Source organism: Nuphar pumila, chromosome 11 (assembly GCF_984573655.1).
Source record: "Nuphar pumila chromosome 11, dmNupPumi1.hap1.1, whole genome shotgun sequence".
NCBI lineage: Eukaryota > Viridiplantae > Streptophyta > Magnoliopsida > Nymphaeales > Nymphaeaceae > Nuphar > Nuphar pumila.
Genome location: NC_143259.1, coordinates 947,148 through 1,019,236, shown reverse-complemented (window position 1 = coordinate 1,019,236; position 72,089 = coordinate 947,148). Strand labels below are relative to the sequence as shown.

Below are 72,089 nucleotides of genomic sequence, written 5' to 3'. Positions count from 1 at the left end.
TTCACTTCTTATTTTAGCACCTTCACTATTTTTTTATAATTTAAATAATGCATCTCTTATGTGTGGTGTTTGGTATTGTTGCTCTAACACTTTCAACCCAACTTTCCCAATGTGTTGTGGACAATGGTTTAAGACTTAGAAATGGAAGGGTTTCTTATATAATTTTCCATCGTTTTGTAGAAGAAGAAAATAAGCAAAAAATACATTGTATAATTTAAAAAATAGACATAGCTTTAGGACAAGAATTAGCCATATCACTAAGTATTAAGTTAAGATTGTGACAACCATAGGGTGTGTAAAATGCCCTAGGATTTAAATCTACTATTTTTTTTTTGCACACCTTGATGTTTTTCCTTCATATTAGATCTATTGTCATAACCTTGGCCTGTTACATTATTAATATCAAGTCCAAGACGGTTTATTGCATTTACTACTTGATTAAAAAGACCTTGTCCAGATGTGTTATCAACATCTAAAAAGTCGAAAAAAAATCTTCTATTTGTATTGGAATAGTGAAAACATCAACACATCTTAAAATAAGTGTCATTTGTTCTTGATGACTTGCATCGGGTATACAATCAAGTATTATTGAAACATATTTTGCTTTAATTTTTTTGAAATAATAGTATTTTTAACACTATTAGCTATCAATAATATCAATTCATTTTGTGTTTCATTATTTTTAATACGCCTCATATGTTCTTTCATTGTTGGATCAAATTCTGCTATCATTTCAATTAAATTTAAAAAAAATCATTGTTTTCTTGATATATCTTCTCATTACGTCCACGAAATACTAGGTTATTTGTTGCAAGTGTCTTAACAATGACAATAATCCTTACCAAAACTTTTTTTCAATGTTCTTTTTCTCTATTAATTTCTTTTTGAATACTTTTGTCAATTGTCTTTTTTTCTAATAATCTTTTATCTAACTCAACCCAAGCATTCATGTTAATAATATGTTCTCTTGATGTTTCATGACTTTTTAATATTTTACTAAGGTTCTTCCAATCTTTGCTTCCTTCATTAGCTCATTGAGTTTTATTAAGTTTCAATATGAATAACTCCCAACAAAAACAAAATACTTCATCAATATTTTTTGAATAAATTAACCATTTTCTATCATGTTTTTCTCTGTTTGGTAATTCTCGATAATAATAGAACATAGAAAACTGTCTAGAGTCTTTATCAAGAAGTTTTTTTTTTAATTTTCTCTAATTGGGCCTCTTTCAACTAATAAATCTCATAATTTTATATCTATTGTTGGCCAATGTTCTGAGTCATGAATATTGATAGAATCATTATTTGTGGTTCCACTTCTAAATGTTCTTGAAGTTCCTCATTTACTTTTCCATGTTCTTCCTCTATATTTTCATGAATTTCTTCAGGTATTATTCTTAATACTTCTAAATGATTTATAATTTTCTCACTTTCTTTCATTTCACCTTCTTCTAATTTTTTTTCATTGTGGGTAATAGTATCATCATTCAAGTAATTTATATTTTTCCTATTAATAACAAACTTATCATGAGCACCCTCTTGAGAAACAACTAAATTTTTTATTTTTATTTTTTTCACGTTTTTAATGTCCAAATTCAAATTTTCTAGAAGGCATAATAATTTTAACAAGATAGAAAATAAAAATGTAAATAAAAGAACAATGAAACTTAATAATTTCTTGAGAATGAATCCAACAGTTATCAAGCACACCACACACGTGAGAGACCTAGTAAACTTGGACATAGAGCACATAAGATTAAAAAATTTATTTTTAACATGATAGAGAGAGATTTATGCTAATTAATTAAACAAAATTTTTTTAATATTCTAACCAAAATCAAATATTCATTATTCATGAGTTCCTGCTTAATGCTAATTAAAAATAACACATAATAACTTTAAAACCATAACTAAACATTCTTGCCAATATAAAAAAACTAAATCAAAACCCTAATTCCTACAAACATCATAAATTATGCATTTATGCTAATTGATAATTGATGATGTTTCATGTATTTTATGTCTCATATGTGTTATATTGATTTTCTTTGTTGGTTCATATCGCCGACCCCAATTGTTTTGGGATGAAGGCGTAGTTGTTGTTGTTGTTGTTGTTGATGTGTTATACAGTAGGTTACAGAATAATGAAATAGTAGACGATTTGATGGTGGTAGTTATCACATAAATATGATGGGTTTCTCCTCATAGGCTCATAGTATTCAGAATATCACCACACTTTGTTATACACATACTGTGATAATCATTATTCAGTTACTATTCCAGAATAGACTAATCATTTGCAATCCGCAAAGGAATCCATTCTTAAATCCAAACCTTCTGTGTTATTTATCCGGCATGAGAGACTCGTGGATTAATTAAATCCATGCTTAAAAATTGGGAACCAGATGCCTAACATTACAAACAAGCACAAGTTAGCCTTCTCTGCATCCCTCCATTGGTCCCTCTTATAAGATGTAATAAAATCACAATTAACACAAGTCAGCAGGTATGGCACTGACTAGATTATAGCATTTATGTGCATGGGTTAGGAACTTTAGGTGCTTTACCAGCATCCTTGGTTGTGCATCCAAAGATGATCTCATATATTTATCATATTCGAGCAACATGAAAACTACATATAAAAGATCAAATAGAACAGAAAAAGAAAGGAAAGGATGAAAGAAAATCTCAATGATGGGTATAATAATTAAGAATGTAAACAGCATAAGTACTAAATGACCACTAAATCAGTTAAACCTATTTAAGATGGTTCTTGCCCTGTTATCATGACAATGCAGTTGGACTAACCAGAATCACCAACAAATAGGAATATCTGAAGATATACTAAAAGTTTCTAGTAGAGAAATTCATAACATCTATGACGCAAAACTGAGAAACAACAAGATCGTGAAAAACAAAGAAAGAGTGAGATATAGGAAGCAAAGCCCACCAGAAAATGTGATAGAAAAGGCAACAAAACCCAACCAAATTGGAATAAAATAATATACTTTTATGATGTGGTATGTGAATGTTTATGGTAGCCTTTCTTTCCAACAAAACTGCAGCTTCTAGATATTCAAGATTCTTCTTATCCCAAAACACCTCAAATTTAGGATGCTGGTTGCAATCCCTAACTTGAACCCTAAAGAACAAAAACAGAAGAGAGAGAGAGAGAGAGAGAGAGAGAGAGAGAGAGAGAGAGAGAGAGAGAGAGAGAGAGAGAGAGAGAGAGAGAGAGACCCTTAGGTGGGTTGTGTGGTTACAGAGGGATTTGGGTTTTGTCTCTTTTGTCTCCTGTTCGTTGCAAACACCTGAGATTGGAAATTCTTGGAGTGATGTGGACATTGTTGGGGAGAACATCGATCCTTTTTGTAAGCGTCTCCTTTCTTTTCTGCAATTGGTCATCAACTTTTTGATGTCCTTAATGCCTTTGATCAGAGGTTCAAGTTCTTGCCCGGGCACATTTGTTTTGCAATGGATGTCGATTGTTTCCTGCTGTATTGTATTTGACTAACTGTTGAGATAAAATGTAGTAGGCTTAATTCTTTGTTCTCTTTTGTGGGAACTGGGAAATCAGTAAAAAGAACCACTAACTTGGAAAGTGTTTCTGATTATAACTGTAAATCGTTATGATTCCATAAATAATTTATCTCATTCAATTTTGATTTTGGTGCATGAAAAATATCTGATATTATTGGTGTTGATATCTTGAATCTTTAATATTTCAGTTTTTTTGCAGAGTAATGGTCGTTGAGATGGCATTTTTATTATATTCTATAAACTAGTAAACCAACCCTGTCATACATTTCTTTCCTTAAGAAAGAGTGCTAAATATTCCATTGATTCCAGTCATGCATACAATTTCTGTTATTAGATTTTTGGTGTGTAACATGTAGGAATTCAATGTTTATTGATTATCTGTTGGTAAAGTTGTCCGAATCAGTTGCTTGCTGTAATGATAACAGAATGATATGTCCTCTTGTCTGTTGGCTCAAGTCAGAGATATCGAGTTCAAACTGGTTGTCTTGCATCAAACTTAATCTCCATCCGTTGAAACTGTGTGACTGTCCTCTTTGTTTCATCCATTTATGTTGAGATCAACAGTGAAACTTAAGTTGCCTATTTTTTGTTTTGGTTTTTAAGAAGTTCAGGTTCCAGCTTTCCAAGGATACTGAAAAGTTGTATTACTATTTCTCAGCACTTTAATGTGCAGTTTTTATTTTATCCAAAAATGCACCATAAAGAGCACAACTTGAATCAAATTGCTGAGGATATCCATTAACCCAAGCAGCTTGCGGCAACTTGCTGTCAGTCCAAGTAGAACATCACTTAGGATAATGAAACTAAGTATACCTATGTACATGATTGGTGTGGGTCAACTGCAGAAATTTAATACCATATCCTTAGGTTTGTGCAGATAGCTCAACAATCATGGTAGTTGCTAGAGGCTTCATACTGACTTTTCTTTGTCTTCTCTGTGTCTGGATGCTGTTTCATCATTTTAGTGTTTGCTCATGATGCATGCCTTTTCAAGTTGTTTGAGGTGTAATATTACATTAAACCTTGTAGATGGCCAATTTTAGGGTGATCAACTTGTGCCGTGCATGATCTTGATTACGAATTTTAGAGCATGCTTTTATGTTACTCTTTTGTATTCATATTTATGGCTTTTGTTACTTGTAGAGTTGTAGTTGTTAATATGTGATAAAGGTGCTCTTGTTATTATCTTCCCCATGGAGGAGGATATATTTAGATTTTTTTATGTGAGCCGGCTTGTGACTTGGCTCACTGGACTCAAGCTCTGCTCAGGATTGAGCTCAGCTCATCTACCTATGAACACGAGCCGAGCTCGAGCTGAGTTAAATGGTAAGCGAGCCGAGCTTGAACAAGTTGGGCTCGGCTCGTTTACCAGCCCTCACACATACAAGCACACATGGGGGGAGCATATCCAATGGTATTCTGGAAGTGTGATATGATTTCCTTGGTCCAACTTTCAAGGAACATCTCCATATAACCCTAAAATTCTCTAGAAGATGTGACTTTTCAATCCTAAGACTTTTCCATCTTGCCTTCATCTGAGCCGTGTACCAGACCTACCAATCATATCACCATAGTTTTTTCTTTTTTTTTTAATTTCACTCTCTTGTGGACAGTCAGACGTCATTTGTTGGAGGACCAAATTCTTTCTTGGGTTTGGGTTTTCTTGGCCAGTCTTTTTCCCGCTTTCTTTCCATGTAAAAGCTCCTAGTTGCTATCTTAGTTTTTTGCTTATTTGTGCCTAGGTTCTGACTTTATTAGTCATTTATTTGTTGTTGACAATTCAGAGGTTCTGTGCTATTTGCCTTGGCACTATTAAACCTGGCCATGGTCATGCCCTCTTCACTGCAGAATGTTCACATGTCTTCCATTTCCACTGCATTGCTTCAAATGTGAAACATGGAAATCAAGTATGCCCGATTTGCCGCTCAAAGTGGAAAGAGATCCCATTTCAGGGTCCTGCTGCAGATGTTGTTCATGGAAGATCGAGAATCAATCCTCTGGATTGGCCTCAGGAGGATGGCTTGGTGACCATTTTGCGCAGCATGCCACCTCCTCACCGGCCTTTAGATTCTGGGCGCCCCTATAATCCTGTGTTTCATACATCCGAGCCAAATGCATTCAACGATGATGAACCTTTAGATTCCTCACTCTCTGAATTGCTGGGAAGAGATCAATCAGAAATCTCAAAAGGCCTTACTAAAACAGTGGAAATGGAAACATACACAGAGTTGCCAGCTGTTTCAGCATCAGGTAGTTGTGACAGCTTCACTGTACTAATCCATCTGAAAGCACCTTCCACAAGCTCAAGACAAAGCCAAAGAAATCATCGGTCAGTCTTCCAATCTCGCCATGACCGAGCGCCTGTTGATCTTGTTACAGTGCTTGACGTGAGTGGCAGCATGGCTGGGACCAAGCTTGCCCTGCTCAAGCGTGCAATGGGTTTTGTCATTCAAAATCTTGGGCCATCTGATCGCCTTTCAGTTGTGGCTTTTTCCTCCACTGCTCGCCGGCTCTTTCACCTCCGTCGGATGACTGATTCTGGCCGCCAGCAAGCCTTGCAATCTGTAAATTCGCTGGTCTCCAGTGGGGGTACTAACATTGCTGAAGGGCTGAGTAAAGGTGCCAAGGTTTTAGAAGATCGGCGGGAGAAGAATCCAGTATGCAGCATTATTCTTTTATCTGATGGGCAGGACACTTACAATGTTGCTGCTGGAGGGAGCCAAAACCGTAAGGTGCAACCTCTTGACTATCAAACTTTGCTGCCATTCTCAGTTAGACGGAGTTCACAACAGGGGCAGGCTCAGATACCCGTCCACACATTTGGGTTTGGTGCAGACCATGATGCTGCCTCGATGCACTCAATATCCGAGACTTCTGGTGGCACATTCTCCTTCATTGAGGCTGAAAGCGTAATTCAAGACGCATTTGCACAATGCATAGGTGGTCTTCTCAGTGTGGTGGTTCAGGAGTTGCAGGTGCGGTTCAAGTGCATGAGCCCTGGTGTGAATATCAATTCAATTCATGCTGGTAGTTATGCCAGCAGTGTTTCAGATCATGGACAGAAAGGGCTTGTGGATGTAGGTGACTTGTATGCTGAAGAAGAAAGGGATTTTCTGGTTGATGTTCGGATTCCAGCATGCAGCATGGCAATCCCCATGTGCTGCGAGTTTGTGGTTCTCAAGGTTGGATGTGTTTATAAGGACCCTGTTCTGCAAGAACCTGTTAATGTGGATGTGAATGAGGTTGTAATTCAGCGTCTACAAACTGTAAGCCCCCAGCAGAGAATACTATGCATGGAGGTGGACAGGCAGAAGAACCGACTAAAGGCGGCCGAAGCAATGTCGGAGGCTCGGGCATTGGCAGAGCAGGGTGATCTTGCTGGTGCGGTGGATTTGCTTGGCAATCAACGAAAGGCATTGTCAGAGTCTGTGGCTGCTCGAGCTGGAGATCGGCTGTCTATGGCACTTGATGCGGAGCTTAAGGAGATGCAGGAGAGAATGGCGAGTCGGCAAGTGTACGAGGCATCTGGACGGGCGTATGTCCTCTCAGGTTTGAGCTCACATTCATGGCAGAGGGCAACAACACGCGGCGACTCGACCGACAGTACAAGCATCATTCATGCGTATCAGACTTCTTCAATGGTTGACATGCTAATGCATTCCCATACTGCATTCACTTCATGTGATGGACAGAACCGCCCAACCAGGCCACCAATAAAGCCATCCCGATCCTTCAATGGACCGCTGAAACCTCGGTAAATTTAAGTTTAATCCATGAAAATTAAGGAATTCCCAATTTAATTTTTTTGTCATTGCCGTGCATCATGCTCAAGTGTTTTCCATGCGTTTGTAAATGAATAAGAAGGGAAAGGTGAAAGCCTTTTGTACGAAGGCCTAATTTTGGGATGTACATACGAAGGAGAATTGTTATCTTTGGGGGGTGGAGAAAAAAAGAGGTTTGGGAAGGGGATCAGCTTGTAATTTTGTGGGATATAAGTATTGAGGTGGTGCATTCTTCTAATCACTATATAATACGATTTGCCCTTTGTTCTCTTCTTGATTTTGAAGGAAAAATGAGGTGTTTCCTTTGCCTCTGTCTGGGCTTTAAGGGGTTATTTTTTTTGCATGTGGATGTCAGTTTGTCTTCGTCCTTATTACATATATAGATAAAGTGTTCTTTCCTAGCCATTGGAGCTGGCTATTTTCAACTCCATTGTGGTAAAAACGGGAAATTCAGATCATGCATTATAAGTTAAAAAAAAGTAAACCTCCTACATGTAAGCTTCATACTTTTTTTATTTTTCCTCAAGGATTTAAAATCTTGTCACAGTATATTATGCTTCAAGATGCTACATTCGCCATCCAAATGTCTTAAACTTTTAAAACCTGGGTGTAAAGGGCCTGATGTTTCCTATGTTTAGGGACTAGGGAGCAACCTATCGTATCTGGTACAGCAACAGGCTTCCTTTATTAGTAAAGTATGATGAGCATTTTGGCTTGAATGCTTTTGAGAGCTATGCTGATTGCTAAAGGCCATTATCTCAATTAGAGTTTTTGATGGGATGCCAGTCACGTTTGGTGGAACTCTCATAGAAGGTTCAATCATTATAGCTCTTCTGTTACAGAGGGAGAACTGCCAACGGATCAGACTCAGTGGGTTTAGACTTGGATCCTACTTTGATTCACTGGTACTGAGTTTGAGTCAATGTCTGATTGGCCTGGATTTTTTATAGCAATATCCAGATTCAGCAAAATCTTTATTGTTTTTAGACTTTACATGTTGAAATTCTGGATCTAAATCCTATTTTTAGTAAGTCAGGGTGTGTTCTATAAACTTCCAAACCAGGTCTAGGTCCACCTACTACTATGATCTCCTGGTTCCAACCTGGTAAGCCCAAACCTGTTCACAGGCCTATATAGAGGTATAAGTTCTCACCAAGAGACCAGGCCTACCAATGGATTGTACCTTGACCCGACCTGATACTGACATCACAATATTAGGGTCTGGACCAGCCACATGAGATCTGAATAGTTTATGGACTTGTCGGTTTTAATTTGTAAGCCAGAGCTGACCCCAAGCTGAGGTTGATTAAGATCCAAATTTTTCACATGCAAAATATAGAAAGGATGAAGATTTTACTGGGTTTAGTCCTGCCACCATCACAGTAGTGCTTCAATTTTCTGTCGTTCTTGCCATTTTCCTTTTATTTTTTCTGGGTTATAAGACTGTTGACGACTCCTATCAATCATTTACTGCATCGGATATAGATGTGGGCTCATAATTCTGAATCCAAATCTTTGTTTGAATTGGATGACATTTTATGGATTTGCATCTAACTTGTATTCTAGGTCATGATCCAAATCGAAGTTCAGCAAGTTCAGCCACGAGTTGCTAACGATGGTTACGTAGGCCGACCATGAATAGTGAGTTCTCACCTCATCTCAACTTGTGTAGGCTTATTAAAAATAATATTAATGTTTTGGGTAATCTATATTACACATAATTGTATAAACAGTCGGTTAAGATGCATGACTGACTGGCAAATTGCTGGTTTAGCCCAGGTTTGGATGATGCAACGAAAAAACTGGTTTTGCATTATGGTATTGTGGAAGGAAGCTTGATAAACCTGGCTTTGCTGTTTGGATGAAAGTTTGAATTTTTAGTTTTTGAGAATTCAAATGCCCCCTTAGTGTTTGGTCGTTGCTATTATCAATATAAATGATAAAAACTGGAAAAAATTATTCTCTAAACCATATTTGCATTGGTATTCTATACACCCTCGAGGATCACGTATCAAGAGTAGCAGTGCCAGATACTGGTACGGAACTCTTATCTGAAACAATTGACAGAAGTATCAAATGTTTAAGAAACTTGCCTAGGGATGCAAACGGATCAGATTCGGATCAGCTAAATACATAGAAAAGTTGAATCTGAATCGGATTGGAACAGTCAATATTCATAAAATTTTTGTATTGGATCTGCCCCATTTGCATCCCTAAACTTGCCCCAAGTGAGAAACGCGTACCATCTTACATCTTACACAGAACATGTTTCTATTGCATCATAAATGAGTATCAAAACTGTTTCTATTAGCATTTCTGCAAACAAACACCGATTTCATTTTATAAATATACTAATTTTATTAAGATTTTTAATTATTATAAAAAAATTATTATAAATAATGATTGATTTACATGTTAGTTTATAATTTGTAGATTCTTTATAAAAATATATATTTCATATCAATTGTTTTACAACTCGTATTAATTCTTTTAAAACCATATCAATGTTTATTAGAAACTTATATTAATATTTTTTGAAATCGTATCAATATGTGTTTCAAATAAAAACTTACCCGAAACTTTCTAAGCCCTCACATACTCGTACCAGTAGTAGTACTCATACTCATTTCTAACTATGTTCTAAACAAGCTTAGGTTAAGCTCGAGCTATGAGTTCAGCACAAATGAGCTGAGCTCTGACACCATTACCATATTTGTGGTTCCGTGGTAGGAGATTGCAGAATGATGTAGAGAGAATAAAGTCCAGGTTGGGTATGTACCAATAGCCACATGCATTGTTTCAGAGCTGGAAGTAATAGAATTTCGACTCTAGACCTATTCAACCAAACTGAAGCTGACTTATTTGCAGAAAAAATACATTGCCTCAAAGCTGTAAGTAATAGGATTTGAATTCTAGTGTGTTTTTTTTTTTTGAAAGGCAAGCTGGGGTTAGGCAGACCCCCACCAGTTATTATTCAACGTACCACTGGGGTTTGAACCTGCAACATCCCACCACAAGGAGACGTGCACTGACAGCTCCTACCAACCATGCGAAGCGCCCCGTTGGTTGAATTCTAGTGTATTTGCTTGCAAGATAATCACATAGAACTGCACAACAAGCTGAGCTAGCTCAGGCATGGTTGAAACGCGTTTGAGCAAGTAAATGAAAACATGCTGAGCATGATCAGGTTATTAAGCTCAACTTGGCGCAATTAGCCCGATAAAGCTTGATATTTTGAAAACAGTACCAATATTGGTCAGCTAATGATCGGAATTGGTTTGGGCCTTTCACCAGAACTAAAGAGATCCAAATCCATTTACATGTAAAATCATGACCGATTGAGGTAAAACCATAATGTTCCAGATCTGGAAAGAGTCTTCCTGAGTCTGAATCTGATTGTTATCCAATTAGATTAGGAAATTTCCCATATCAAGAACAACTCCAGAGTGTTTGCAAGACCTGGAGAGGTCCGATCTTGTCCAGACCCAGAACCGGATGCATCCATGTATTCACTAACTTCGACCTCAATGAGGGAATAGATATAAGGTCATAGGGACGTACATGGGTCCGATTCAGTTCAGATGTAGGCATTACTGAATCCCATACAGTCATATCTGGCTTAATCAGATAAGGAGTCAGATTTGGAAGCCATTACCCAATCTAGATCTGATGAGCTATATAATCTAGGGCTGTCAATGCGGGTTAGGGTTGACCTGGACTCACTCATATAACTAATAACTGGATCTTCGGGTGCAAGTTTTGTCGGGTCACAAAAATAGAATCCTAAACCTGGACCCACATAGTTTTAAAATTTTACATTTATTAAAGATATATATAAAATATGTCGGTCGGGTCAGATGCATGGCAAAAATCATGACCCAAACCGGGGCCCCATATTGCTAGGGTCGACCTGAAAATTATTCGAGTGGGCACTTTCCATGCCCATACCTATCAATCCCGTTTCATATACCTTATATAGAAACGCAGATTCGGATCCGTCCATATATTCAGCGAAATCCGAACAGTTGACACGCTTGCATATGGACCCTTAAGCCCATATCCGAATTCTAAAGATTTAAATTGAGGGTTCACTTTATCTGCTCTCGTTTTCTTCGTCTTCGCCAGTGTTCCTCGTCATAAAAAAAAAAGAAAATACTTGACTCGAACCGGACCCGAGAAACGGCAAAGGAAAGAAGGCGACACGTGCCGCTATTCGGTGGCTCAGTGCCAGTGGAGAGACGGGGGGGGCGCGTTTCTGCGGTCCGCTTCCCTTCCTATTCAAACCTTGAAGGTAGCTCTCTCTCTCTCTCTCTCTCTCTCTCTCTCTCCTATTCGGTGGCTCTCGCCGGTGTGCTTTGGAAATGCCGCAGCAAACGGTTTCGCTTTTCCCCCTTTTCTCCTTTACTTTAATCCGTTAGGCTTCTGTAGAGGCGAAAAGCAAATCTAGGGTTCCTCTCCTCCTTCCAAGGGGGAAAAAATTTCCAAATGGCAAGATAAAGAATAGAGGAAAGTAACTCTTGCTGTCTTGCATCGCATCCTACTCATTTCGTCTGTCTTTTTCTTCGATCTCATCTTGCACCTTGCAGGAAGTAAGAAACAATCGGGTTCTCATACTTCGTTTCATTGAAATTCTTGCGCTCGAAACCGCACCTCTTCTTTCGTTCCAATCTGTTTCATGAGATCCGATTTCGTCTTCTTGAAGTGGTTCTGAGTTCTGACTCGATTTTGCTCGATCCTTCTGTTTCGTTTTCAGGGATTTTCCAGGTCGATGGATGAAGAGTCCTCGGAAAGAATCGCCTACCTTAAGAACAATCTGTGAGTGGCGAAAAGTAGTTGAATAATTTTTTTCGTTGTTTAAGGCGAGATCGATCGGATTCATCACTCTTTGCTTGAGTTCATTTCTTTAAAAGGTAAGAATTTGTGTCGCTCAGATTTTCCTGTTGAACCTTGTTGAGCGTTGATCTATTCTTTTTGAATTTCTGTTAAAAATTTGCAACGAGTTAGATCTTCTTCGACTTTTTCTAGCTTCTTAAAGTATAGATTACTCAATTTCCTATTCGTTCTTCTTTGGATCGATCTTTGAATTTTATAAAAAAAAAATCGATGACATCTTCGGGTGGACGAGACTGGAATTTTTTATTTTAAAAAATTAGAAAAACAAAAGTCGCGACGATGTCATCTTTCGATCCATATGTCCTTCGTGGAGAAATTCCTAGCCGACAGTGTTCTGATTCATTAATTATTTTATTTACTACTTGTTTTTGTGGAAGTTTTGGTCTTCAAGAAACTCTCCCTTCAGAGAGTTGGCGGGGCGGAAGTGAGGGAAGAGATTTTTCAAATCCAAAATATGACAAAAGTGACCCTGTTAAAATATGAAACGACTCTGGATTATGTGGAAAAACCGAGAGTTCTCGTTCTTTAGGCGGAACTTTTTGTCCAATTTTAAAGCGTTTCAGACATTTACATTATTTTCTATTAAAGTAGGGTTCGTTTACTAAGTTCCCTCTCCGTGATAACTAATTTTTAAGTGAGGCCAGGGCCCCATGGTTCCGCAATATGGCTTCCACGTTTCCGTTTCCCCGAAATGACTTTTATGCTTTTTATTTTTGCCACTGACACTTTTATATATATATATATATATATATATATATATATATATATATATATATATATATATATAATTTTTATAACCCCGACCCTTGCCGAGAATCGAGTCATTTAACAGGCCTGCTCCTGCAAGGTAAACTCCGAGTGGGATCACCAACACTTAAGCTCAGCTCACTAGTTAAAGGCACTCGTGTACCCAGTAGAAGTTGAACCTGAGACAAAGGGTATGGCAACTTCTCTGCATGCCGCTGCCACTCCACCACCGACACTTTTTGACACTCTTTGGCTCTTTGCTGTTAGGGAGGCCATAAAAGAGTCTGACCAACGTGTTAAGGATAAGTTGGTCTTTTTTCAATAAGTGAAAGAGAAGTTTTAAAAGTGAGGACTGTTCATGATTATGGACGCTCTTTGGCTCATTGCAGTTAGGGATGCAGGTTTGACCTAAATGCCCTTAGAATCTGTAAGAACTCTTAATTGTTCAATGGGCGATTTCCACCGTTTTAGGATGGGGAGGCTAATTCTGTCATTAGTGGGTCTTCTTTGATTCATGGTGATTCGGACTCTGTCCGGGCCGTCAAACACGAAGGGAGTCGGTTTCGGAAAAAAAAATGGGACGATTTGGCGGAGTCGTACGGTTCAGTTAAAGTTGGTGCTCGGTATCCGGGAAGTCGGGGAGAAGAATCAGGAGACTCAGACCCATCCTCTATCTGGATCACTCTTCTTTTTGTTGGGGAGTTTGGTGGCGATCACTTATTCTTGGGGAATTTGCTGGCGAACTTTTGTTAATTGACCATAAAAAAGAAGGGTAGTTTTGACACTGTCTATGAGTCGGGCTAGCGTCCAGACTCCGGGTAGAGCTTTTTTTTTGGACAGAGAAACCTGGGTTAGGCAGACCCCTACCAGCTCTACAACCATACCTTTGGGATTCTAACTTGCAACGTTCCAACATAAGGTGACGTACACTAACTGCTCCTGCCAGACAAGCGGAGCCCCCGTTGGTGACTCTAGGTAGAGCCTTCTTAATTAGCCAAATAATTCATTAGTAGTGTTAACCTAGAAAGCCATTCTCTCAAATAAATTTATAAATTCTGTAAAAAAAAACTACAGAAAACCGTTTAAATTTTATCCAAAACATGATTGCCAGGATAAATCGAGGGCGCACGTTAAACGATGGAATCTGTTGGTAGGCAATACAAAATGAAGGATATTATGAATGTAGCCGTTTCACCGCGTTCTCTTGTTTGGTCTTTTCTCCTGGGCGAAAAGAACGAGGGCATTCGGGTAACTTTATCCTTCTGAAAAATGGGGCATTCGGCCCGTCCGCTTCCGGTAGTAGAGCCGTTGCTTTCTGTCGGGCTGGAAATGTTAAGCCTTCCGTCGTCCTTTGTGTATTCAAAATCTGATTAGATCCTCCATAATGTATGTTTTCTTATTTTATTTCTTCCTTTCAATTGTTTCTTAACTACCTCTTTAACCTTGCCTTGTTAGCGTCATTATTTGAGTTGCATGGAGTGAAGATGTTCAGCTTTCTGCTCTTTCGAGATAGCCAAGAGTTGCAGGTATGTGATGTTGCCCTGTGGCTGTCGTCTTTGTGTGGTGATGTTTTCTGGTTCTATTATCAGTCCTTGCACTTTTGGGGCGACTAGTCCCGAAATGAGGCCCACTTGGCGTCTGTAGAGTTCTTTTAGTGGTGGGGCTCATGATATCGTTTCTGCTTCTCTTTGTTCCTTCTTGCATTTTTATCGTACTCGTGTCATGCATTGCTCCAATTCTGTAGCCCAAGTGTGGCTTGTTTCGTGAGTAGTGTTTCTTAAAGCGTTTGGGATTTGGAGTTCATGGACGAGCTAAAATTGCTTGATTTGTTTCGATTAGTTTGTATGATGTGTATATGGCGATCATCTTGCATTTCACCATGCTTACAGGAGGCAAGGCGCATTTTGTTATTCATTAATTTCTTTGACTTACTACTGGGCTGACATTAGCAGGAACTGTTTGCCATTGATTGTGCAGCGGTGTTAACATGATGTTTCCCTTGAAGCATGTCTTGGTTTGTACCATTCTTGGGCTCTGCTTTCAGATCATATTGGGTTCCACTGTCTCTTCCACAAGCACAACTGGTTGGTAACTTGGTACCATCAGTCTTTTTTTGTGTTCCTTGTAGTTTCGTTGCTTCTGGTCCACTAAAAGGACCCTGCTATCTCGAGCCTAGACACAAGAAGAGTGCTGTTCAATTTTGTGCAAATTTCATTCTTAGACAGTTTTTCAGTGCTGATTGTACATTTTTTTGCGAATAGCTAGGCAATCTGTATCAGGCCAACTTCCAGACGGCTCAAGAGTAGGTAGCTGGACATGCTCATGTGGATTGGGAGCTTCTGGCACAGAGAGTCATCCCCTTGGCGCTAATTGTTCTGCTTTCTGTGATTGCATACCAGGTAGCCATCTCCTTTTATTTCCGTATGCATTTCAGCTCGTTTTTAGATATCATATCTCTGTTTTGATTACCAGGGAATCAACATTTCATTAAAGCTGAGAGTTCCACGGACTTCAAATTAACTGATATTTGTTTCAATTGCAGTTATTCAACTGTTTATGAAAAATAAATTATGATTTTATCCTAAAAAATAATGCTTAAAATTTTCTCTTCAAGATAAATATTTACATTTTTGTCATGTATTTTGGTTGGGAACTTATTATGGGACTTTCTTGAAGACTTGAACACTAGATGTTCTAATTTCTAAAAGAACGCTGAATAAAAATACATGTAATTTTACATGATATATTGTCTTCTTTTTTCTTTTGATTGCTATGCTTTGGGAAAAACCTGTTTAACTGGCTTTGTGTGTGTGTGTGTGTGCACATGTTAACATTGTGTGTGCTATGCACGCATGAACATGATTGGTGTTAATTGTTGACATTAAGGTGCAAAGAAGTGAAAGGAGATGTTATAACTTTGTTTTTATTCCTTTAGAAAGCCCAATGAGCTGCCACACAACGCTCTTCCTATTATATAACTTTGAGGCCAAATGTTTGTGGGGCCATGCTTTTGTGTTTTAAGAATTTTGTGTGCAAATTAGACTTGTTATCTTTTTGTTTCTCTGCAATATTTTGTGCAAGTGATGCTACCATATCAATTACTATTGGTATTTTGTACAAGGGATGTTACCATATCACACACTATTTATTTCAATTTATGGTGTTATATTTTTGTTATTTTCGATCTTTAAAACATAAAGGATTTTACTTTGCCTCTTGCATGTATGCATGGTCTTATGACCTCCATTAATGTGGTCAGTGGGTCTAATGAGATTTCCTTCATTTGGTGTATTGAGTTGTTTCTTACTTTCACTAAGATGATCAAGAGTGACTCCCATAGTCTTTCTTGCAATAGGAGAAGTCACAAATGGGAATGGTGCAAAAGGATGGACATGTACTTGTGCTACAAGGAGTGCTCCAAAAGCATTATATATTAGCAATGTTGGTTGTTTTTCATCATGCAACTGTACATTCGGTAAGGTTTATTTTCTTTATGATCTGATTCTTTGTCTTGGATTAGAAATTTCAGACAGACATACATACAACATACACCAGGGTTACCAGAAGCTTTATAGATAGGTGCGAAGCGCACTTCCCAGAAACTCACTTCGGAAGCGTGAAACTCCTCGTTTCTGAAACTTGATGGGAATCTCGATCTTCCCACTCTTCTCTTATGCTTCCCACACATTTTTTTTTGCTTCCCTACATGCTTCTTGACGTTTTTGTCGCACTTTTCATGTTTTCCAAGTGCTTCCTTTTTCACTTCCCATGTTCTTTCTCTAACTTGACAATCATCATTTCTAGATTTTGAGAAGAATTTAATTCTTACACTACAAAATCATGAAATTTAAGAATCATCATTTTTATTTTAGTTTTTATTCCTTTCCCGTTCAATTAATATTTTGCTTCCCATTCAATCTCATATCACTTCCTTTTCTATTCCTATTTTTGTTTTTAAATTGACTTATCGCTTTTGCTTATAAATTTTAAAGTACCTCGCTTCTCGCTCCTGCTTCTCGTTTTGTTTCCTGCTTCTGCTTCCTGGTTAGGTGACCTTGACACACACAATGAACTTTTCTTTAATCTATATTGTTTTAAGTTGTGCTGAATTTTTGTAAAACATAATCATGCTCATTGTTCTCCAGCCATCTGGTCATGTTCAACCCCTTGCAGTCTTTTCATTATATTTCTCATCTCATTATAGTCAATCACTGTTTCTGGAAATATCAATGCATCTTTATCTGGGAAAATCCTTTTTTCATTGAAGACATTTGAATATTGAAAATGTTAGAAAAAGTATAAGCATCAATAGATAAAAAGATGTTGTCTTCATAGTAAGATCATTATTTTGCCATGAAACATTGTTGTTACTGTCACATCTTTATGGGATTATGAACAAAAGAAAAAAAAATTGTACTTCTTGGAAAATCTTATAGGAGTTGAAATTTCCCATTTCCTGAATGTGTCATGCTAAATATTGCAAGTCTTAAGGTTCTCAAAGATGTTTGTAAGTCTAACAAGCATTATTCATCTGCTTCCATTTGTTTTTCCAATTGTTCCATGATGGTGTGCATTGGTTGTCAGCCAACAAGCCAATGCTAATGCAGTCACTTGTGCAACAACATCAAGATATTATTGATGCTAATCCATTAGGCGATTTTCTTTTAGGGAAATGATCTGATCTTACAAACCAAATAACCCATGATTAAGTTCATCAATTCAAAGTAATCGCACTATTAAGACAATCTTTTTTGAGGCAATGGAAAAATGGTACAATCAGAATGAGAGTAACATCTCATGGAGATGAAAACCTTAGACATGTGATTTCTTTAGACTGTTATATAAATGCACTTCTTTGTAAACAGTCCCAATTTGTATACAATAGCATCACTCATAAAATTTGGCAGCTATAAATTTATCAAGGATTTGAAATTTTGAAGGATAGCTTATTGTCTATTTCCCTACTATCGGGTTCTATTGTTGAGTAATATATGTATATTGTATAATCTAGTTCCTTATGCAGAGGCCTTATGTGTAACTGGTCCAAAATAATTTTTTTTTTCTTTTAATTTGTTTACAAGTATGGAGTCTGAACTCATTATTTCTTTGTTATGATGTTGACTATGTCGCACAAACACCAGATATATGACGACACTTTATGGCAGAGACAAACCTGTGTTCGGAGTTGGACAGTATTGTGTCACTGACCTCCTTTTCCTTATTATCTTTAATTCTCATTTTGGTATTAATAGATGTTTTTATGTATGTAAATCTCATTCAGATGGTTAGATCTGTAGTTCTTATGATCTTGAACACTTATTTGGGAGTCTTCATGCCTGTTTGTGTGTGCTCTCTCACAGGCACACATAAACAATTAAATCTATGGACGTCAAATATCCTACTCTTTTAAAATTGGCATGTCCATCACTAAGCTGCACATTTAAAAAACATGCAAAGCACCCACAGACTGTGTTCATGATCTTAATGGAAAATAAGCTAGATAACCTGTTACTTGTGTGCAAAGATAGCGGCATGTCCAAAAAAGCCCCTCGGGGGGCTGCTCATCTTATGTCAAGGCAAGCCATAGGACGTTACAACTCTTGCTTTTTAAACAACTTAATGATATGTTTCTCACCTTCAAACCTATTCATCATTTGACATTTGTTGATGCTTCTTGGTGACTATATTATTGAATTTTGGCAGCTCTCATTCTTTTTATATTATGAATTTCGTCTGAATGGTTGGACTAGAGTTCATATTTATTAGAGATGGTTGTGTTTGTGATTCCTGCTTTGGCTTGTTACATCGGCTAAAAGACTTATTAGTGAATAGTTCCCTTCTCTCTTGTTTGCTATTTTCCCTTACAGCTTCTTACCTGACATGATCACAGTGTTGCATTTTCTGTTTGCTTCATCATTTACCAGATGTTATAAATTAATGTCGATGATGTTTGCTCTTTGGTCAGGGTCTTCAGAACCTGGTAAATCAGAATCATCAACAAAGCACATTTCCAGCAAAGCTGTTGTATATACTCTTTTAGCATGTGTCATACTTACAACTGTTGGATTACTTGTATCTGTTGCATGCTGTTTATCTAGAAAGGACGCATTTCCTGTACAGACTTCTGTATTTTCATTGGAGAGTGAAGCAAGCGTGAACAGTTTTAGTGACCTAATAAGCCATAGAACAACCCCGCTAAAAGAAACCCAGGCAAACATAAAGTCCTTCTTCCACTTAACCAAAGGTAATACCTGATAAACCAATAAGTATTGATGGGAGTTGTCTTTTTTAATTTAAGTTGATTGGATCCATCTAATTCTTGTTTTATCTTAGTGGTTTATTTGTCATCTATTCATATTACTTTTTGGGTTTTGTTTATGCTTCTTGCAGTTCTGATGTTTTCATTTTCCTTCACCTTCTGATTTTGATGAGGTTTTGTTTTTAATACACAAAAATTCATATGTTGATAGTACGCACAAAGTGTTCTTGATGTCATTGTATGGAATTATTCATTTTAATATGGTATCTTTTGTTAAATTGTATTACGAAACCTTGTAATCCTATATATTTTACATATATAAAGGATAATACATATTGTGAAGAATCCTTGCAAACGATCAAGTTTTCGAATAACTTGATACTTCAAATACTCAAGACACAAAATAAATGCACAGTGTTTATAAGCTTTACACCACAAAAGAAGTGCAATAAACACACAATGTTTATAAGCTTAAGGAGACAACTCCTTAAAGTAATACATTTATTCAATGGGCTCGCATTGTCACGGGCCTATTTCCTTCAATGGGCCAGCGCGGCGCGACGGTCCTTCCTTACCGCCGCAAGCCTACTCGTCAGCTCGCTTGCCGGTCGCGGAAGCTTATGATCAGAGTGCAAGAGAGCAAGAGAGAATAGAGGGAGAGAAGTTGCAATCACAAGAAGCAATCACAACGAGGGTGAACAAAAGAAAGCTCAACGCATTTAATTCATTCACAATTTTGCCCGCAGGCTATTACAGTTCAAGTATACGGGCTGCCCCTTCGGGGTATTAATTCACCTGAACCGGGCAGCTTACATCAGACTCAACAAAAGCAAAACAGACTCTAAGCGCAACTGTACACTGTAAGTCGCAAGGGAACATGCTCCCCCCTTCAAATCATGCGCCGTCCTCGGCGCCATCTGTTTCGTGGTAAGCCCTGACTTCAGCCGGGTAGCGACTGTTCATTCGAAATGCAGGCTCCCACGTTGGTTCCGCTGTTTCCTCCCACTGCACCAAGTATTTCTTCGCTTGCCCCAAGTAGTTGACCTTGTGGCGAAGGATCTGACTGAGGTGCTTTTCGGCCCGTTGTGCTGCCGGGGCCCTCTGCATGATGGGAGCGCGTTGCGGCACATTGCGTTCCGGGTCTCCATCATCTGGATGGAACTGCTTGAGGTTGCACACGTGGAACACCGGGTGCACCTTGAAGTCTGGGGGCAACTCCAGCTTATAGGCTAGCTTGCCCACCTTCTTTGTGATGGTGAAGGGTCCCTCATACTTTCTGAGTAGTCCGCGGTGCCGCCCGCGGAAGATGCCTGTGCGACCAGGATATAACTTCACCAACACTTGGTCCCCAACTTGGAACCCTGCGGGCCGACGGTGTTTGTCTGCCCACTTCTTCATTCTCTTTGCCGCTTTGTGTAAGAATGCCTTCGCTAACTCATTTTGCTCGTGCCAGTCGCGAACAAACTGATAGGCGAATGATGGCCTTCCCTTTTCCTGTGTGGCAAGAGTGTGCGGGGTCAGTGGCTGCTGCCCCGTGGCTATCTCGAACGGACTGTGGCCTGAAGACTCGCTCTTCTGCAGATTATAACAAAACTGTGCCACATCAAGGAGCTTCACCCAATTTTTCTGATTGGCACTAACAAAGTGCCTAAGGTACTGCTCCAGGATCCCGTTGATGCGCTCTGTCTGCCCATCTGTCTGCGGATGGAAACTAGTTGAAAACAGCAACTCAGAGCCCAGTAGCCGAAATACTTCACGCCAGAACTTGCCCGTGAAGCGAGCATCACGATCACTCACAATGCTCTTTGGTATGCCCCAGTGCTTCACCACATGCTTTACGAACAACTCTGCAGTCTTCTCTGCAGGGCACTCCTTAGAAGCCGGGATGAAGGTGGCATACTTTGAAAAACGATCCACCACAACTAGAATAGAACTGAGGCCCTCTACCTTTGGCAGACTAACAATAAAGTCCATGGAGATGCTATCCCATGGACGTTCTGGAATTGGTAGAGGCTCAAGGAGACCGGCAGCCTTCTGATTTGTCCCCTTATCCTGCTGGCAGATGAGGCATGTCCGCACATACCCCTCAACGTCGTCTCTCATCTGCGGCCAATAGTAGCCGCGCTCAAGGAGTGCTAAGGTCCGCTCCTGACCAGGATGGCCGGCCCATAGTGTATCATGGCACTCCTTGAGTAGCTCTCGGCGAAGGCTTCCCCACCGTGGTACAAAGATGCGTCCCCCTTTTGTTATGAGGAGGCCATCTTGTAGCCAAAATCGCCGAGTCTTCCCTGCCTGCGCTAGAGAAACAAGGTGTTGTGCGGTCGGATCCTGCTGCGTACCCTCGCGGATGCGGCTCAGCAGTGCACCCTCCAAATGCACTTCAGAAGACTCCGCACGCGCAGCTGCCAGTTCAGCCCTACGGCTCAGGGCATCCGCCACAACATTGGTCTTTCCAACCTTGTACTCTAAGGCAAAGTCGAACTCAGCCAAAAACATCTGCCATCGAGCTTGCTTGGGCGTCAGCTTCTTTTGCGTCTGAAAATAGCTCGTGGCCACATTGTCCGTCTTGACGACGAACTCGGCACCCAAAAGGTAGTGCCGCCAGGTCCTGAGGCAATACACAATGGCGGTCATCTCACGTTCGTGCACTGTGTACCGCCTCTCTGCATCCTTCAGCTTACGACTCTCATATGCGATCGGATGCCCGTCTTGCATAATAACTCCGCCAATGGCAAAGTCTGAGGCATCAGTGTGGACTTCGAAGGGTCTCGAATGATCAGGCAGTCGCAGTACTGGCTCTCTCACTAAGGCTTTCTTCAAGCCCTCGAAGGCATCTTGGCACGCTCCTGTCCAGAGCCATACCCGATTTTTCTTTAACAAATCTGTGAGAGGCGCAGCAATGAGGGAATAACCTTCGATGAAACGCCGATAATAATTTGCCAAGCCGAGGAATGACCGCAATTCTGGCACTTTGCTTGGCGGAACCCATTCCTGGATGGCCCTTATCTTCTGCCCATCCATAAGCAGCACACCACGCCCCACAACGTGGCCAAGGAAGCTGATCTCCTCCTGCCCGAAGAGACACTTCTCTCGTTTAACACAGAGGTCATTCTCTTTCAGCACCTGAAACACTGTTCGCAAGTGCCCGACATGTTCCTCCATGTTACTGCTGTAGATCACGATATCGTCCAGATAGACTACCACAAACTTGTCTAAGTAAGGGTAGAAAATCTGGTTCATTAAAGTCGTGAATGTGGCTGGAGCATTTGTCAACCCGAATGGCATTACTAGAAATTCGTAAGCACCATAGCGGGTGACACAAGTTGTTTTCGGCTCATCACCTTCGGCAATCCTCACCTGCCAGTAACCCGATCGCAGATCTAGCTTGGAAAAGATACGGGCACTGCCTAGCTGATCGAACAAGTCTGCTATCAATGGCAATGGGTACTTGTTCTTCACCGTGACCTTGTTCAAGGCCCGGTAATCCACACATAACCGTTTAGAGCCATCATGTTTCATCTGAAAAAGGACCGGGGCACCAAATGGGGCTTTTGATGGACGAACAATGCCTGCGTCCAACATCTCGTCTAGCTGCCTGCGCAGCTCCTTCAACTCTGCTGGCCCCATACGGTATGGAACCATTGCGGGAGGCTTTGCTCCCGGGGTCAACTCAATCTTGTGGTCGACCTCGCGTCTTGGCGGAAGACGTTTTGGCAATTCCGGAGGCATCACCCCCCGAAACTCCTCCAATAGAGGGGCTAGGGTCGGCGGCACTGCTGCTTCTACCTTCCCTTCATCTGCACGCACTGCAACTAGGAATGTCTGCTCCCCATGCTTGACACCCTTCTTCAGTTGCATTGCTGATAACACTGAAGACTTGCCTTTCTGCGTAAGACACTGCACTGTGTGGGACAGGTCCGATCCCATGATCGTCAACGTGTTAAACTTTGGCAGCATCATCACATTCTGGCTTCGCAGAAACTCCATACCCAGAATCACCTTGAAATCGTCCAGGGGCACCACAGAGAAATTGGCTTTGCCGACCCAACTCCCCACTTGAGTAGCCACATCTCTTGCTTCACCAAGAATGGGCTTGGCCTCAGAGTTTACTGTTTTGATAGTCCTCTGCTTTGGCCCAGTTTTCAAACCCAACCGCTCTGCCTCTTCCCGCGAGACAAAGTTGTGTGTGGCCCCGGAGTCTACCATTGCCGAAGTAGACTTTCCATTCATGATGACTTCTACGTACATAAGTTCCTTACTGACCTGCATGTTCTTAGCTGCGCAACTTCTAGCTGCGTTAATCGATCGCATGGCACCCATCCTCGGTTGCATGGTCTCAGCGTCACTGCCTTCAGTATCGCTGCATTCTTCCTGTGCAGCATTGGCTTGCCCGTCGTCCTTTACAAGGCGCTTTGGGCATTGCCGGGCGATATGTCTATCACCACAGAACCAACATGTCACAACCGCACCCTTGTTGCTGTTGTTATGCTTCGTGTAGTTCTGTTTCTTTTCGGGTTGATGGCGCGTCGACGCCTCACCTTTATCGTTGCGCTGCTCATCCTTCTTGCCTCCGTGGTCAGGCTTCTTCCCAACTTTGGTTGATGGGGTGAAGGGTTTGCGCTGAGTATCAACTAAGCGCTCCGCCGCCACATATGCATCCTCCAAAATACGGGGGTTGCTCCTTTCCACTTCGGACTGTGCCCATGGTTGAAGTCCCACAATGAACCAGTTGAGCATGTCGTCTTCTGGCATGTTAGGTATCTCCAGCATAAGCTTCTGGAACGTTCGGACATAGTCTTGCAACGAACCAGTATGTTTGAGTTCACGAACCATCCGGTAAGCCTGTCTCTGCGCATTTCTTGGCATGAAGTAGTTGCGCAACTCTACTTTGAAGTCGTCAAAGGTGTCTATCACACATTGACCCCTCTCCATGTCATTGCGCTTCCGCCTCCACCAAGCGATAGCATCACCATCAAGTAAGGCCGCTGCAGCCTTGATCCTCAGATCTTCAAGGGTCACATTTTGGATATCCAAGTAGTCTTCTACTTGGAACAAGAAGTTCTCAATGGCCTTGCTGTCGCGAGAACCATTGAATTTTGCGGGTCTAGGTACATCAATCCTTGACGATCTCTCACCATTTCCGCCATTCAGGGTCACCGTCCGCTGTAACGTACGGTTTCTCAACTCAAGATCGGCCACTGTAGTCGTCAACGAAGTGACCTGCCCCATTAGTAAGTTCACCTGCTCTTGCAGGCTCGCCACCACATCATTCAATCCATTGAATGAATCACATGCACGTGAAATCGCTTCATCATGCGAAGTCACATCTTCCACCAGCTTATTAACAGTTGCAGCCAACTCTTCTTGGCCCTGAGGTGAACCCATCTCCTCAGCTTCGGCAACTGCCTTGCCTCTGGTGTTGCGCAAGTGTTGATAAGGCGCCACGATGTCTTGCTCACAAATCGCAGCCTGTCGGCGTGTCTGTCGACACCGACTCCGGAGTCCCTTCCCCAGCACGAGAACGGGCTCTGGTACCACTTGTCACGGGCCTATTTCCTTCAATGGGCCAGCGCGGCGCGACGGTCCTTCCTTACCGCCGCAAGCCTACTCGTCAGCTCGCTTGCCGGTCGCGGAAGCTTATGATCAGAGTGCAAGAGAGCAAGAGAGAATAGAGGGAGAGAAGTTGCAATCACAAGAAGCAATCACAACGAGGGTGAACAAAAGAAAGCTCAACGCATTTAATTCATTCACAATTTTGCCCGCAGGCTATTACAGTTCAAGTATACGGGCTGCCCCTTCGGGGTATTAATTCACCTGAACCGGGCAGCTTACATCAGACTCAACAAAAGCAAAACAGACTCTAAGCGCAACTGTACACTGTAAGTCGCAAGGGAACACGCATAGCCCTTATTTATAAGCACGCTTAAAGAGTTGTTGGGCTATTCCCAGTACTTGAATCGATCCAGATCCAATCGGGTGAATCATCCCAGTACTACACCAACCCGACCCACCCTACCCGACACACTACCTCTACCCTAATCCAACCCATAACTCAACCCCATATTATCCCATTCCCACCAACCTAGAACCCGTGAACCAACCAGCCCTTCCACTTTTAGTAGTACCTCATGTTATGCCGGTGCCTCAACGCCAGCCGCAGATGGCTCCCAACAATGGGTTGGCTAAACCGAGGCAGATTCAGCAGGGACTGGTGCGGCCTGAGCGCCGACCACACGTCATGGGAGTTCGCCAACACCAGCCTCCAATCGAGCAGTACCGTGATGAAGATGACATTGCCATGATGGACGATGAAGCCTTATGGAACGAGCACCCTGCAGGAATGGTAGAACCTCGTCAACAAAGAGCGCCAGAGCACCCTCCACCTACGGGGTGAAGCTGGACCTTCCAGAGTCCACGGGACGATTCGACGCCGAGCAGTTCTTCGATTGGGCCTACGCCGTGCAGTTTTTCTTCGACTACCACACTGTAGCTGAACACTGCCGTGTCTCTCTAGCGTCCACTCGATTGAGGAGCCTAACACATACATGGTGGGTTGAGCTACAAAGGCCGAGGGAACGGCAGGGGCAAGAGCGTGTGCATACATGGGAAGAGATGCATAGGTTGATACAGTCCAAGTTTGTGCCTTCAGACCATGCCGAGAGAGCCTACAAGGAGTACCTGTCCTTGTATCAAGGCACCCGTACCGTGGCGGAATACATTGCTGAGTTTCATCGTCTATCCCTATGAGTGCAGATCGAGGAGACCACCCGCCAGCAGGTCATGAGATATATTTCTGATGATTTCAGTTGTGTCATAGTCGAGTCATTGGATCAGGACAACAACTACGCAATGAATGTGGAGGAAAAATTGAAAATGAGGCAAGAGTATAGAGTCTCCCGAAGTAACCAGTCCAGTCAACCCAAGTCGAGTTTCCCAACCAGGAGAGCGAGCTCCCCTCGGAAGGAAGACTCAAAGTCCACCCCAAGAGTAGGCCCTAGCAAGCCTGACCAGTCTGGACCAGCATACCATACCGGATCCAAGGCCAAGCCTAGTGAGTCTACCATCCGTTGTTTTAGGTGTCAGGAGTTAGGACATGTAGCATACAAGTGCCCCACTGTGAACAAGAACGCTCATTTTGTCGAGGGTATTGTTGAGTCATTGCAAGGAGACCGGTTTTCCCACTGTGGATAAGCTTGAGCGAGTTCCTCGGCTCGCGGGCCTATCATACCGGATTTTTTTAAGCCATTGCAAGGAGAACAATTATTGTTATGCCTTGGTGGCCAAACCGTCTATGAGTACGTCGTTGCTTGTTCCCGCAGACATCACGCCCCTTATTGAGGAGTTTCGCGACATTATGCCAGACGACCTTCCTGATGGTCTGCCTTCGATGAGGGTGGTGCGGCATGCCATTGATTTTGTCCCTGAGGTCGAGTCTACCTAACCTCCCCGCGTATCGCATGAAACCATCTGAGCATGCCGAACTGTTGAGACAGGTTCAAGAGTTACTGCAAAAGGGTTTTATTCGTGAGAGTGTGAGCCCTTGCGCAGTGCCCGCCCTGCTCACTCCTAAGAAAGATGGGTCCATGTGCATGTGTGTCGACAGTAGAGTGATCAATCGCATCACTGTCAAATACCGTTTTTCCATTCCACGGTTAGATGACATGTTTGATATGTTGGCCAATGCCTCTATTTTCTCCAAAATCGATTTAAAAAGTGGGTACCACCAAATCCGTATCCGAGAGGGGGATGAGTGGAAAACGCCATTCAAGACGCATGATGGGTTGTATGAGTGGTTAGTCATGTCATTTGGGTTATCAAATGCCCCGAGTACTTTCATGAACTTGATGACCCAAGTGTTGCGCTCTTCTATAGGGAAGTTTGTCGTAGTATATTTTGATGATATCTTGGTCTATAGTTCTTCGTTGTCAGATCATTTGAGTCATTTGCATCAAGTCATTGAAATTTTAAGGAAGGAAAAGTTGTATGTCAATGCCAAGAAGTGTGTGTTTATGACGTCAAGTGTGGTATTTTTGGGTTTTATTGTGTCGTCTGATGGAGTAAAGGCGAATCCCGCCAAAGTCCGTGCGATTGTAGAATGGCCTACCCCAAGGACTATAGGAGAGATCTGTAGTTTTCACGGGCTCGTCACTTTCTACCATCGTTTCATGAGAAACTTTAACACCCTCATGGCCCCTATCACGGAATGCCTAAAGAGTACTAGTTTCCATTGGACTTCAGCCGCGGGCAAAACCTTCACGCTCATCAAAGACAAAATGACTAGTGCCCCCGTCCTAGCCCTCCCTGATTTTAGCGCAGTCTTTGAGGTTGAGTGTGACGCCTCTAAAGTGGGAATTGGTGCCGTCTTGAGTCAGAATCGCAAGCCCATTGCTTTCTTTAGTGAAATGCTGACTCAGGCGAGGTGCCAGTACTCCACTTATGATGTCGAGTTTTATGCCATTGTGCAAGCCCTTCATTATCGAAGGCATTATCTCATTTATAAAAAGTTCGTCTTGTACACGGATCATGAGGCATTGAAGTACTTAAATAACCAAAAGAAGTTGAGTTCTAGACATGCCAAGTGGGTCCGTTTCTTATAAGAGTACACTTTTACGATTCGCCATCAATCAGGTACTCTAAACAAGGTAGCTGACACACTTAGTAGGAAAATAATCTTTTAATGACTATGTCCGTGCAGGTCATTGGGTTTGAGCAGTGCAAAGAGTTTTACCCAACGGACCCTGATTTTCAGCAGGTCTGAAAAGGGTGTCTCTCCTCTACCAGTACAACAGACCCACGATTCGTTATATATAACGGTTACCTCTTTCGAGGTAATAAGTTATGCGTGTCAGCATTCTCTCTTAGGCTACAATTGATTTCCGAGTTACATGAAGGGAGACTAGCTGGACAATTTGGACATGATAAGACGTTCACACTGCTAGATGAACGATACTTTTGGTCCAAAATACGCAAAGATGTTGTCAAGTTTGTTCAAAGTTGTCGAGTGTGTCAAGTGTCCAAGGGTCGACGTCAGAATAGTGGTTTGTATACTCCGTTGCCTATCCCTGAGCGACCTTGGGAACATGTTTCTATGAATTTTATGGTGGGTCTTCCCAGAGCCTCACGTCGTTTTGATTCCATCTTAGTTGTGGTTGACTGATTTTCCAAAATCGCTATTTTGTCCCGTGTAAGCGGATCATTGACACCTCGTTAGTAGCTTCATACTACTTTAAGGACGTGGCCCGCTTTCATGGATTGCCCCACACGATCACCTCAGATCGTGACACTCGCTTCATGAGCCATTTTTGGAAATCATTGTGGGCCTTGTTGAAAACCAAACTCCTATTTAGTAGTGCATACCATCCTCAAAACGATGGCCAAACCGAAGTTGTGAACCGTACCTTAGGGAACCTACTAAGGAGTCTAGTTGGTGAAAATATAAAAACTTGGGATCTAGTCTTGCCGCAAGCCGAGTTCGCCTACAATAGTTCCATCAACTGGTCCATGGGCAAGTTTCCTTTTTAAGTGGTTTATGAGCGCTCACCCACCCATGTAGTAGATCTAGCACCTGTGTCGAGTCTTCCGGACCCAGCCTCAGATGCGTTTGATGTTGTTGAGTACATGCGTGATATACATAGGCAGGTCCGAGCCAAACTTGTTGAGAGTTATAAAGCTTACAAAGCTTTCGGCGATCAGGATCGTCGAGATGTCCAGTTTCAAGTTGGTCAGTTAGTTTGGGCTTACCTGCGTCCTGAGCATTTTCTAGTGGGTACTTATGGTAAATTGAGTCCTAGGAAATATGGCCCTTTCAAGATCCTCTAGTGATTGGGTCCAAATGCCTACCTCCTTGAATTGCCAGAAGATTGGCACATTTCGCCTATCTTCAATGTGTCTGATTTATATGCTTACTGTGGAGACAACAAGTCGTTAGAGCCGACTTCTTTCCAACCAGGGGAGAATGATACAGAGCAGGACCGACCCGGATCCATACAGCATGACCCAGGCATGGGACCGGACCCGCACGATGGGATTAACGATCAGACCAAAGTACTGGATCCGACCTCGAACACGGTGTCACGATGCAGGGATACACCCCTGCGTACATACTCTTAGTGAGCGAAGAATGGAAGCAGTGCAGCGCACGTCAACAGCCCCAGCAGGAGTTGAGAACATCGGGTCTCGGTCTCGGGTTCTGGACCCAAGATCCAGACCCGGTGCGCAACCTATATAGGTCGAGCCTTAGGGTTACGCAGGGCAGTCTGAAATATTTTTTCTCTGCATTTTCTTCCTGTCACGTTCAGCCTATAGCAACCTTTTGGATATCTGCATTTATGTTCTTTTGTTTTGTTGTCAGTTGTTACAACAGTTTTCATTTTTTGCTAGTTACGTTGTCTTGATTCATTGTAGTCTTTCTCAATCATTAATAAACTATTGATCGAATCGATTGATCCGATTCCTTGCGTCAGCATTTCCATTAAGTTATTTGTTGCTGCACGACTGATCGTGCATTGGAAGCTCAACACCCATTAACGCGATAGCTCCGATTCCCCCTCGCTGCATTAATTTCTTAAGGCTTTGAGACAAAGCCCTAGTGTTCTTCAATAAAGCTTTTATTCTTTTATGCCTTTGTGAGATTTAGTGAGTTGTGCTTTTGTGCACAAGTGTTCTAAGAGTGCTTATTGTGCATGTGTGCACGTGCTTGTTATCAAGAATATTAGTCTTGATAATAGTATCTTGTTAAAGATACTTTTACACGGTATCAAAGCCTTGTTGGAGAAAGAAAGATCGTGTGGATTCTTCCTTTTTCCGGTACCTCAAAAAACGTGCTCTCAATTTTTTGAAGATTGGAGTGGATCCTCTTGTTCATCCAATATTTTAGAAGACTCTCCTATCAAGAAAGATCTAAAAATCCTTTGTGGTGCGTATTATTTTTCATCATCTCTCCTCTCTAATGGGTGAAAAAAACTCATTTTTTTCTCAGTTTCAAACTCAATGGGTCCAACTATCACGTTTGGGTCGGAAACATGGAGGCTCATATCAAAGAAAAAGGGCTTTGGGGCTATGTCCAAGGCTCGATTCCCGAACCGGAGCGAAAGATAACCTCGATAGAGGAAGGAGAAATAAAAATCCTCAAAGGCAAAGAAAGCGCCAAGGCTCTTGAAGACTACACCAAAAAGCATGAAGAATGGGAGATGAGGAATTTTAAAATCTTCTCATGGATTTTCTCATCTGTAGAAACAAGAATCAACGCCAATATTATCAAGTTTAAGAAGGCTTCTCAAGCGTGGGAGTACCTTGAAAATATGTACACCTATAGGGACTTGTCCCATAAGTATTATCTCCAAAAGAGGACGCTAACTCTTCATCAAGGGGAGATGACTATAAAAGAGTATTTTGCCGAACTCTCTTCTATTTGGGACGAGCTTGCTATGCTCGAACCCAAGTGGAGTGGAGAAGCCATAGTGCTTCGTCATAAACAATTGGAAGAAGATAAATTTTTCAATTTTTTGAATGGGCTTAGGCCTGAATTTGAACAAATCCGATCTTCTCTTTTATTCACTTTCACTTCCCCCTCTCTTGAAGATGTAATTACTAAACTAAGTGGGGAAGAAACTCGTATGGGTATAAGTAAAAACAACCCAAGTGTTCTAGTTACACCTTCCAATAATGAAGAAAATGAAGGTGTTAATGTCGTTTGAAGACTGGAGAGTAACTTAAGGACCTACAAGCCTCACCACTTCAAGAATCAAAACTCAAATGGTCAAGGAGGGAAGAGGGATTATAGCAAGCTTTTGTGTCACTTTTGTAAGGAACCGGGGCACATTAAGCCTATTTGCCCAAAGTGGAAAAAGTTACTAGCCATGGCTGCTACATCCCAACCTCAAAAGGAAGAGTACTCGTCAACTTCAAATGAAGCTCTCTCATTACAAAAAATCGTGGATGCACTTTAACTTCTTCTAAAAGGGGTTATTTCTGGAGCCGCCATGTCAAACTCTTGTCCTCTCGGTAAGACCTCTTGGCTTTTACATTCAGGTGCTTCTTTTCACATGACCTCAAGTTTTATCTCTTTTTCTGAATATTCGAAAAATTCCTCTCCTTGCTTTGTTTCAATCGCGGATGGAACATCCCTTGAAGTAAAAAAAATATGAAATTTTGAAAAACAAGGGTTCTTTATTTCAAAAATTAGATTTATACCAAAATTAAACTTAAATTTGCTTTCCGTTTCTCAACTCTCGGATCATGGATGTGATATAAAGTTCTCATCTAACAAATGTTGGATACAGGACCATCGGTCCGAGAGATTGATTGTGGAAGGCTCGAAGGGCGATCTACACTATGTTGATTCCCTTCAAATTCCAAAAAACCCATTTTGTAATGTTGTCCAACAAAAGGATATTAATGTGTGGCACAAGAGACTTGGATACTCAAATATTGTAAATTTCTCATTTACCTTTTGTTAAAAGTTTATATAAAAGTGATTTCACTTGTAATGACTGTATACTTGGGAAAATGAAAAAATTGCCTTTTTGTCAAAGATTTATGTTTACAACTAGACCTTTTGAAATCGTCCATTCGGATGTATGGGGACCGACACCCGTTCTATCAAAAGGAGGCTTTGCATATTATGTCATTTTTGTTGACGACTACACGAGATATTGTTGGATTTATTTTCTTAAACACAAATATGAAATTTTCTCGATTTTTAAAACCTATCATATGATGATTAAAAATCAATTTAGTGGGAATATGAAAATTTTTGGAACTGACTCTGGTGGAGAATACCTTTCAAATGAATTAAAAAATTATCTTGAAAGTCATGGTATTCTTCACTAAAGATCTTGTTCTAAAACCCCTCAACAGAATGGATTAGCCAAAAGGAAGCATAGACATATAATAGAGACAACTCGAATATTACTTGTTTATCAAAACATCCCAAAAAGATTTTGGGCTTAAGCAACTTTAGCATCTGTCTACCTGATAAATCGTCTACCTTCTAAAAATTTGAACAATATCTCGCCTTTTGAAAAATTATATACCAAAGAATCCGTCTATAGTCGGTTGAGAATTTTCGGTTGTAAATGCTTCGTTCTTACTGACAAGAACGACAAACTTTCACCTAAATCCATTGCCTGCGCTTTTCTCGGATATTCCGAAACCCTTTTTAGGGTTTTGTTGTTATGATATTAAAAATGATAAGCTATATGTCTCCAGAAATGTGAGTTTTCTGGAAAATGTTAATGGTTTTGAAAAGAGTGAACCCTTTGAAGAAAATATGGATTACTCTTTATTTGAAGCACATGATGATGATAGTGTTGACGATTTCATTCATAATGAAGTCATTGATAAAGAAGATGGTTCATCCCATCCCCCTATCTTCCAACATAGTAATGAAGGAGCATTGAGAGATCCCATAACATATACCTATATGTTAGATCTTGAGTCTCCACCAAAGCCGATCTACAATAGGAGCAATAAAGAAGAAAAGAAGGTGGGAGAAGAGGAAGACGATAGGGCGTTATGAGCTGCAATAGGTTCACGTATTTTTCATAATCATATGTGACCTAATAGTTGATATTTATACACAACATAGGTTACAAAACAATTTTGTAGTAAACACAATATTATAAGAATGACACTGCAAAGACGTCAAACACGCTAAACCCAGTTCGGGTCTGGATCAGACCCAAACAGGTCCAACCTATTTCACGACACTTAATAGCCTTCCTCAAGTTGTATGTGGTCTTGTAGCATGGACAACTTGTTCTTCAAGAACCAGAATCTATTTTTTGTTAATCCCTTTGTAAATAAATCTGCCACCTGGTCTTCCGTAGAGATGAATTGAGGCTCAATCTCTTTGTCTTCAACCTTTTGTCGGATGAAATGCTGATCTATCTCAATATGTTTTGTCTTACTGTGATAAATAGGATTAAAGGATATTTTGATGGCACTCTGGTTATCACACAATAGGATAGATTTTGAGATCCATTCTTCCAATTTATTCAACAAATGCCTTGTCCAAGTAGCTTCAGTAGTTGCAGTAGCCATTGGTTGGTATTCAGCTTCAGTACTTGATCTATCTATTGCTTTTTGTTTTCTACTGCTCCAGGATACTAAGTTTTCCCAAAGAAAGATGCAATACCCAGAAACTGACCTCCTTTCATCAGGATCTCCTGCCCAGTCGACATCATTGTAGACCATGACGTCATGCATATCTTCTCTTTCCAACTTTTCTTATATACCAACCCATCTCCAACCGTACCTTTTAAATACCTCAACACTCTCTTGACTGCATTCATATGTCCCGTTCGCGGCTCATGCATAAACTAAGACACTTGATTGACTTAGTAAACAATATCAGGGCGAGTAAAAGTAAGATATTGGAGCATACCGACTACACTTCGATATCTTGTAGGATCTGGGTACAAATCTCCATCCTGGGAGCTGAGCTTTTGATGCAAGACACTTGGTGAATCAAGCCCATTAGTTTATATTATGGCTCAAGTGGTTAAATCAGATGTAGATTCCTCCAATGATTGTGTAACTCTTAGCAGGACTGAATATGACGAGCTCCTTGCTTTACGATCATCCAATTCGAAGTCTTCTGTTGCGGAGGTTGTGTGCTCGGCAGGTGATGGCCTATCTGCTCAAGGTGGTAGGTGGATCATTGATTCTGGAGCCTCTGGTCACTTGTGCGGAAACTCGAGCAACTTTTTGAGTTTAAAACCTGTGACAGGTCAAAAAGGGGTACGTCTTGCTGATGGTAGCTCTTCCCCAATTGTAGGGCAGAGAAACATGTCTATTACCCCTACTCTTCAATTGTCGCATGTTCTTCATGCTCCTTCGTTTCCACAAAATTTATTATCCGTCAGTCGAATGACAAAAGAGTTGAATTGTAGAGTGATTTTTGATCCTATGAGATGCACCTTTCAGGACTTGCTGACGGGGAGAAGGATTGGTGGTGGCTATGAGGAAGGTGGTCTTTATTACCTACACCAACAAGAGGTTTCGGCCTATTCTGCTGTTACATCATCCTCAAGTCCTCTATTGTGGCATTATCGTTTGGGTCACCTTCTAGTGACAAAACTTCGTCGTGTCATTCCTCATATACCTCCCTCAGTTTCTTTTCAGTGTGAAACATGTCAATTGGGAAAACATTGTCGAAGCTCTTTTCCCTCCAGTCAGAGTCCATCAAGTCAAGGATTGTTTGATATTCTTCATGTAGATGTGTGGGGTCCGAGTAGGATTCTGAATAGGTCTCAATGTCGTTATTATCTAGTTATTGTTGATGACTTCTCGAGACTATCGTGGGTGTTCCTGTTAAAAGATCGGTCTCAAGGTCCTGTCATTCTTAAATCTTTAATTGCAGAGATAAAAACTCAATTTGACATATGTGTTAAAATTGTTCGCACTGATAATGCTCTTGAGTTCAAATCCAAAGACTTACTTCAATTCTACTATGTTAATGTGATTCAACCTCAATTTACATGTCCCCATACCTCCCAATAAAATGGGGTGGCTGAGAGGAAACATAGACAAATCCTTAATGTTACTCGGTGCCTTATGATTCAATCCAATATGCCTGCTACATACTGGGGCGATGCGGTTTTGACAACCGGGTTTCTTATAAATCGCATGCCGTCAAGTTCCGTAGAAGACCAGATCCCAATTCAAATTCTCCATCCAGAGGCTCCTCTCTTTCCTACCCCCCTAAAGTTTTTGGATGTGTGTGTTTTGTGCATAAGCTGGGTCCTGATCGAGATAAACTTGTTGCGCAGTCTATTAAATGTGTTTTCCTTGGGTATCCTAAGAACCAAAAGGGATATCGTTGCTATGACCCTATATCTCATAAAGAGTATGTCAGTGCGGACGTTACCTTCTTTGAGTCTATTCCTTATTTTTCGAGTACTACTCCAAGGTTACAAGATAGTCAGGGTGATGTTTTTCCTCTGCCACTTCCCCCTTTTCCTTTAGAGTCGTTCACTCCAAAGCCTGTGGCTCCATCCTCTGGGGAGTCTCGATACAGAAACCCTCCTATAGTGTATACTCACAGGTTACCACCTACCTCCATGCCCCCATTATCTCCTTCTCCTGAGGCAAGTATCTCTGAGCATACTGAAGTTTCTGCTATTGATGAGGATCTTCCTATTGCTCTGCGAAAAGGGAAAAGACAATGCACCCTTCATCCCATTTCTCAGTTTGTTTCTGAAGTTAATCTTGGGGCTTCTATGAAGAATTTTATCTCGGCTTTGTCTGCCTCCTCTGTTCCGCTTCATCACAGTCAGGCTCTATTCGACCCCAAATGGATGCAGGCTATGAAGGATGAGATGGATGCCCTATGTTCTAGGGGCACTTGGGATTTGGTGGATCCTCCAACTGATGCAGATATTGTTGGCTGCAAATGGGTATATACCATTAAATACAACTCGGATGGGTCAATTGAACGGTACAAAGCCCGGTTGGTTGCAAAAGGGTATACTCAGACTTATGGTGTTGACTTTTTTGAAACTTTCTCCCCAGTTGCTCGTCTTGGCACTATTCGTCTTGTTCTTTCTGTTGTTGTGCACCATGGATGGCCCTTGTTTCAGTTGGATGTCAAGAATGCCTTTTTGTATGGGGATTTGCATGAAACTGTCTACATGCAACAACCCCCAGGCTTCGAGGTTCAGGGGGAGTGTAAGAATGTGTGCAAGTTGAAGAAGGCTATTTATGGCCTGAAGCAGAGTCCAAGGGCATGGTTTCACAAATTATTTGAGGTAATGTCGAGTTTTGGCTTTGTCAGGTCAGCTTCAGATCACTCCTTGTTCATCAAGAAAACCAGTGCTGGAATTGTTGTTATGGTGGTATATGTCGATGACATCATATTAACAGGGAGCAGTGCCCAAGATATTTCTACCACAAAAGATCATCTTCAGAAACACTTTGTTACTAAAGATCTTGGTCACCTTCGATATTTTCTGGGTATCAAAGTTGCAAGAAACAAAGAGGGCTTAGTGTTGTCTCAAAGAAAGTATGTGTTGGACTTATTAAAAGAGACTGGAATGCTAGGAGCCAAGCCAACTAATATTCCAATGGATCCCAAAACTCACATGTTCGATGAGAAGTCTGAGTATGTGGACAGTGTCAGCTTTAGATCCTTGGTGGGTAAGTTACTATATGTGACTGTTACTAGACCTGACATTTCATTAGCTGTGAGTAAAATCAGTCAGTTCATGGACAAACCTACAAAAGTTCACTGGGATGCAGCTATGATGGTTATTCGGTACTTAAAGACATCTCCTGGTAAAGGTCTGTTGTTTAAACGAAATCCATCTTTGGACGTTGTTGCTTACACTGACGCGGATTATGCAGGATCTGTTGAAGATAGGAAGTCAACATCTGGATTTTGTGTGTTTGTGGGAGAAAATCTTGTTACCTGGAGGAGTAAGAAACAAACCGTTGTAGCCAGGTCGAGTGCTGAATCTGAATACCGAGCAATGGCCCAGACTGCAGCTGAGATTATGTGGATAAAATCAGTCTTGACTGAGCTTCAGGAGAAAGTATCCCTACCTATGTTGATGATGTGTGACAATAGGGCTGCTACATATATTGCCAACAATCCAGTGTTTCATGAAAGGACTAAACATATTGAAGTTGACTGTCATTATGTTCGCGACTTGGTTCAGGCTGGGTATATCTGCACCGATCATGTATCTTCCGAAGATCAAGTAGTTGATGTTTTTACCAAAGCCCTGGCGAGACCAAATTTCTCAAAGTGTTGTGACAAGCTGAGCATGATTGATATCTATGCTCCAGCTTGAGGGGGAGTGTTGAGACTAAGATGTTTTTAGTAAATAAGTTTTTCTAAACTAGAGGTTATTTGAATCTTATTCTTTAATGAGGGACCTGGGTGTAATTTTGTTCCTTGGACTATCTCTATTTAATATAGAGATTAGCCCTAATTGAAAAGAAGTTCTATTATTCTCCAGCCGTCTCTCTCTCTCTCTCTCTCTCTACCTCGGTTGCTGTGCATCTCACCTTACCTTCAACACTTACCAACATCCCCCGTAACATGGGTCGTTGCTCCTGAATCAATATACCACAATCCTTGATCATTCTGCTTCAAGTGCAGCCCAAACAGTGCTTTCAGCAAAAGGTGTTTTACCTCCCCATCGGTTTTGGTAACATTATCTTCCTTCTTGCTCTCAGTGTTTTGCAACTTTCTTTTATTTTGAGGATTAAACCAGCAATTTGCTTTAATATGTCCCTTTTTATTACACAGGTAACATGTTGGAACAACTTTTTGATTTTGGTTCCTCATATTGGAATTGAACGACATATTGGGTGTGGGAAGCAAACCTGGACCGGCAAATCTGCCACGATTTCTTCCTCCTCTGAAGCTATTTCCTCCACGACCATGACCAAAAGAGAACCCAATAACTAAAACATCTTGGGAATCAGATTGAGCCCCAGAATCTTCAGCAATACCTTTCAACGACATTTCATACTGTAAAAGTTTTGCCCGGAGGTCCTCAAATGTGAGAAGAATGGATAAGCACAACAATGATGTCACCAAGACGTGATAATCTGGGCCCAAACCATTCAACGTTTGTTGTACTTTATCCTTGTTCGACATTTCACATCCAATGATGGCAAGTTGATCTGTAATGGTCTTTATCTTGTTCAAATATTCCATGATGGATAGGTTGCCCTTTTTGAGAAGCTGGAATTCACGCTTGAGAAACAGAACTCTGACTTCTGATATTTAAGAATATGTCTGCGTCAACCTGTTCCACAATTTCATCGCAATGCAGTCATTGAGAATAGCAACTAGCATTTCCTGAGACAAGGTAGATGTGATGTATGCGATTAATGCCTGATCTTTCTTCATCCAAGTGACATAATCCAGGTTTCAAACAAGTTTAGTAGATGCAGCTCCTTGTGCATCTGTTTTCTCCTTTGCGATGAACTCTGGTGGGGCTGGAATTGATCCATCCAGATGACCAAAGAGATCTTGGCTCCTGATAAAAAGAACTATTTGTCTCTTCCAAATCAGGAAATTTAAATTATTTAATTTTTCAGAGACAAGCTGGCTAAGGAAGTTTGAGGACAGACCAGACTAAGTTGAGAGAATAAGAAAACAGAATTCGAATTTGCAAGTGAACCTGTTACAACCGAATTCGAATTTGCCTTTTTTTTTATAACGGGGATCAGATCACGTGAATATTGCGATGAACTTTAATGTTTATGAACTGGATCATTTGAACACGCCGTGTTCGATTAGCATTAATAGACCTTTAAGAAAAGATCGTTACACGAGGATCACGATAAAATCGTGTTTTCAGACTTATCAAGAATCAATTTTCAGATGAGAGAATAAGAAAACAGAAATCAAAGAAATCGTGATTCTAAGATGAAGGATCACAACAAATGATTTCCAAACTGACGATTCAAGAAAACACAAGTTTTAAAATCTGTATACGATGGGTCATCTTAGAGACACGTGAACAACTTCCAAAAGAGAAGAGGTCACGATTTGGGTGGAGATGGGAAGAAAGGATGTTGCTTGTTGCAGCCGATTTGAAGGAAGAATAGATTTTTAATAAAAAAGGGGTTGTGTTTCAGATGAGAACACGACCAATAGATTTTTAATAAAGGGGGCGTGTTTCAGATGAGAACACGACAACACTTTCAAGGAGAGATGGGGATGTGAAGAAGAGATCGTATTTAAGAAAATAATATGATAACACAGATTTCACCAGAGAAGAAAAACCAAGAAACGATGAAGGAGGGGTATTTCTTGATTAAAAGCAAACATTAATCTCTATGTTCATACCTTTTGGAAACAATACCAAGCCCTAGATCCAACCACGCTCTGATACCATGTTAGATCTCGAGTCTCCACCAAAATCGATCTGCAATAGGAGCAATAAAGAATAAAAGAAGGTGGGAAAAGAGGAAGACGATAGGGCGTTATGAGCTGCAATAGGTTCATGTATTTTTTATAATCATACGTGACCTAATAATTGATATTTATACACAACACAGGTTACAAAACAATTTTGTAGTAAACACAATATTATAAGAATGGCACTTCAAAGACGTCAAACATGCTAAACCTAGTTTGGGTCTGGATCAGACCCAAACGGGTCCAACCTATTTCACGACACTTAATACTATAGGGATAGAAACAATTTTAGGAGTGCTATTGAAAAATACAGTGAACCTAGTAGTTCCAATTCAACAAATGTTGAAAACCTACGTAGGACTGAGAGAAGCAGAAAGATGCCTTCTAGGTTTATTTCATATGATTTCTTTACTCCTAAACATAGAGCCTGCCTTAGCGCCATTCATTCCTATATAGAACCCAGAAACTTCGAAGAAGCCAAAAAGAATCATGAATGGCTGAAAGCAATGGAATGTGAGTTTTCAACTCTCAATAGGGCTAAGACTTGGGAGTTCCAAGATCTCCCCAAGGGTAAGAAAGCAATATGATGTAGATGGATTTTTAAGGTTAAAACTAAGAGCGATGGATCTCTTGAGAGATATAAGGCTTGATTAGTAGCAAAGGGATATAGTCAAGTATACATAATTGACTATGAAAAAACTTTTGCCCCTATAACCCGAATGGTCACTGTCTAATGTCTCATCATCATTGCCTCAAACAACAAATGGAACATCTATTAAATGGATGTTAAAAATGCTTTCCTAAATGCTGATCTGAATGAAGAGGTATATATGGAAGCTCTACCAGGAATGAAGACTCCCAAAGGAAAAGTGTTTTGTCTTCGGAAAGCACTTTATGGTTTAAAACAAGCCCCTAAGGTTTGGTATGATAGATTTAACTCCGTAATGTTAGAAAATGGTTTTTCATTCTGTTTCACTGACACTGCCTTATTTGTTAGAAAAACCAATGCAGGGATTGTCATTCTGCTCTTATATGTGAATGATATGCTTATAACCGAAAGTGATTCTAAGGGGGTTAAAAGCATAAAAACAATTTTGAAGGATAAATTTGAAATGTCTGATTTGAGATTTTTAACTTATTTTTGGGGTATTAAAGTAGCTTACTCTCATAGAGGGTATTTTTTATCTCAAACTAAGCTTGCCTTTGAGATTATTGACAGGTCGGGTATTACAGATGATAAGGTTTGTGAAACTTCTGCTATAGTAAGAGCCAAAATGAAGAATGATGATGGCATTTCTCTCTCTGATCCCACCCCCTACCGACAGCTTGTGGGATCATTAATGTATCTGAGTATTACTAGACCAGATATCTCTCATGCAGTTCATACTGCAAGTCAGTTTAAACATGCACCAACATTTGTCCACATGAGTGCTATCTTGCGGGTCGTAAGATACATAAAGGGCATGCTAAATAAGGGAGTATTCTTGTCATCTTCTTCCAAATTAAAGTTAATTGCTTATACTGACTCTGATTAGAAAGGCGACCCAAATAACCGTCACTCAACCACTGGTTTTTGTGTGTTTTTAGAAGACTCGTTGATCTCATGGAGATGTAAGAAGCAACAAAAAGTTTCTCTATCCTCAACAGAAGCTGAATATCGTGTCATGACAACTACTACCATGGAAATTGTATGGATTCATCAGCTATTAGAAGACATGGGGATCACAATAGAAGGGCCCACCAAGCTATGTTGTGATAACAAGAGTGCAATACATTATCAAAAATCATATTTTTCATGAGCGGACTAAACACATTGAGATAAACTGCCACTATGTTCGACAAGCGTATCTGAAAGGAGTTATAGATCTTCCATATGTAACTTCAGAATATCAATTGACAGATTTCTTCACCAAAGCTTTGTGTGCTCCGCTGTTCAATTTCTCCCTTGGCAAACTTTCGGTCATCCTACCCTAAGTTTGAGGGGGGGTGTTAAATTGTATTACGAAACCTTGTAATCCTATATATTTTACATATATAAAGGATAATACATATATATATGTATCTATCTATTTATATATATATAATATATATTTCCTTATTTTAGTTATAGGGCTACTTTAGTCATTTTCACTGTTTTACGCACATTCACATTATGAATGTGATTGTAATTCTTTTTTTATTTTTTCTTTTCTTTTATTTTTATTTTCTTTTCATTTAGTGCCAAAAGATACCGGGGGGGGGCACTTAAATAGACATTGGGCCCCTCCAACGTCTATGAGTGGAGCCCCTCCAAGGCTTCTTTATGGTTGTTATAAATAGGGGTTCTCCCTTTTGTATTTCTTAAGGCTTTGAGTCAAAGCCCAAGTGTTCTTCAATAAAGCTTTTATTCTTTTATGCCTTTGTGCATTTGTGAGATTTAGTGAGTTGTGCTTTTGTGCACAAGTGTTCTAAGAGTGCTTATTGTGCATGTGCTCACGTGCTTGTCATCAAGAATATTAAGGTCTTGATAATAGTATCTTGTTAAAGATACTTTTACATCTTTGTTTTGTTTTTATTTTTACTTTTTTGGCACACTTTCTAAGTGCATCTTGTCGATCAAGTGTTAAAAATAGGCTCACTAGGAAATATGAAGCCTTGAGATTTTTTCACATATCTTCTTGTTGCTCTGCTCTATAGGTAGTACTGATGCATCTAAATTACTTGTCAGTATAAGTGAGGCTATCATGTGGTTCTCTGTCTTGAAAGTAGAAAATGCACTTAATGTTTAGTGAACATTTGATATCCATGTATGTGTCCATGCCGTGTAGGCTTGTCATTTATTGTGCATGAGCAGGCTTGCAATTTCTTTTGCATGAATACATGTGCATGAGTTCATTTTTCCTAGTTTTAAGACTAATTATCTGTTCCTTCAATGGAATCTTTGTTGGTATTCTTTTCAACATACCAACAAATTCATCTACTTATTTTGTTTGGATAGACTATCAGGAGTGGCTGTAGAGTTCCCTTGTTTATGCGGGCCAATAATTTTGTACTTGTTGGCAGATCTTTAACAGAAGTTCTTTGGGTTCACAGGATGGATATACAGGAGACTTTACATGCTTACAGTGAAAATGGACAGAATTCCTGGATCGATCATTCAATTCTCTTACACAGATTTGGAACATGCAACAAACAGGTTCTCAAATTCTAATCTTATTGGTATTGGTGAGAGCTGCCATGTATATCATGGACAACTAAAAGATGGAAGAGATGTTGCTATCAAAAGATTGAAGGTGCAAAAAGGTTCACTTGCTGATATCGAATTTCTTACTGAGGTTGGTCTGCCAAAGGACAGCTAATTTTTTCTTAATTAATGAATTTTCTTGCTTTTTGGATGAACTTGCAAATTCTTTATGGAATTTCAAGATGAAAGATTTAGGTGCATACCTGCGTCACATGGATACAAACTTAGATGTGGACTCGATGCAGATAATATAACATGAATAGACTATTGTTATCTTTAAACTAGGACACAAGGTCATGACTTTTTATTTTTAATTAATAATAAATATATTTAATATTTTTATTAAAATATTACAATATTACAAAAACAATAGATGTGTCTTAAAGTGTTACACGGTGTGTCCATGTGTGCTGCCGTGCTGCCGAGTCTCAAGTAGGTGGCTGCCCTGTGACAGGTGCAGATGTCGCCTAGTTCAGACTTTTGTTATGCTATTTACATAGATTTGAATAATCTCTGCAACTTGCCGACGAGTTGATCCACAGCTGATATTGATTCAGAAGAATTGCCAAAAGTCTTTAGGGATTGATCTAAATTCAAACTGAATCAGGTTTCTAGATAGCCTCAAGGTGTCGGTAAATTTGCATGGATTCTGTATATTTGAGTCATGTTTCTACTTAGTGTGAGTCCAGTTGTTCTTGACTGTGTAGAAGAGAATACATAAGAAAAGAATTCTTTTTATTCAACTCTCTCTCTCTCTCTCTCTGCACACATGCGTGCAATGTACATGTCTCCAACTAATTTGAATTTTGAAGTCATTTCTATTGTGTGTGAATAATGTTCTGATTTTGTGGTGGTCTTTATTATTTGGCAAGAAATTTGCAAATCTTTTGTTGCCCCATCCACTCTATCTTATCATGAGACATCCTTTTGGAAGATCTGAAATGGCTTTGCTCTTTGATTTCACAGATTGAGATGATAGCAAGACTGAATCACTTCAACATTGTGCCTTTGCTTGGTTATTGTTCAGTCTCTCAAGGGAAATATAGCGAACGACTCCAAGTGTTTGAATATATGCCAAATGGTAATCTTAGGTGCCATTTAGATGCAATCCAGAAGGAACCACTAGATTGGGCAACCCGTGTTGGCATTGCACTTGGAGCTGCAAAAGGATTGGAGTATCTGCATGAAGCTGCTTCTCCAAGGATCCTGCATAGAGATGTCAAATCCAGTAACATTCTTTTAGACAGCAATTGGAGAGCGAAGGTAACCAAAATGTTTGTCATCTTTCAGCAACTTTTAGATGCTTATGTTTATGAAACTATGAACATGGTGTGGTAAAGACATAAAGTGTCATCTAAAGAATGCCAGCATATTGGGAGTTGCACGAGTCAATTTGTCTTTCTGTATATGTCTAGATACTATTGGCATCTCATGAGGTATTCTGCTAAAAGCATGACAAAGTATTCAAGAGTTGAAACAGAGTAATCTTCTAACATAATCACAAATACATTCTGAGCTGAAGTGCAATAATGGCTTCAATGCAAGTCATATTCCCAGGTCTAGAATGTTGGTTGCACTGCATAGCACATGAAACTCGATGATTGGTGGAATCCACAGATTGCCTGCATCGTCATGATTTTTACACTGAAGGTGCTTAGGTCCAAGTAACCATATATGGTACTGCTAAGTTGGCTAATCTCAAGAATGAGAACTAGCACTCATGCAGTTACTGTCATATCCTCACTCATGGGATTTAACATCTATGTATTGGATCATCATTCCACATGGATCATCGGCCTCTTTGTCATACTCCATTTCTATTCTAGCACTTAAGATTTACACATAAATATGGGTCCACAATAAGGTGACAAGTTCGAAGTCATTATATTTTTAAAACCGACAGTTTGAATCATTGGCTTATCCAACTCTATGGGCAAGGTTTTAATTTTATGATAGGAGATGTCTTAGGCAACAAATATCTGTTAAAAAATGTAATATAATAATGTAATACCATTTCTTTTTAGTTCTTTTTATTAGTTATGTATTCTAGTTAGAAACTAGTTAGGATAGTTTTTTAGTTTCTTTTTTTGAACTGATTTTGAATCTTTACTTTTTGACCAAAGTCAAAAAGCAAAGAGTACTAGAGAGTCGTTGGACTCCTAATGGCTCTATTTAGAGCTATGTCACATGGGTGCGGGGGTGCGGCACTTTCAAAAAACTTAGGTGCGGGGGTTCGGCAAAAATATAATATATATATATATATATATATATATATATATATATATATATAGTCCAAAAGTTGGACATAAATGACCCTGTGTGTGGTCAACACACTCAGGGTCAGGTTGACCACACCGGGAGCCGCACTTGTGTCGCGTCGCGTCGCATCGACGCGGGTGCGGCACTCAGTTGGCCGAGTCCCTGTGACATAGATTTAGAGCCATTGGGAGCCCAACGACTCTCTCTTGAGGCTCTCTTTGTGTGCTATAAATATGGGGCTATTCCCCTTTGTAAAGTATGTCTTTTGTAAGGGTTTTTCCCATTTGAATAAAGATTATTTTTTTTAGTTTCTTTGCGTACCCTTTTTTGGGTATATTGTGTGAACCTTAGTGGTTCTTGTGAGTGTATATTGTTTGTGAACCTTTGTGGTTCTTGTGAGAGATCTTTGGTGTATATCATTTGAAGATTCAATTGTTTGTCTCATCTTCTTACATGGTATCAAAGCAAGGTTGTGATCAAGATATTTTTTCTGGTACATCGAGAAGCATGCTATTCAAAGTTTGGAAAAGAAGTGACGTTCTTTTTAAGTGTATGTGAAATTGTGATCGTGACAAAGCTTGGAGGAGCACTCGTACTCACTATCCGTGGTGGAGTACATATTCTTTCCTTTCTTCTTCTTCTTTCTCCTCTTTGTTATCTCTTTATCCAAACCTTGTAAAATGGTTGATAGTGATAATGTCACCATTTAACCCATTAAACTCAACAATTCAAACTATGTTACATGGGCTTCAATTATGAAGCACCTCATATAGGGAAAGGGGTTGTGGGGATTAGTGGATGAGACGGATTTGGAACCCAAGCTAATTCTTACAAAGATTGAAGATGAGAAAAAAATACCTTTTACGGAGGTTGAAAAAACTAAAGCTATTACCACTTACGAAAAAAAATGGGAGTAGAGAATGGGACACGCCAAGATTATGTCTTGGCTCATAAGTAGTGTAGATATTAAGAAGTATTCAAGTCTTGAAAAATTTGAACATGCTAATGGTGCTTGGGACTATCTTAAAAGAATGTATTTTCTTAAAGACATTGCAAAACCAAGTTCGGAATATGGTTTAAGGGGACAAAAGCATTAGAGAATACTATAATAGCTTGTCCGAATTATGAGAAGAGTTGACTCTTCTTGAACTAAAGTGGCATTGCTCATAATACATAGAACTCCACCAAAATCAAATGAATGCAGAACACTTTTTTCAATTCATTAATGGACTAAGATCAGAATTTGGATCTACCAAATCCATTCTTCTTCATCGAGGAAAGGTTCTCTCAATAGAGGACGCAATAGAAGAATTGAGCATAGAGGAAAATATGCTCAAAAATAGAATTATCAAGTGATGATAAGTCGGTTCTAGCCATATCTAGATCGGGAAACCATGTTCGCACGTACAAACCACCAAATTATGGGAGGACAAATGATGAGAAACATAAAAGTGAGTTTGAAAAAAGGAAAGTTATTTGTTACTATTGCCGAGACTTGGGCATGCGAAAACTTATTATCCAAAATTGAAGAAACCATATGAAAAGAAGGTTGTCTCTGTTGGACCTTCTCATGAATCAAGTGAACCATCCATCGGAAGCATGTCCTTAACACAATTGGTGGAAGAACTTCAACCATTGCTCAAAGGTGCATCTTCATCCACTGGAGTCGTCGTCTCTTCCGTTGACATCTTCGATCTTGGTAAATCTCTTTGGCTCCTTGATTCTGGTGTTTCTTTTTATATGACACCAAACATTGATATATTATCCGAATGTCATAACTCAAATGGGTCAAATGTTTTTACCGCTGATGGAACATCCCTTAAAATGAAAGGAATAAAAAAATTTGAAAAAGATTTTCAAAACTCAAAAAGGTTTTTCATTCCACAAGTTAGATACATTTCTAAACTCAACCTAAATCTTTTGTTTGTTTCTCAATTGTCTGACCATGGATGTAATGTTTCCTTCTCTTCTCGTGGATGTCGAGTGCAGGATCACCAGTCAGGGAAGTTAATTGGGGAAGGCTATAGAGAAGGAGTCTTGTACTACATGGATTTTTTGGAAATAGTACCCAAGAATACATTGTATTGTAATGTTAAAAAGGTTGACTTAGATCTGTGGCACAAGAGACTTGGACATCCTAGTATGTCCAAGCTCAAGTTTTTTTCCAAAGATGGAAAACATTTTATAATTTTGAAACTTTTACATGTGAAAAATGTATTCTTGAAAAAATGAAAAGATTATATTTTCCATAAAGAACCTTTATCTATTCACGCCCACTTGAGTTAATACATTCGGATGTATGGGGACCTGCACATGTTATTTCAAAAGGTAGCTTTTTGTATTATGTAATTTTTGTAGATGATTTCACAAGACATACTTGAATCTATTTTCTTAAACATAAATCTGAAGTTTTCTCACACTTTCAAATATTTCATAATCTAGTTAAAAATCAATTTAAGAATGACATTTCAATTTTTCGCACTGATTCATAGGGAGAATTTTTGTCAAAAGAATTTAAAGATTATTTGAACTTGTATGGTATAATGCAACAAAAATCATGCCTCTATACCCCCTCAACAAAATGGTTTAGCAGAAAGAAAACATAAACATATTATAGAAACAAAAACTTTACTTATTACACATCAAGTACCAAAGATTTTTTGGGCTGAAGCCACTCTAATTGTTGTTTACCTTATCAACAGAATGCCATCTTCTTCATTAAACAATATATCTTCTGTTGATTTTTTTTTTAAACAAATCCCAGAATACTCTAGGCTAAGAGTTTTTTAGTGTAAATGTTTTTTTTTTCTGACAAAAATGACAAATTCTCTCCTCGTGCTATCCCGTGTGCCTTCTTAGGATATGCAAGTCATAAAAAAAGCTACAGATGTTTTGATAAAAAAAAAAAAAACTATACGTTTCAAGGAATGTATCCTTGGAAAAAGAAAGTTTTTTTTAAAGTGAGAACTCTTAGGAAATAGATAAATATTCATTTCTATTGGACTTAGTTCCAAAAATTGATGAATATGATATAGATGAGAGTCAAGAAGAACATAATACGACAAATATAGTCACTTAGTGATCATCCAGATTGTATTCAATACTTTAGACGAGGTAATTTAGAGAAACCATGTGCTCTCGAAAGATATACTAAAGGATAAGAACAAGTGTCAACTAGAAAGTTGTCTAGAGTGTTTAAAGTTCCTAGAAAATTTGTGTCATATGAGTCTTTTTCATTAAAATATCTAGCCTATATTGCTTTAATACACTCCTATGTAGAACCTTCTAACTATGATACAGCAAAAGAACAACCCGAATGGGTCGAAGCAATGACAGAAGAGTTAAGAGCCTTAGAGAAAGCAAATACTTGGACTATCCAAGATATTCCATTAGGTAAAAAGCCTATAGGTTGTCGATGGGTGTATTATAAAGTTGATGCAGCGAGATACCGACGTTCACTCGAGCTTGAATGTGGAGTTGAAGAGCACGACTCTCACGTCGTGCAATGAACTGAAAGAGGCTCAAATAATACCCCCCCCCCAGACAGAGTGGTATGAATCTTTATTTTTATTTCAATAATGAAATCGGTCTTAACAGGATACAATACGAATAACATTAAACTAAGAAGGAACAACAGATGAATGAAGAATGGCTGACAGAAAGAAAAGCAAAACAAAAGACAAAGCTGCTGCAATATTTTTATCTTCTCTACGCACAAAACCCTAGGAGAGGGTATTAATAGGTTGCGGGTGGACCCGGGTCTCGGGTCCAGTCATGGGCCCGAGACGTGCCCTGAATCCTCCTTCTGCTGGATATGTGGTGTTTGGATCTGCGCTCGCCTGGAGTAAGTACGCAACACGTCTCTGCATCGGGTCACCTTACCTGCGATTGGGTCCAGCTCCTAGGTTCGACCGCTCATCCTCTGAAGTGGATCGGGTTCCTGGGCCTAGTCCGGGTCACGTGGTACAGACCTTGTCGGGTCCTGCTCTGCATCATTCTCCCCTGGTTGAGAAGAAGTCGGCTCTGACGACTTGTTGTCGCCACAGCAAGCATATAGATCAGACACATTGAAGATGGGAAAGATATGCCAATCATCGGGCAGTTCAAGGAAGTAGGCATTCGGGCCCAGTTGTCGAAGAATATTGAAAGGACCATACTTCTTAGGACTCAACTTACCATAGGTACCTACTGGAAAACGCTCGGGACGCAGGTAAACCCATACTAACTAACCGACTTGAAACTGGACATCACGACGACCTTGGTCTACGAAAACTTTGTAGTCTTCGTAACTCTCAATTAGCTTGGCTCGGACTTGTTTGTGGATATCACACATGTATTCAATGACATCAAATGCATCTAGGGCTGGATCAGGGATATTAGACATAGGTGCTAAGTCAACTACATGAGTGGGTGACCGCCCATAAACCACTTGGAAAGGAGACTTGCCTGTGGACCTGTTGATGGAACTGTTATATGCAAACTCGGCTTGAGGCAATACTATGTCCCAGGTTTTGACATTTCCCCCTACTAGACTCCGTAACAAGTTCCCTAAGGTGCGGTTCAAAACTTCGGTTTGACCATCGGTTTGTGGGTGGTACGCACTAGTGAACTGAAGCTTGGTCTTCAACAAGGCCCATAACGATTTTCAAAAATGGCTCATAAAAACGCGTGTCACGATCGGAGGTGATCGTGTGGGATAAACCATGGAAACGGGCGACGTCCTTGAAGTAATAGGAAGCTACTAATGAGGCATCGGTGGTTCGCTTACACGGGACAAAAATAGCCATTTTGGAGAACCGGTCAACAACGATTAAAATTGAATCAAAACGACGCGGGGTTTTGGGAAGACCCACGATGAAATCCATAGACACGTGCTCCCACGGATGCTCAGGGATGGATAACGGAGTATACAGACCACTATTCTGACGATGACTCTTAGACACTTGACACACATGACAACTTTGAACGAACTTGACAACATCTTTGCGCATTTTGGGCCAAAAGTATCGTTCATCTAACAGAGCGAACGTCTTATCATGTCCAAAATGCCCAGCTAACCCCCTTTCATGTAACTCGGAAATCAACTGAAGCCTAAGAGAGAAATCAGGCACACATAACTTGTTCCCACGAAAGAGGTAACCATTGTGAATACTAAAACGGTGGTCGACGGTGCGATCAGAGGAGAGGCACCCTTTCTAGGCTTGCTGGAAATCAGGGTCCGTCAGGTATAACTCCTTGCACTGCTCGAACCCAATGACCTGCACTGACATAGTCATCAGAAGGTTGTTCTTCCTACCAAGAGCGTCAGCGACCTTGTTCAGAGTACCAGATTGATGGCGAACGGTGAAGGTGTACTCTTGCAAGAAACTGACCCACTTGGCATGACGAGCACTCAACTTCTTTTGACTATTCAGATATTTCAATGCCTCATGATCCGTGTACAAGACAAACTCCTTATAAATGAGACAATGCCTCCAATAACGAAGGGTTTGTACAACGACATAAAACTCAACGTCATAAGTGGAATACTGGCACCTGGTCTGAGTCAGCTTCTCACTAAAGAAAGCAACAGGTCGGCGGTTCTGACTCAAGACGGCGCCAATCCCCACTTTAGAGGCATCGCACTCCACCTCAAGACTGCACTGAAATCAGGAAGGGCTAAGATAGGGGCACTAGTCATTTTTTCTTTGATGATCGTAAAGGCCTTTCCTGTGGCAGGCGTCCAATGGAAACTAGTACCCTTTAGGCATTCCGTGATAGGGGCCATGAGGGTGCTAAAATTTTGCACAAAACGACGGTAGAAAGTGGCTAACCCGTGGAAACTATGGATCTCTTCTATAGTCTTTGGGGTAGGCCAATCTACGATCGCACGGACTTTCGCAGGATCTGCCTTAACTCCATCGGATGACACAATAAAACCTAAGAAAACGACATTGGATGTCATAAACTCACACTTTTTGGTATTGACGTACAACTTTTCGCTCCTTAAAATCTCTAGGACCTGACGAGGTGACTCAAATGGTCAGACAAAGACGAGCTATAAATCAATATGTCATCAAAATACACAATGACAAACTTTTCTATACAGGGACGCAACACTTGGGTCATCATATTCATGAAAGTATTTGGGGCATTAGATAACCCAAATGGCATGACTAACCACTCATACAATCCATCACGTGTCTTGAACGTCGTCTTCCACTCATCCCCATCCCAGATACAAATCTGGTGATACCCGCTTTTTAAATTTGTTTTGGAGAAAATGGAAGCACCAGACAACATATCAAACATATCGTCCAAACGGGGGATAAAAAACGATATTTGACAGTGTTGCGATTGATCGCTCGACTATCGACACACATGCGCATGGACCCGTCTTTCTTAGGAGTGAGCAGGGTAGGCACTCCACAAGGGCTCACACTCTCACGAATAAAGCCCTTCTGGAGCAACTCCTGAACCTGCATCAACAACTCGGGATGCTCGGATGGGTTCATGCGATATGCGGGGAGATTGGGGAGACTCGACTCTGGCACAAAATCAATAGCATGCTGCACAATTCGCGTGGAAGGAAGGCCATATGGGAGGTCTTCTGGCATAATGTCGCGAAACTCATCAATAAGGGCCGCGATATCCGCAGGAACGGGCAAGGGCATACTCGTCGACGGCTTGGCCACAAGGGCATAACAATAACCACCCTCCCGATAATGGTCCAAGAAAGACTAGTAGGATAAGCCTGCAAGTTGGGGAACTCGCTCAGGCTTATCTACCGTGGGAAACCCGGTCTCCTTGACAAGAAGAAGGACTATCTTATGACCCTTAAATATGAATGAGTACGTGTTCTTACGACCATCATGAATGGTCTTGCGGTCAAACTGCCAGGGACGTCCCAAAAGGATGTGGCACGCGTGCATAGGGGCTACATCACACCACACCTCATCGTGGTAGTGTTCTCCTATAGAAAATTGGACTAAACAACGCTGGGTGATGGGGACCTCGTTTCCCTTCTTGAACCAAGCCATCTTATAGGATTGGGACAGTTTCTCGGTTTTTAGGTTCAAGGGTAGACACTATACTCTCGGACACCATATTCTCGCATGCTACGGTATCAATGATAACGTCACACGCGTGACCCTCACAGTTGCACCGGGTTCTAAAAATATTATTCCTCAACCATTTTGATGGGGCCGACTCCCGGGGTGCGGTTAACACATGACGGATAAACAATAAATTTTTGACGTTACCGTCGAACTCTACAACTTCCCTCTCGTCATCCCCCTCAATAAACGACTCACCCTCACTCTCACTATCGGACACCGACTCGACAATACCCTCTACGAAGTGTGTATTCTTGCTCATGGTAGGGCACTTGGACGCAACGTGACCTAACTCCTGACACCTAAAACAACGAATAGTAGACTCACTAGACTTGGCTTTGGATCTAGTGTGGTAAGCGGGTCTAGACTGGTCAGGTTTGCTAGGGTCAACTCTAGGGGTGGACTTTGAGTCTTCCTTCCTAGGGGAGCTCGCTCCCCTGGTTGGGAACTCGACTTGGGTCAACTAGACTGGTCACTACGGGTGGTCCTATATTCCTGTCTCTTCTTCAACTTTTCCTCCACATTCATGGCATAACTGCTTGCCTGATCTATTTACTCGACTATGATACAACTAAAGTCATCAGAAATGGCAGAACGGAGACCAGAAATGTACCTCGTGACCTGCTAGCGAGCGGTCTCCTCGATCTGCACTCGTAGAGAAAGACGATGGAACTCAGCAGTGTACTCCGCCACAATTCGGGTGCCCTGACGCAAGGTGAGGTACTCTTTGTAGGCTCGCTCGGCGTGATCTGACGACACGAACTTAGACTGCATCAACCTCTACATCTCTTTCCACGACTGTACGTGCTCTGCTCCTTGTCGCTCCCTCGACCTCTGCAGCTCAACCCACCATGTATGTGCTAGTCCTCTCAACCGAGTGGAGGCTAGAGAGACACGACGATGCTCAACTACATCATGGTAGTCAAAGAAGAACTGGACGACATAAGACCAGTCGAAGAATTGCTCTTCATCGAACTGACCTGCAAACTCTGGAAGCTCCAACTTCACCCCGTACGTGGAGGGGCTCTCTAGTGCTCTTTGTTGACGGGCCTCCACCATACATGCGGGGTACTCGTTCCAGAAAGTATCGTCGTCCCATACTGCTTCATTGTTGCGGTCTTGCTCGCCTAGCGGTTGCTGCTGACGTATTCCGACGGGTATTCGGCGCTCAAGTCGCGCCCGTCCCTACTGAATCTGCCTCAGTCTGGCTTGCCCGTGGGCGGGAGCCATCTGCGGCCGGCGTTGGGGCACCGGGATGACAGGAGGTCCAAAGTAAGGTGGATGGGTATGTTGGGTCTCGGGCTCTAGGTGGGTCGGAACGGGGTAATATGGATCTGAATTAAGGGTCGGATTGGGGCAGGGGCAGTGGATTGGGTTGTATTGGGTTTTGGATTGGGACTGTGTTAAAGACCTGGGTCGGGTAAGGGTACTGGTTTTGGGTAGTGTAGTGTTGGGATGAATCACCCGATTGGATCTGGATCGGGTCTATTCCTAAACTACTCGTCGGACCTCGATTTGGATAGGTTGGATCGAGGATCGAGTTGTGGGGATAAAAGACTTGGTTTGAACTCGATCCACGATCCATATGATTATGGGTGTGGTTTTGACTTGGCTCAAATTCAAACTGGAGCTCCGTCCGGGTCCGATATGGGTTTGGGTCGATATGGGATCCATTTTATGGGTCAAAACTAACGGGTTGGGTCTGGTTCAGGGCAAACCGCGAACCAAACCCAACTGGGTAGGTTGGGTAAGTAGGTTCAGAACTCGGACCCGCTCCCGGAGACCCAAAGGATGGTCCACGAGACCCGGGCCCCATGTTCACAAACTCGGGTCTGGACCATCTTGGGTCCAGACCTGTCCACATGGCCCCCTCTGCTCCCGCTCATGGGTTTGCCGCCTTACAGCTCCCACGTGCAGGCTCAAGGGGGAAGGTCACAGCCTTCCCGGATCGGATAGAGGAACCCGGGTCCCTAGAAGTGCCCTGCAGGACGCCGGGACCCTGCAGGTCCGACTCACCTTGTGGTGCGAGCTCCCCAGCGTGAGGCCACGAGCCCAGGCTTGGGATAGGACCTAGCGTAACGTTGTGGTCCTGCAGCTCGGGCCTAGCCTGTGATGCAGTCGCAGGGACTCGCTGCCACGGCTGGGGTGCATTCGCACCTTGATGGTTAGGTGGGAGGGAACCCGGAACTGGGCGACCCACGGTTGTAACAGGGTCAAGTTGGAGAGGGTGTACCAGAAGAAAATTGTTGCGACCTGCACCCCTGTACAGAGTCTCTCCAACGTCTTCCTGTCGCGCCGCGAGCTGGGGTGTCAACGAGGCTGGATCGACGACAACAATATCATCAGGGTTGTTCGTGCACGTGCCTAACTGGTTCAATAGCTCCGCATGTGCATCTACTTTGGATTCAAGGCCACCCATCCGCGCTTCGACCCCATCCATATGCTTCGACAGACCGACGATGTCCTTACTTACGCGTGTCATACCCTCTTGAACTTTGGTCATTATGGCCATCAACTGCGCCATTGGATCTTCGTTGCTGGTCGCCTCCCATTCCTTTTCAGTCGTGAGATCGCTCTTCGCCTCTTGACCCATGTCGTTGTCGAAGGAGGAAAACCCTGGGCTCTGATACCACTTTGATGCAACGAGACACCGGCCTTCACGTGAGCTTGAATGTGGAGTTGAAGAGCAAGACTCCCACGTCGTGCAATGAACCGAAAGAGGCTCAAATATTACCCCCCCCCAAACACAGTGGTATGAATCTTTATTTTTATTTCAGTAGAGATCAATCAAAATAATGAAATCGTTCTTAACAGGATACAATATGAATAACATTAAACTAAGAAGGAACAAGGGATGAATGAAGAATGGTTGACAGAAAGAAAAGCAAAACAAAAGACAAAGCTGCTGCAATATTTTTATCTTCTCTGCTCACAAAACCCTAGGAGAGGGTATTAATAGGCTGTGGGTGGACCCGGGTCTCGGGTCCAGTCATGGGCCCGAGACGTGCTTTGAATCCTCCTTTTGCTGGATATGTGGCGTTTGGATCCGCGCTTGCCTGGAGTAAGTACGCAACACGTCCCTGCATCGGGTCACCTTACTTGCAATCGGGTCCAGCTCTTGGGTCCAACCGTCCATCCTCTGAAGTGGATCGGGTTCCTGGGCCGAGTCTGGGTCACGTGGTACAGACCCTGTCGGGTCCTACTCTGCATCAAAAGTTAAAACCAAGAGTGATGACACTCTTGAAAGATTTAAAGCTCGATTAGTTGCCAATGGCTATTCCCAAGAATATAGAGTAGACTATGAAGAGACCTTTGCACTAGTTGCGAGAATGACAACAATTAGGATCTTGATAGCTCTAGCGTCTTCAAAGAAATGACATATATATCAAATGGATGTCAAAAATGCATTTCTCAATGAAAATTTAGTTGAAGAAGTATATATGGAACCACCACGTGACATCAATATTCTAAAAGGAAAAGCTCTTCGATTAAACAAGGCTTTATATGGGCTTAAGAAAGCTCCAAAAGCTTAGTATGATAAATTTAGTCAAGTTATGATTGATTTTGGTTTGCAATTTTGTCTTACTAATACAACTTTGTTTGTTAAGAATTCTAGTGCTGGTGTTATCATTCTTCTTCTCTGTGGACAATATGATTGTTACTGGAAGTGATAAGCAGGGAGTTGACAATATTAAAAAAATTCTCAAAGAACATTTCAAAATGAGTGATTTGGGTTTCTTAAAATTCTTTCTTGGTATAAAAGTCGCTTATTCTTTTAGAGGATATTTGTTAACTTAGTCTAAATTTGTCCTGGATATTATTGAAGGTCTAGTATCTTAGATAAAAAACGGGTTAACACTCCTGAAGTGGTGAACATCAAAATGAAGATTAATGATGGAGAGCCACTTGAAAATCCAACACCTTACAGACAACTTGTCGGGGCATTGTTGTATCTGTATATTACAAGACCCGACATTACACATGTCGTCCACACAGCGAGTCAATTTCAGCATGCTCCTACCACAGTTCATATGGGAGTTGTTTTACGCATTATTAGATATATTAAAACTTTCATTTTTAAAGGACTTTTTTTATCTACTTTCTCCTTAGATTTAACTGCTTATACTGATGCAGATTGAGGAGGTGATCCCAATGATTGACACTCAACTATTGGTTTTTGTGTATTTAACCGGACATTCCACGAACGCACCAAGCATATTGAAATGGATTGTCACTACGTGCGAGAGGAATTTCTATATGGCACCATTGATCTTTCCTATGTTTCCTCGTAATATCAACTAGTGAAAAGAAGTCGTCATTATGTATATGTCTGACCCGATCTATTTATATAGTGGATCGGGTCCAGATCCATTTAGTGTATAATGTAAATTAGCATGCTGTTAAGGGGTATTTCTGTACCCTAGTTTTATACACTTAACATTTAATAGAATGAAAGGTGCAACCACGATGGACTGACGCCCTTTCTCTGAAATCTCTCTCTCCCCTCTCTCTCTCTCACTCGATGACAGGCCTGTACAGGAGAACAAGGGCTCCCCTTTTAACATGGTATCAGAGCCTGTTTTAAAAGGCCACGATCTGCCGAGTCTGATCGAGTCTTCTCCACCCAGAACCGAGCCTGTCTCTTCAGCCACGATCTGCCGAATCTGATTGAGTCTTCTCCACCCAGAACCGAGCATGTTTCTTCATTAGGGAACGTGAAAGGGACTATTCCACGCCCCATCGTTGTGATTTTTCCCCTAAGCAGGTTGATCTCTCATCAGTCGTTGAGTCCTCCTCCTTCAGCCGAGTACATCTGGAAACGTAAAGTGCAGGTTTCTGTGATCCTCTTTCTTGCTATGAGAAAACTCGACCTCTGTGGGGACGTAAATCTGTTTTTTATTTCAGATCACTGTGATTCCCTTTGATTTTCTACAATCTGACCTTCTAAAATTTCTGTTAATCTGTGATTCTTCTGTTAATCTCTGCTGATTTCGTTGGTTCTAAAATTATTTTTGTTTTTCTGACTGCCGAGTATCACCTGGTGCATCAGCCTGTTAGTCGAGCTCTCTGCATCTCCTAGAAATCACGTGAACTTGGTACTGGATTTTACTGAGCCGAGTGTCCTGTTAGCCGAGCCCTCTGCATCACCTGGAAATCACGTGAACTTGTTTTCTCTCTCTGTCATCTGTCAGCCGAGTGTCCTGTCATTCGAGTGTCCTGGAAATCACATGAACTTGTTTTCTCTCTCTGTCACCTGTCAGTCGAGTGTCTGTCCTCAAGTTTTTTTTTATACCTAAGTGTCATCCATGCATCTAATATTCAAAAGAACATTGTTTCTGTCTCAAAACTTGTTGATGATGCTAATGCTTCAGTTGAATTTACTCCCTCTTTTGTTTATGTCAAGGATCTTTGCACAAGGAAGACATTTGCTGAAGGAAAACGATGGGGCAATATGTACATCTTTCAAGAAGATCATTCATTCATTCATTCCGACTATTCATCCTTGAAGCCTCACCAACGTCAATTTTTTGATCCTGATTTTATATTTACTATTTCTGAATGTTATAAGCCAAGACTTTGGCATAGTCGTCTTGACCATTGTGGTCGCCATTTTATTGAAAAACTTGTCTCAAATAATCTCATCCCTAAGTCCAGTCTGAGTTCAGAAGTCGTTGATACAAAGTGTTCTAGTTGTCATTTATGTAAGAGTCATGTTTTATCATTTACTTCTATTAATAAAAGAGCTTCAAGGCCATTTGAGGTCATTTGTTCAGATGTCTGGGGTCCTGCTCCACTTCTCTTTCTGGCAGTAAATACTATCTTATTTTCATTGATAGTTGTTAAAATGTACACTCAAAATCAATATTGTAAGTATAAATATATATACTTATATACATAGAGATACGTATACATATATTATATGTATACGTATCTCTATATATAAGTATATATATTTATACATTTTTATCCTTTTTACCCGAAAGGGTATTTTTGTCATTTTACATTTTCCGCATATTCCATTTGGAATATGCTGTAATTTTTTCATTATTTTTGTAATTCTTTTAATTTTTATTTTTTTCTTTTTTGCACTCTCAAAAAGTGCATTGGGGGTCTCCCCAATAGAGTCGTTGGGGAGCCCCCAACGGTCACAATTGTGACCGTTGGGAGCTCCCCAACAACTCCTTTGGGGAGCCCCCTCTTGCCTCCTTCCTTCTTGTATAAATAGGGGTGTTCCCCCTTTGTATTTTCTTAAGCTTGAGAGTCTCAAGCATTTGCCTTTTATAAAGTACATGCATTATTGCATGTTTATTATTTATACGCTTTTTGCGTATTTTGTTCAAGTGTTGTGAGAGTGCTTTTGTGCACTTCTTTTTCAAAGTATTTGTGCATATATGCGTATTGTCTCTTCGTAGACAATTTCACATGGTATCAAAGCTCGATTGGTGATCAAGGATCGTGGGATTCTTCTTTTTTCAAGTGCCTCGAAAACCGTGCCTTCGGATTCTTAGAAGTAGAAGTGGTGGATCTCGCTTCTCAAATATTTTAGAAGGATCTTGTGCAAGCTAGAAGTTGAAGCATTGTGTTGGTACGCCCCTCTCTCCTTTTCTTTTCTCCATAATGGGTGAAAAAGAGTCTCACTTCGCGCTTGGCTTCAAGTTGAATGGGACCAACTACCATATTTGGGCCGGGGACATGGAGGCTCACATAAAAGGTAAAGGATTATGGGGTTATGTGCAAGGTTCAATTCCGGAACCGGAACCCAAAATAACCATGATGGACGGAAATGAAATCAAGATTCTTGAGGGAGAAGAAAGGATCAAAGCTCTTGAAGAATACTCCAAGAAGCACGACGAATGGGAGATGAAGAACTTCAAGATTCTTTCTTGGTTCTTCGCATCCGTCGAAACAAAGATTAATGCCAACATTATCAAGTTCAAGAAAGCATCGGAAGCTTGGCATTATCTCGAAAAAATGTATAAATCAAGAGATCTTTCCCATAAGTATTACCTTCAAAAGAAGGCTCTCTCCCTTACTCAAGGTGAAATGTCCATTAGAGAATATTATGCCGACCTCTCCTCCATTTGGGATGAGCTTTCCATGCTTGAACCAAAATGGAGTGGAGAGGCAATTGAACTCCGCCACAAGCAACTTGAAGAAGATCGGTTCTTCAATTTTTTGAATGGGTTAAGACCGGAATTTGAGCAAATAAGGTCATCACTTCTATCCTCATTTACCCCTCCATCTCTTGAAGATGTTCTCACCAAATTAAGTGGTGAGGAAACTCGTATGAGTTTATGTAAACAAGGACCAAATGTTCTTGTGGTTCCTTGTAATCATGAAGAAAACAATGAGGTTAATGCCGTATCAAGACCCGGAAATAATGTAAAGACCTATCGTCCTCCTCATTTTAAATTCCAAAATCAAGGAGGAGATGGTGGACAAAGAGGAAAGAGGGACTATAGCAAGACTATTTGTCACTTTTGTAAGGAACCGGGGCATATCAAGCCCGTATGTCCCAAATGGAAGAAACTTCTAGCTATGGCCACCACCGGTGTACCACAAAAGGAAGAGGCCTCATCAAGTGGGTCACTCTCGTTGAATCAAATTGTGGAGGCTCTTCAACCTCTTCTCAAGGGAGCTACATCCGGCGCCGCCGTGTCTACCTCTTCCATTCCAGGTAAAGTCTCTTGGCTTTTGGACTCAGGTGCATCTTTTCATATGTCCCCAAACATGTTTTCACTTTCCGATTTTTCAAAACATGCTTCTCCATCTTTTGTTTCCACTGCGGATGGAACCGCTCTTGAAATTAAAGGAATAGGTAATTTTGAAACTCAAGATTTTTTCATTCCAAAAATTAGATTTATACCTAAACTTAACTTAAACCTTCTCTCTGTTTCTCAACTTTCGGACCATGGCTGCGATATTAAATTTTCATATGACAAATGCTTAATACAGGATCGCCGGTCCGGGAAATTGATTGGGGAAGGCTTTAGAAAAGGAGACTTATACTATATGGAATCTCTCTAAGTTCCAAAATCTTTTTGTAATGTTGCCTGGATCAAAGATATAAACATATGGCACAAAAGACTTGGTCATCCTAATGTCACCAAGTTATCTTATCTACATTTTGCAAAGGATCTATGTAAAAGTTCTTTTTCCTGTAATGATTGTATTCTCGGAAAAATGCAAAGTTTACCTTTTGAGCAAAGAACTATGTTCTCATCTAAAACCTTCGAAATTGTTCATTCCGATGTTTGGGGACCCGCACCTGTTGTCTCAAAAGGAGGCTTCTCTTACTATGTTATCTTTGTGGATGATTTCTCCAGGTATTCATGGATATATTTCCTAAAACACAAACATGAAGTTTTTACATGTTTTAAAACCTTCCACTCAATGATTAAGAATCAATTCAATAGTAATATAAAGATTTTTAGAAGTGACTCTGGAGGAGAATATCTATCCAACCAATTTAAAACATATCTTGAGGATCACAGAATTATTCACCAAAGGTCTTGTCCTAAAACCCCTCAACAGAATGGTTTGGCCGAAAGAAAACATAGGCACATCATTGAGACCACTAGGACCCTGCTTATTTCTCAAAACATTCCTAAAAACTTTTGGGCTGAAGCAGCCCTCGCTGCTGTTTATCTAATAAATCGCTTACCCTCTAGGATATTGGGAAAAATATCCCCTTTTGAGATACTATATAAACTTGAGCCTGATTATAATAGGTTACGTGTTTTTGGGTGTAAATGTTTTATACTTACGGATAAAAACGACAAGCTCTCTCCCAAAGCTATCCCCTATGCCTTTCTTGGGTATTCCGAAACTCAAAAAGGGTTTCGTTGCTATGATCTTCGAGATGATAAGTTATATGTTTCTAGAAATGTAACATTTTTAGAAAATGAGAGTGGTTTTGAAAAAAATGTTTTTCAACAAGAAAATTTTGATTACTCATTTCTTTTTTATTTATTGGCTAGTAACGATGATGTATCTAGTGATGATGATGTATCATCAATCCACGATGAGGATGGTAATGTTGAAGAACATAACCCTCTCAATGATCAAGAAAATAGGATTTCAAGTGATCCGATAACCTACTCCCGTAGAAACCAAGACACCTTTAGAAGTGCCATTGACCAATATAGTGAGCTTGTTCCTACTCTCGATCACCGAAGATCTGAGAGAAATAGGAGACCGCCAACTCGGTTTGTCTCTTTTGATTCCTTTTCACCCCGGTATAGGGCTTGTCTTAGTGCCATTCATTCTTATTTTGAGCCAAGGAATTTTGAGGAAGCTAAAAAATGTATAGAATGGCAAGAAGCCATGCAGAATGAACTTAGTGCTCTAAAAAGGGTTGAAACTTGGGATTTCCAAACTCTAGCCATGGGAAAGAAAACTATAGGTTGTCGATGGGTTTTTAAAGTTAAAACTAAAAGCGACGGATCCCTCGAAAGGTATAAAGCTCGCTTAGTTGCTAAAGGGTATGGGCAAGAGTATGGAATTGATTATGAAGAAACTTTTGCTCCTGTAGCCCGAATGGTTACAGTTAGATGTCTCATTACTATTGCATCTATTAAAAATTGGAACATTTTTCAAATGGATGTGAAAAATGCTTTTTTAAATGGTGATCTTAACGAAGAAGTATATATGGATGCCCCACCAGGCATGAAGATTCCTGAAAATAAAGTTCTTCGTCTTCGAAAGGCTCTTTATGGATTGGAACAGGCTCCCAAAGCCTGGTATGATAGATTTACCAGTGTAATGTTGGAAAATGGTTTCTTCTCATGCTATACTGACACTGCTCTATTTACTAAGAAATCTAAAGCAGGGATTGTAATATTATTGCTCTATGTTGATGATATGTTAATTACAGGTGATGATGTTCAAGGAGTCAAGGGTATTAAGTCCGTCTTGACTTCAAAATTTGAGATGTCAGACTTGGGTTTTCTGACGTATTTTCTTGGAATTGAGGTTGCTTATTCGCAACGTGGTTATTTTTTATCTCAGTCTAAACTTGCTTGTGAGATTATTGACAGATCCGGGATTTCTGATGACAAAGTATGCGAAACTCCTGAAGTTGTGGGAGCAAAAATGAAAATTGACGATGGTGTTCCTTTAACCGATCCTACCCCTTACAGGCAGCTGGTAGGTTCGTTAATGTATCTTAGTATTACTAGACCTGACTTATCACATGCTATACACATCGCCAGTCAGTTTCAGCACGCTCCCACAACCGTTCATATGAGTGTTGTTCTTCGCATCGTCAGATACTTGAAGGGCACAATAAATAAGGGAGTATTTCTATCTTCTTCTTCTTATTTAAAATTACTTGCTTATACTGACTCAGATTGGGGAGGTGACCCTAGTAACCGTCACTCCACCACTGGTTTTTGTGTTTTCCTAGGTGAATCTTTGATTTCATGGCGGTGTAAAAAGCAACAGAAAGTCTCTTTGTCATCCACTGAAGCCGAATACAGAGCCATGGCATCCACTACCATGGAAATTGTATGGATTCGACAACTTTTGGAAGATATGGGAGTACCTATCCGAGAACCAACAAAGTTGTGCTGTGACAATAAAAGTGCAATCTATATTGCCAAAAATCACACCTTTCACGAGCGAACAAAGCATATAGAGATGGACTGCCATTATGTCAGAGAAGAATACTTGAAGAAGGTCATTGATCTACCATACGTGACGTCTGAGTATCAACTTGCGGACTTCTTCACAAAAGCTCTTTGTTCGCCTAGATTTCATTTCCTTCTGGACAAACTTGCGGTTATCACACCGTAAGTTTGAAGGGGGGTGTTAAAATGTACACTCAAAATCAATATTGTAAGTATAAATATATATACTTATATACATAGAGATACGTATACATATATTATATGTATACGTATCTCTATATATAAGTATATATATTTATACATTTTTATCCTTTTTTACCCGAAAGGGTATTTTTGTCATTTTACATTTTGCGCATATTCCATTTGGAATATGCTGTAATTTTTCCATTATTTTTGTAATTCTTTTAATTTTTATTTTTTTATTTTTTGCACTCTCAAAAAGTGCATTGGGGGTCTCCCCAATAGAGTCGTTGGGGAGCCCCCAACGGTCACAATTGTGACCGTTGGGAGCTCCCCAACAACTCCTTTGGGGAGCCCCCTCTTGCCTCCTTCCTTCTTGTATAAATAGGGGTGTTCCCCCTTTGTATTTTCTTAAGCTTGAGAGTCTCAAGCATTTGCCTTTTATAAAGTACATGCATTATTGCATGTTTATTATTTATACGCTTTTTGCGTATTTTGTTCAAGTGTTGTGAGAGTGCTTTTGTGCACTTCTTTTTCAAAGTATTTGTGCGTATATGCGTATTGTCTCTTCGTAGACAATTTCACATGGTATCAAAGCTCGATTGGTGATCAAGGATCGTGGGATTCTTCTTTTTTCAAGTGCCTCGAAAACCGTGCCTTCGGATTCTTAGAAGTAGAAGTGGTGGATCTCGCTTCTCAAATATTTTAGAAGGATCTTGTGCAAGCTAGAAGTTGAAGCATTGTGTTGGTACGCCCCTCTCTCCTTTTCTTTTCTCCATAATGGGTGAAAAATAGTCTCACTTCGCGCTTGGCTTCAAGTTGAATGGAGGAGGTGAATTGTCCTCGAGTGACTTTGTTAGTTTCCTTCAACATAATGGGATAAAGAGAAGAGTGTCTTGCCTGCATACACCTCAACAAAATGGGATTGCTGAGAGGAAGCATCGACATATTGTTGAGACTGCAATGAGCATGATGCACGGGAGCAATCTCCCTGTATCATTATGGATTGAGGCCTTTCACTCCATAGTTCATGTGATAAATCGATTGCCCATGAGTATCTTAGAAAATAAGTCACCATATTTCTCTCTTTTTGGCATACAACCTGATTATCATGAATTACGTGTGTTTGGGTCTGTTTGCTATGTTCACATTGACAACTCACTCTAAATGCATGTTTATAGGATATGCAGAAGACTATAAAGGGTACAGGTGCTATGATCCCCTAAGTAAGCGTGTCAAAATATCAAGGAATGTAATCTTCGATGAAATGAACTTTGATGATCAGGATGCTAATTCAACCCTTCATGTTGATAACTCAAGCCCCAGCATTGAGGTATACTACCCACGGTTAAATTCAGAACTCTTTTCCAATGGTAAAGTAGACTGTCCAGAAAATTGCAGTCAGAAGGAGACACGTGAGGAATCAACCAATGAAACTCAAACGGAGGAGACTGTTACACATGACTTGGAGCCAACAAGGTATAAGGGTATCCATTTCTTGCACGAGTACAGATCCATCTGGATCATCCACTTCGTAGATGATGGATATAAGAAGATCCTCACGGATTCGACATCCACTTGACAGGTGGGTAAGTTATAAAAAAATTTCACTGGATTTTCAGTTGTTCTTGACATCCATAAGTAAAGAGGATGATCCCCTCATGTTCTATCAAGCTGCGAGCTCTAGAAGATGGGTAGAAGCAATGAATGAAGAAATGGAGGCCTTACATGAATGTGGGACATGGGAGATTGTACCTAGACCACTAAACAGAAATGTTGTTGGGTCAAAATGGGTGTGCCTTACATGAATGTGGGACATGGGAGATTGTACCTAGACCACTAAACAGAAATGTTGTTGGGTCAAATGGGTGTACAAGATAAAGTATAAACCAGACGGGAGCATCGAAAGGTACAAGGCTAGACTTGTAGCCAAGGGATTCACACAAGAGGAAGGCCAAGACTTTGATGAAACTTTCAGTCCTGTAGTTAAAATGGGGACCATTCACATTGTGTTGAGTCTAGCTATTAAACATGGATGGACATTGAGCCAGCTGGATGTAAAAAATGCATTTCTGCACGGGGATTTAAAAGAGGAGGTCTACATGGAACAACCCACTGGATATGCAGAACGAGACGCCAAAAAATATGTGTGCAAGTTAAAGAGAGCACTCTATGGTTTGAAACAAGCTTCTCGTTCCTGGTTCGACAGTTTTTCTCTAGAAACACAACGGCATGGCTTCTCTCGGTCCCTTCTGGATCACTCATTATTTATTCACAATGAACAAGCAATCACTACTCTTCTATTAATATATGTAGATGACATCATCATCACAGGGAACTGTAAAAGTCACATTGAGCAGGTGAAAAAGTTATTAAATCAGAGATTTAAGATGAAAAATTTGGGAGAGCTGCGATATTTTCTTGATGTAGAAGTTGATAAAAGAAATGATACACTCACCCTTACTCAACACAAATACACGTTGGACATTCTCAGCAGAGCAGGCATGACAGATTGTAAGCCGTTAACAACTCCAAGTGTCATTCATCAGAAACTGAGTTCAAAGGAAGGGGATATATATGGGGATCCCACTAAGTATCGCAGCTTAGTTGGCATGTTGCAATACCTGACTTTTACTAGACCTGACATAGTATATTCGGTTAATCAGGTATCCCAGTTTATGCATGAACCTCGTATGTCACATATGGAGGCAGTCAAACGTATACTTTGTTACCTGAAGGATACAGTTGGTGATGGGCTGGTATACAAGAAAAGAGACTTAGATCCAGGCGGGGGGCGTGAGGGCCATGAGATCGTCACTTATACTGATGCTGATTGGGCGGGTGATCCAGACGAACGACGATCAGTATCCGGTTATTGCAGCTTCATTGGGCCAAACTTGGTATCCTGGAGTAGTAGAAAACAAAAGGCGGTTGCTAGATCAAGCACTGAGGCTGAATACAGATCGATGGCCACTGCCACGGCCGAGGCTACATGGATAAGACATCTCCTGACAGAAATGGGAGAACCGATTGCTCGATCATTGTTGTTGTGTGACATTCAAAGTGCCATCAACATGTCCTTTAATCCCATCTACCATAGTCGAGCAAAGCACATTGAAATAGATCGACATTTTATTAGAAAAAAGGTTGAAGACAAAGAGATTGAGCCCATGTATGTGCCAACTGAAGAACAAGTTGCTGACATCCTCACTAAAGGGTTGACAAAGGATAGATTTTGGTTTCTGAAAAACAAGTTGTTCATGGTTCAACACCATGCACAACTTGAGGGAGGCTGAAAAGAAGTCGTCATTATGTATATGTCTGACCCGATCCATTTATATAATGGATCAGGTCCAGATCCATTTAGTGTATAATGTAAATTAGCATGATGTTAAGGGGTATTTTTGTACCCTAGTTTTATACACTTAACATTTAATAGAATGAAAGGTGCATCCACGATGGACTGACACCCTTTCTCTGAAATCTCTCTCTCTCTCTCTCTCTCTCTCTCTCTCTCTCTCTCTCTATGACAGGCCTGTACAGGAGAACAAGGGCTCCCCTTTTAACTAGCAGATTTCTTTACCAAACTTCTCGATGCTCTTCGATTTCACTTTCTCTTGAACAAACTTTCAGTTATTCAACCGTAAGTTTGAGGGGGGATTGTTAAAAAATGTAATACCATTTCTTTTTAATTCTTTTTATTAGTTATGTATTCTAGTTAGAAACTAGTTAGGATAGTTTTTTAGTTTCTTTTTTTGGACTGATTTAGACTCTTTACTTTTTGACCAAAGTCAAAAAGCAAAGAGTACTAGAGAGTTGTTGGACTCCCAACGGCTCTACTTAGAGCCCTTGGGAGCTCGACTCCCTCTTGAGGCTCTCTTTGTGTGCTATAAATATGGGGTCATTCCCCCTTGTAAAGTATGTCTTTTGTAAGGGTTTTTCCCATTTGAATAAAGATTAATTTTTCTAGTTTATTTGCATACCCTTTTTTGGGTATATTGTATGAACCCTAGTGGTTCTTGTGAGTGTATATTGTTTGTGAACCTTTGTGGTTCTTGTGAGAGATCTTTGGTGTGTATCATTTGAAGATTCTATTGTTGGTCTCATCTTCTTACAATATCTACCTATTAAAAGAACTTCTTGGGGTCATCAACCATGTGTACATCATGGATTTTCATGAGGTCGACTTTAGTTATAGTTTTCTCATAACATGCTAGTGTGACATGCAAGTTATTTTGAAAACCAAGAAAGATTGTGGACTTCCGGATCTTCATCATTTTTTCATTCAGCATTCATGTATAATACTTGTTTCCTTGTCTTCATATCATGTTCCAAGTTTGTGGATCAATTCATCTGGAAAAGGTGTATATAATCATATGAAACTAATTTTTTTGGGACAAGCAAATATATGAATCGTAAATGGTTCAAGAAGAAGATTATGACGTGTCTGCTGAGATTGTAGTTTATACTAAGAGATCAAATTTTGAATATTGCAGTGTGTCTGTGCATGCATGAGCATGCCAGCATGCACAAATTTGTGCATGTGAAAAGAATTTCATTCTTCTCTTCTGTCAAATGCTGTGGGTAGTTTTTTTTCTGAAGATTTTTTTATGTCTATGCTTTTCTGTAGATAAGTGATCTCGGGATGGCTAAACGAGTGGCAAATGATGATACCCTCAGCTGTCCTAATTCACCAGCCAGAATGCTTGGAACCTTTGGCTATTTTGCTCCAGAGTATGCAATTATTGGCAGAGCATCACTTAAATCAGATGTTTTCAGTTTTGGTGTTGTTCTTCTTGAGTTAATCAGTGGCCACCCACCAATTAATACATCAGCAAAGAAGGGTCAAGAGAGCCTTGTGATATGGGTAAGTGACCAAGATGCTCCATGTTTTCCTTAAATTCATGATATGAACTTGTGCCACCCAAGATATCCTATAGTATTGTCACAGTTTAAATGGGGTTTATATTTGGAAACTTGACTGTACCAAACTCTCTAGTAGAGAATCATGGTTACAGGTACTATTAGTCAATCAGATTCTGTAGATGTGCTCATCATGATTTGTCCAGCAAGAATTGAATCTAATTGTTTCTATGTGACAATTATTCTTTTTTCATTTGGAAGCTTCAGACAATGTGGGCCATTGATTTTTGGCTTTGTTTGAGTATTACCAACATGACTTGGCAGAATTATCCCAAGTCCATTACAAGTTTGCTAAACTAATATGAGTGAGTTGCAAAGATTCTTGCCAAGTACCATGCTGGAATGATATTTTGGCCTAGAGTCTGGTGAATCATAGGAGATTGCCGCCAAGCTGCACAACCCAAAAACAATTGGCTAGTAGTTTTATACAAAGTACTGAGTGGTGCAAGGCACTGGTAAGTTTGATTGGGTCGTTTCCTGTCCAGACCTGATGATTGTCATAGGCTCACCAAGTTGCAACTGAAAAGTAATTGGCTAGACGTTTACATGCAAGTACTCATGGCACTGGAAAGTTACATTCCTTTGTGTTATGTAGCTTTCTTATTGGCTTCTAACAAGCCTGACGAGACAATCAGAGACAGGTTAACAAATCTTGGGAGTTGGTGGAAAGGATTCACAATGATTTTTGCCCATTTTTCATGACCTTGACTGCCCCAAGTGAAGTCAAGTCACTGGATTCCGTGTTAGAGTTTATTGAAATTGTATACAAAGATAAGTTGAAATTGTTTGCTCTATGTATGCAGGCCTCACCTTTATTGAAGGACAGTAAGCGTGTGGTAAATGAGCTAACTGACCCTCTGCTTAAAGGAAATTTCCCTGAAGTGGAAGTTCTCGTGATGTCCCAGTTGGCTCGAGAATGCCTCAACTTTGATCCTGAGACCAGGCCTACCATGGCTGAAGTTGTCCAAATTCTCTGCACCATTATTCCTGACAAGCGGATGAGAAAATTTTCATTACATTACATTCAGGTAATTTTGAGCATCTTGTTTTCAGCTCATCGTCCTTCTGAGAATGTTGCCTCTGCTTGCAATGCATGAAATGCACAAGAATTCAGCAACTCTGACCCTCTTGGTCCATGCTTTGTCCACAAAATGCTAGATTGCAGACTTGCTCCATTTCACTGAATGCATATAATGCGTAACTTCCTTGACCGTCTGCAAGAATAGAAACTGCAGAAGCCGGATGCATCAATTAAAACTAAAGATTTTAGGTTACCTAACCAACTTGCCAAAGCTTGCCTTAACCTAAACTAGGACTAGACTCTTGCTGTACTAATTGCATATATCACCAGAATCCTGGTTTGTTATGAGATGCATAACTCTTGGTGGGTTTTCAAATTTCTACGACTCTGAATGGGCTTTATTACGTCTTCCGTCTTATAGTACTTTATTAATTTGTCCCAGACTAATCAGTTTTAGCCTCCCCTTTTGGTTCAAAGTCTTCTTCATTCCTCTGCTTGTATATTGCCATCTATTTTTTCATTCAAATATAGACTTTGGTCAATGTGCAGTTTGTTCATGCCTAAGACGGTTCACTGCATTGTTTGCATTGTAGAGCTCATTGAACGATAGTGAACCCAGCGGGTATGGTTCCGATACCGAAAGAACTGAGAAACGTGAATCGCAAGTTACCCATGACTCATCCAACACGACAGTTAGTGATGAGTTAAGAAATGGGGCTTCACAGAGGTGGTCAAACAGGTGTTCTCTACCATCACAGCTTGATATGGATCTGTTCAAAGCGAGCCATGGAGACAACTGTGAGCTCCTATCGGCCGAGTATGTCGACCGACTGATACTCTTGACTTCCAAAGCTCGGAGTTGCCGGTCGGTCGACGAGGAGGAAGCTTCATCAGTGGACCTAACTGAGCCTCGTTTTGAGAAGTTCTGGGAAAGCAATGTACATTCTTCACGATGAGCAAGAACCCGTGCCAAGAATTTGCTGTATTGCCTTTGAGGAATGTATGGTGTAAAGAAGAATCAAGCTTCGTTCCTGCAGATTGAAAGGTCTTGTTGATGTTCTTTTTTACCGAGTTGTAGATAATACTTGGTTTGATGCTTTTAGCCCACCCCCCACTGCCCACCCATTTGAGACTGTATCATACGACACATAACAAATCCTATTGTATGTCCTGATGAGCCACATACGTGTCCAGTGTGGTCCCCTACTCAGAGCTGTTACTGTCATATTGAAGATGACAGATCAGTTGCAATATCACATCACACTTTAGTGCCGCTGCACCTGATCGGCCTTCCATCTTATCTTGAGCCCCACAGTTGACAGGCTATATCCCAGAGATGGAGGGCACTCAGGTGTAGCGGCACACTCAAGGTGGTGTAATGTGATTGCACCTGATCCACCCTCAGTATTAAATATAACTGACAATCAGTCGACTCAATCCATACTGTACATCTCACTTGAGATACGTGAGAGTGGTTCCACCCCTCCTCCATGTGGTGATGGAAAATAACTAGTAATTTAATTATACCCTATCCTACGTCCTAAAAAATATAAAGGCAGAAGCAAAGGTATCTAGTACAAAAAAATTAAATGCTTTATAAGTTTTTCTTAATTGACATTATTGTAACTTGAGGAGATAAAGTAATTAAAATTTTGTAAGGGCATTTGCATAAAGCTTTCATAAAAAGGAATTATTACTTACATGACACATTGTAATTTTTTTTATAAGTTAATGAAATTTGGGTTTGGGTTCAACCCATAGTATGACCCGGTGTAACACTAATGAAAGGGTTAGTGGGCACTTAATGGGAGTTAGTGGGGTGGAGGTTACGTGAACGTGAAGAGTTCACATTCTATAACCACCTTCTATCTTTCATTATAAATAGAGGGCTTGGTTGTATGATGAGAGTAGTGATAAATCAGTGTAGTCTATTACCCATAATTATCATTGGGTTTAGGGTTCTGCTCACCATCGACTTGAAAGCCTGGGCTCATCGTGGGCGTTGATAAGCTGAGGGAAACACCGAGCACCTGCACGTTGCATCGACCATGGCATCTACCAATACATGTGTATTTTGTATTTTAGTTTTAATTTTATAAATATGTCATCATTAGGTTATGGGCCCACCCCGAATCTTGTAATGGATCAGATATGGGTCCATATTGATTTTGGATTATTGGATCCAATCCGAGATTCGATCATTATGGGTTTGGATTCAGATTAGATCCAGATCAGGGGTATCCGACCCAAGATTTGTTCTAACTAGATTTGAACCCGGATTGGATAAGATTAGATCTGAAACAAGTTTGTTTACTATTTACACCTGAATTGATTCTGTGATCGATACTGCACTTTTCATAATTGGTTCAGAGTTATTTTTTCTCAGTTTCTATCATTTTCACTGGTTTCAAGATGTAGAGACCTTGTTTTCATGAATTCATGAAAGTACATGAATTTTCTCATTCGGTTACAAGGTCTTATGAGTTTTTATTAATGTTTTATATCGGTTCATTAGGTCTAAAATCAGTTTCGGCCCTTAGATGATCGGTTCGAGACCGTTTTCATATTGGTTCAGGATCGTTTTCAGACTGATTTCAGCTTGAGAACTCTAGGTTTTACCCATATGAGTATGTTTTTGTTATTTTTTATGCTTTATACGTGTATTGTTAAGGAAGCGTGACTTATGCATATTTAATATATGTGTTTTATATTATTTAAGTTATGCATAATATTTTTAAGCATGATTATGACTAAATTCATGACATTTTCTAATGTGTTATCATCAAAATTAGTTTATGCATATAAGTTGAAGCATGAACTTGCATTTTGATAATATAATGCATATTTAGTCATGGATATACATGCATTAATACGTGTGCATGGGCATGCTCCATAATACAAATATAATTTCGATAAAAGATCTTGATTGACTAACTTATGCAATCACCAAAGTGATTTGAGTTGCGTTGATTAAGGATTCTTTGGACCGTATTAAGATTCAATATTATGATTGTGTGTGACTTTATGAAACAACGATTCTACCCAAAGGTAGGTTATTGTGTTCCAAATTCACACAAGGTATAATAGTAGATGTGTATTTTAACCTATGAAGCATATTTGTATCCAAAGGTAAAGTGCTGAATTGCCTTTAATTACATGATCTGCTAGTTTCACCAACTGAAATCAATTCCTTATGAATTGAGGAGACAAAACAACTATAAGTATTATCATTTTCACCAAAGTGGAATGATAATGGCTCAACCATGCTTGTCTCAGAAAATATGAATAATAAAGAGTCTCAATGTTTACCTTTTCATCACAAGTCTCGTCTGAGCAATAATAAGGGTTTTTTCTTTTGTTCTTTGTTGTATTAGGTTCTTTCTTCATTGATGGTTCTAGTAATATTTTTCTATTAGATGAATCTAATTTCTCGGACTAGAAAGAAATAACATTGTTCACTCTCGGTTACATGGACTTGGATTTGAACTTTAGGACCGATGAACCTCCCGCTCTTACATAGCAGAGTATAGTTGAACAGAAGGTTATCTTTGAGAAGTGAAAGTGCTTGAACAGACTTAGCTTGTTTCTTTTGCAATCTCGAGTAGCTAAGAACATTCAAGGCGCTATTCCTCACTGCAAAATAGTGAAAGAATTT

General features: G+C 40.5%; 3 protein-coding genes and 1 long non-coding RNA gene across 4 annotated transcripts in view; all 4 read left to right on the top strand.

The window, feature by feature from the left end:
* Positions 1-7,633, top strand: part of LOC149821559 (E3 ubiquitin-protein ligase WAV3-like) — a 10,142-nt gene extending 2,509 nt beyond the window's left edge. The window contains exon 2 of the mRNA XM_089981226.1: positions 5,325-7,633. Within this exon, the coding sequence (XP_089837352.1) occupies positions 5,325-7,298 (1,974 nt within the window). The 3' untranslated portion in view covers positions 7,299-7,633. The remainder of the gene's footprint in view (positions 1-5,324) is intronic.
* A 776-nt stretch (positions 7,634-8,409) lies between these two features.
* LOC149821558 (uncharacterized) lies at positions 8,410-9,165 on the top strand. The gene is made up of 2 exons (XR_016426098.1): positions 8,410-8,963; positions 9,097-9,165. It is a non-coding gene; the product is annotated as an uncharacterized LOC149821558 (long non-coding RNA).
* A 5,224-nt stretch (positions 9,166-14,389) lies between these two features.
* LOC149821557 (uncharacterized) lies at positions 14,390-19,384 on the top strand. The gene is made up of 6 exons (XM_089981347.1): positions 14,390-14,488; positions 14,940-15,046; positions 15,224-15,361; positions 16,318-16,437; positions 18,928-19,206; positions 19,353-19,384. Exons 2-6 carry the CDS (start codon positions 14,950-14,952, stop codon positions 19,382-19,384), a joined length of 666 nt encoding a protein of 221 aa, XP_089837473.1. The 5' UTR covers positions 14,390-14,488; positions 14,940-14,949.
* A 7,128-nt stretch (positions 19,385-26,512) lies between these two features.
* LOC149821556 (receptor-like serine/threonine-protein kinase NCRK) lies at positions 26,513-69,614 on the top strand. The gene is made up of 8 exons (XM_089981344.1): positions 26,513-26,647; positions 27,917-27,973; positions 28,861-28,996; positions 42,176-42,417; positions 43,293-43,589; positions 67,121-67,357; positions 68,217-68,441; positions 69,028-69,614. Exons 1-8 carry the CDS (start codon positions 26,513-26,515, stop codon positions 69,388-69,390), a joined length of 1,692 nt encoding a protein of 563 aa, XP_089837470.1. The 3' UTR covers positions 69,391-69,614.
* Positions 69,615-72,089: the final 2,475 nt, after the last annotated feature.

Bases quoted from the DNA above. Each gene is read 5' to 3' on its own strand.
- LOC149821557 (XM_089981347.1), top strand. From the start codon at position 14,950: ATGATGTTTCCCTTGAAGCATGTCTTGGTTTGTACCATTCTTGGGCTC. The intron at 15,362-16,317 runs GTAGCCATCTCC...TTCTTGCAATAG, and splicing joins TTTCTGTGATTGCATACCAG to GAGAAGTCACAAATGGGAAT. The intron at 16,438-18,927 runs GTAAGGTTTATT...CTCTTTGGTCAG, and splicing joins ATCATGCAACTGTACATTCG to GGTCTTCAGAACCTGGTAAA.
- LOC149821556 (XM_089981344.1), top strand. From the start codon at position 26,513: ATGAGTACGTCGTTGCTTGTTCCCGCAGACATCACGCCCCTTATTGAG. The intron at 26,648-27,916 runs GTCGAGTCTACC...ATGTCCGTGCAG, and splicing joins CCATTGATTTTGTCCCTGAG to GTCATTGGGTTTGAGCAGTG. The intron at 68,442-69,027 runs GTAATTTTGAGC...TTTGCATTGTAG, and splicing joins TTTCATTACATTACATTCAG to AGCTCATTGAACGATAGTGA.